This window comes from Hibiscus syriacus, unplaced genomic scaffold (genome assembly GCF_006381635.1).
Source record: "Hibiscus syriacus cultivar Baekdansim isolate YM2019G1 unplaced genomic scaffold, ASM638163v2 tig00112988_pilon, whole genome shotgun sequence".
NCBI classification, from domain to species: Eukaryota; Viridiplantae; Streptophyta; class Magnoliopsida; order Malvales; family Malvaceae; genus Hibiscus; species Hibiscus syriacus.
The window spans coordinates 1,509,380-1,569,565 of NW_024063432.1; the positions used below are offsets into that span (position 1 = coordinate 1,509,380).

The window sequence follows — 60,186 nt, forward strand, 5'->3', positions numbered from 1 at the left end:
GCACATGAAACCATGAAGTATGTTGATATCAAGTCTAGCATTCAGCCCAAAAGTTCTTACATTGTTGATTCTCATGTTGATCCTGCTACAAAGGAACCTGATCCAATGTCCGTGAATGTTCCAGATCCCGATTTTCATGATTTTGACCGGGATCGTACTGAAAAGTCATTCGGCGAGAACCAAGTTTGGGCTGCTTACGATGATGATGATGGGATGCCACGTTATTATGCGATGATTCTTGGCGTGATATCATTAAAACCTTTCAAAATGTACATGAGCAATGCCGAACTGGCTCCACTTAACTGGATCAATTCGGGCTTTTACAAAACTAGTGGAGATTTCTGGGTAGGCAAATATGAAGTTAATTGGTCTCTCAATTCATTCTCGCACAAGGTGAAGTGGTCGAAAGGTCGGAGAGGAACAATTCAAATATATCCGAGGAAGGGAGATGTTTGTGCTCTCCATAGGAACTGGCCCACTGATTGGAATGAGCTTACACCTGATGAAGTGATACACAGATGTGACATGGTTGAGGTGCTCGAAGATTACTATGAGAAGACAGGCGTTGCTGTTGCTCCACTCATTAAGGTGCCTGGGTTCAAGACTGTTTCGGAAGCATTCCGAACAGAGTTAAACACGGATGATTCCAAGAGAAGATTTGTTTCGATTTTCTCACCAGGTCCATTCTTATTTGCTCGCAGGTAAAGAAGGTTTAAATGGTCCTAAGGGTTGCTTGGAGCTTGATCCTGCAGCTACATCATTGGACCTTCTTCAGGTATTAACTGAATCTCAGGTGAAAGAAATGGAAGTGATCACCAAAACAGTTCAGGAAAGGAAACCAAATATTAGGGTAGAATCTGCCGGACAAGCTGTTATCGAAGAAGAGAATGTAAATAAGAAACCCCAGATGCTTGTTTACGGTAGACGACAACAAAGAAAACGGGAAACCTAGGAATTCTTTTTGATGAATAGAAGGAATTACAAATTTTGTTCTCTGATAGAAAAGCACCCTTGCGGTTCAATGACAACGACAACGAAGAACACAACGAAAGATGAATTCACAATGTTCATAGCTGTTATATATTGAATTCAGGAATCTGCAGATGGACAATGGAACTGACTTCAATGCTAAAATGGGTCCTCTTCAGAAACTGATTTCAAGCCAGGCATAACTGTGACCCTGAAGAATGTTTAAAGATCAAAACAATTATTCTTTCTTCATATATATTTTTTAATTTATATATTGAATTTTCTTTTTGGGGTAAAATACACCCTTTGGAAGGGCTTATTGTTTGCAGCACTAAACTAGGAGCTGCCTCCCTTTGTTAAAACCACAATTTTCCTTCAAAATGTGTTTAGCAACTTTGCTGATTCTGTCCCCTGAAATTGAATCTAATGCTGTTTTTATTACTATGATTTTGCCTTTCATTTTCCATACCCTTAGTTTCTAAATAGTTTCTAGTTATTCACTGTAAACCTTTACTAATAATTAGATCTCCCAATCTGGTTAATCAGGTTATTTGAGGGTCTAATTGCCACCAATCAGAACATAGGAGGGGCAATAGAGTAATTAAATGGTGAAACATATGAAGGTCATACAAATTCAGGGGCTTGAAAGCATATTTAACCATTCATCATAGCATTATACTACATTCCCCCCTTTCTCTTAATAAAAAAATACAATCATTATTAGTTTACCATTGGGTTTTAACAAACTTCAACAAAAGACAAATATAAATAGATCTGAGTACATTGACGAACGAATCATAACAGGAGATCAAATTATCAAACCACCACCGACAATCATAAATCAAAGTCAAGCGTAATGAGAATTATCTCTAGACATAAACCGTGTATCCAAATCAATTGAGACGACATCAAATCTAACCTGAGAAACTTAAACAACAAGAGCGGTCAAACGACTAATAAAGAAGGCCGAAAACATGCCGAAAGATATAGAAAAATATGTCATAAAGGTAGAGTTATTAGAAAATAAAGAAAACAAATATATCGTTAGTAAGGTTTGGCAATTATATTTACAATCTGGGTACCAAAGGACCGAGCATACATACAACTTTCAAGGATGGACAAAAGAATACATTTAGGGAATCTCCACAGTTGCTAAATATCCCAGGGTGAAATCGCCACGAGTCCATGACCTACTCCTCTCTTTCCTAAAAGTCTCTCAATTGTGAAAAAATACATTCACCATAGAGGGGAAAACAAAAGAATACTACTAGATTATTTGACTGCCAGTTTCACATGAGTTGTCTTTCCTTGCATGATCACTGGTCATTGTTCACCAGAATCTTTTCGCTGCCAAAAAGGGGGAAAAGGTAAATTGGGCAAATGTATAACCAACATAATGCGGAATGAAGTTATAATAAGTTAAAGCCGTCGATAGCAAGCTTAGTTAGTTACATCTGTTATCCTCTCAAGAAAAAGAAATCTTCTTCCTAGCAAATACTCAAAACTAAAGTCGATCCTCAAGATGCAGTTGAATGCTTGCATCTCTAATCAAACTAAAGACATTCTACGAATAGACCCTTTTGTTGTTAACAAGGTAACTCAAAGACTAGTTTGGCTGACTTTAGTATTGCCATTATAAGTTCTGCACTATAATACGTAGTGAAACGTTATTTTACCCATACGAAAATCTTTCAATCTGATGGCCTAAGTGAGCATGGAATAGAGAAAATGTTCTTAGTTGCAGTTATATCTATGAGACACTAACTCCTAGAAAGGCATGCATCTGATGATGTGTGCTTACCATCCGTTTACTGACATAAGGCTGTATCTTAAGTGGCATCTCAGGGTGGCTTTCAACCTTGACGAACTTCTGTTTTTCAATCTCAAATTCTTTTTCTAGATTCCTTCCTGCTACCTGACTGCCAAACCCTACCGAAATTAGGAAGCCAGTTAGCATCACAATCACTCTCCACAATCTCCCCTCGCTTCTCTTTCTCCAGCTCCATCTTTCGCTTCTCAGCCCAAGCAGCCCCAACCCTCTTTGGATTCAACTTACGGGATTTCCATGACTTGTTTGATGACATAAAGCTACTTAAAGCTGGTTTTGCTTGATTGTTTAACAAAGTTTGATCAGTTGCCTCAAACCAGGGCGGGGGTGCTCCAGAATGCACATTTCCTGCGGCATCTATTGTTGAAATGGAAGAGACTTGAGTTAAGATCTGCGAACCTGAAGAAAAAACATCATAAGACAAAGGGAAAAAAAATATTTTTCCTTGGAGCATCTCTCCACTTAGCAACCAGAAAACCATAGTATAATTTTTAGCATACGCATTATTTACATTTTAGTTTCAAAGTGACATGGAATGGAAACATATGAAACCAAAATGCAACTAAAGCATTACCCTGGGAACTCCTTTCTTCATTCACCATACCTGCCCTTTGATACACTTGGCAGACCTGTATGAGAATATATATTTGTGAAGAATATAACTAAAATATCATATACGAAGAAACTAATTGGTGAAATCCCACTAAACAAACTAGAAGGACCCCCCATAGATGAAATTTTAAATAGTCCCACAAAATTTTAAATAGTAAAGACCTGGCTTGGAGAAGGATGCATTCAAAGAAAATAATGAACAGATATTGTAAAATACTAGAATAAACATGATTTTACAAATTAAGGCAAGTGTTCTTTTGTAAATAAATATGGAGCAGACATGAAATAGCATAATCTTGAAGATAAAAAAGACACAAGCTTAATTGACTGAGTAAATGTTTTTGTTAGAAAGGACAAAGCGGTTAAGAAAACCCTTTGATTTCTTACTTTCCTATAAAACTACCATCAAATAACACAAGAAAAAAGATTTATAATAAGCATAAAGATTTTAAGGGACAGCTTCAAAAAGAAGATTTATAATCAGCATAAATGTTGTTATGTGATTATTTCAAATTTCAGCATAGATCTGTCATAAAACAATTTCGTGGAAACAAAATATGATTAGTTGCATAAGGAAAGAGCATGGGATAATAAACTTACCCCAACATTGCTCACGTAAGCATTCCCCGAGCATGTTCCACTGTTGTAAAGAAGATTTTGTTGGCTACTGTTATTAGCTGGAAAATCATCATAAAGCACAGAGAACCAACTAATAAGACAGTTTATTCTAATTTTCATACAAGGAAGTTTCACTGAAATATCAGGGAAATAACTAGAACTAGATTTAATAAGGAAAATATCAAATAACCATATATCCATACCAGTCAAATCATCCGAGATCAACAAACTCGCATTGGAATGCCCACCCGCGTTCAAAGAAAAGTTAGTCTCATTAAAACTTGACCCAAAGTTTGCAACTTCAGGGAAACTTGAATTAGATATCTGATACTCATTTGTATTGTATAGTAAAGGCAAAACAGCATTTGAATAACTTGGTTTAAGACTGTTAAGAGTATTTTGTCCACAATTATTAGTTTTTTTAAAGTTCACATTATTGTGGATATCATTTGAAGCTCCGTATACAACTCCACAAGACCCTTCAATCGGAGCAGCCGTTGCTTCATCCTTCAAAGACTCGCACTTCTTTTCCCACTACAATGACAAAAAATGAAATCCCGTCACATAAATAACCTTCCAAGCTTTTTTTAGAACAATTTAACCGTCTTACTTTAGTTAGATCAGTTTCCAGTATCCTATATTTGTCCAATTGTTCCATCTTTCCACCATACAGCCAGAGAAAATGCTTCAAATTCTTCAGGTGATGAGCGTCTGCCATGTGATTAATAGCATTTTCACTGTTCAAAGAACCAAAAACACTTAAGATTAGCTTTCAAACAAGGCCATCACAGTTAAATCACTGAAATACCAAAGGAAAGGCAAATTGATCTTTGTCGAATCCCCTAAATTTGGTGAAAATATGTTGCCAGGCCCTGAACTTAATGGAAGATAGAGATTTAGTGTTTAGTCATATACTTCAAAAAATATTACCTCGAACTTTTACAATTTAAAATCCTAAACTAATTATTGATAGTATTGCATTTAAACAACAATTGAACTCAAATTCTTAAATTTGATTTTTAACTTTTACTAGCGGTATGTTTGAAGACATATTTCACTCATCAAATCCAAACTTCTAATTTCCATTTTTCCTTATCCCCTCTAAGTAACTTGATCATAAATGGCTGTAAATTCCAAATTACTTAAACTAAGTTTGGCCGAGCTTCAAAAACACTTCTATTTTTTTAAAATCTACAAGAATGTAAAAGTTTAAAACCCTTACCAAGCGAAAGAGCTATTGTGCTCGTCAACGTCAGTATCGCAGAAGACGCACCAAAATCGATTGCGATCGGCGTGTTCGGGTCGAAGAACGGTAGGGTTTTTCAAGAAGAAACGAACGTCGTTTATCTTATTTTCGAATCGATAGAGGAAAGCGGAGAGAGCGGATTTGTGGTTAGGGAAATACTTATGACGTGCCCCTTGGTTGTGATTCAGCTTACAGACCTTGCAGAACTCGAAATCACTCTTCTTTTTCACCTTCTTCCCCTCCTCTTTCTTTGTTTCGCGGTGATTTTGGTTCGTGAATGTCGATTTAGGGTTAGGGTTCGGTTTCTCTGAACGATCCACCATTGTTGTACGGAGAAAACAATTGGTCCTAAAACCTGAAGCCCCGACTCTAAAGCGTTGCCGCGGTTTTGGGTAAGCCGAAAACAAAAGAGTACCGCATTTGTTTTGGTTAAACTATCTTATTCGTCATTGAACTGCAAACGGGTTTCTATTTTGGTCACTAAGCAAAAAAAAATCAAGGCTTAATATAAAAACAAGTACCTAAACTATATTTAAAATAAATTTTTGGCGCCTAAAGAATTTTTCATTGAAAATAGGTGTTTAATGTTTCATCCGTTGTACTTTTAGGTGCCTACCGTTAAAAAGAATCATTAAGTTACACGTGTCACCTTCATATTTTTTTAAAAAAATTGTTTTTAAAAAATTAAAAAATATAAATGTGACATGTATCACTTAACGATGTTTTTTAATGGTAGACACTTAAAAGTATAACAGAGAAAATTTATGTATGTAACAAAAGGCTAAGGAATCGAATCTATCAAGGAACTCAATCAATTAATTTTATTTATCAATTTGGTCCTCCATGCCATTTTGTTCAATGATAATATTCTTGGCCATTTTTTTTATCTTAAAGTCATAATAATTAGAAGAAGATGGGTTGGGGGACATGGGAATATTTTCTTTGTTATGATTAGTTTTAGTCTCCCATGCAATGCAAGCTCCATTATTGTGTGCTTGATGTCATTGTAGTCCCTAAAACTTTTTGCTTTTATAATTCAACCCTACTTTTCTTCTTTTCTTCCCCTCCCATAATTTTATGGCAAGGATTCACGTTTCCACATGTTCTTGACTATGATTTATTTCTTCCCACCATCTTCGACAAGTACTCGAATATCGATGTTTCACACATGTATTCGATACATATTCGAAACATATATATATCGCATGGTCTAGAAAATCGTTAGAAATATTGACTGATGTTATCACAATCAGGGAGACAACGACGATTAAAACAAACGATATCAAAACAAGAATACCAAAACTTACGTGAAAAATCGTGAAAGAAAAAAATCACAGGCATTCGACACAGAATTCGAATCACAAACTCTACCAACTCAAAAATCTGATACCATAATCCTTTGTTCATAATTCATATTAGCATGGAAGTGATGGGGATTGAGGGAAGAGATTAGCTAGCTAGGAATTCAAGCCAGCTGATCATATGATCAAAGGAACATAAAACAGTATCAGCAGCTGGTAATAAGTGGACAAATGTGAACAGACAAATGTTAAGGTTGTGTCATGATGGCAAGTTTGATTGTTTTGGCTAGGGTTGTCCCTACAGCTTTATCCTGCACTTCGGCTTTATGGAAGAAACTGATGGGTTTGCAATTCTATGATTGTAACCAAATAAGCAATACAAGACAAATGGACCTGTATTGCTAGTGGTCATATGTCAGCCCTCGGTCTCCCATCAACATGATTGTTCTTTTGGTGATAAGGCACAACAAAAATAAGAAAAACCATAAATTAATTACAACTCGACTCAAAAAAACTCAATTTTAGTCGAGCTCAGTTTTACATTTTTTGAGTTGGGTTGAGTTCAGTAATACTCGAGCTCAACTCGACTCATTTACAACCCTAGAATCATAGGTGAACATACAGGCAAGAGGTTCCTAAGAATGTGAGATTTAGAGAAGGTTACTTGATTGTATAACCTTTGAAAGATCATGTCCCTATTAGGACTGTAAATGAGATGAGACAGATCGTGAGTTACTCAAGATCGACTCTATCAAAGCTCGATAAATACTCGGATCGAATGGACTCGACTCGAGTTCTTAACGAGCCGAAATGAGCTACTCGATATTCGACTCGAAAAGCTCGTGAGTAGCTCGAAAATATAATATATTAAGATTTTATTTTAAAAAATAAATTATTAATAATATTAATATTTATGTATTGATTTTTTTTAAATACAGTAAATTTTTATTGTATTTAAGGTTCATGTTCGAGTTTGAGGCTTCAATCGAGTTAAGTTTAAGAAAAAAAATTCATTTCGAGCATTTTCAAGCTGCTCACGAGCTTCAGTTCAGGATTTCGAGTTCGAGCCGAGTTTGAAAATTTTAAGCTCGCGAGTTTTCAAGTCGAGTCGAGCTCCATTTCAGAGTTTTCGAGTCGAGTCGAGTCGAGCTCAGCAATACTCAAGCTCGACTCGGCTCATTTACACCCCTAGTCCCTATATCCATACACGAATGTGTCTCGGATTTTAATTTGAAGATACTTCGTAACAATCGAAAAGTCGAAGGTTTTTGAAATCTTTCGCTCTTTACATCTATATTACTCGAATTCGAATATAAATTGGAAATATTTCAAATATTTGGAAATTCTTGGAAGGATCATATCCCTATAACAATGTCTAGATATACCTAGGGTTTTGAAATCTTTCAAGCCTTTGAACCTATGCTTCTCAAACTTGGATATGAGTTTCAATTTTTTTTAAGATTTGATGTATATGGAAACCACACAAAAGATTTTATTTTTATATTCATGTCCGAACATTTCTCGAATTTCGAATAAGTATATATTCAAAAGAAATGACCATCCAGCTCAGTTGGTAGAGCACAAGGTTCTTATCCTTGAGGTCGTGGGATCGAGTCCCATGAAGGGTATTTCATAATTTGGAGGTCTCCTATGGAAGCTGCTCTTAACCTAATGTTGGGGGCAGTCTACTATCTTACCTCCCTCTTACCCCATTACATATGGGAACAAGGGACATCCATTTAGCCATATTTTCAAAAGAAATGAAGATTCGAAACAACATAGCTCGAATAACCGAAAAATCACTTGTTATTTGGGAACAAAAGCTAATTTGCCTTTAGATGATGAATTAGGTTAAATCTATTGGAAGATTCTTGCAACCAAAAGAAGGCTCAAAACTAATAATTAAGTTAATCATAAAGGGTACTTTCCTTTCTTCATTTATATACGATTTTCCATCGCTCTGAAGGGAAAATAAAGATGTGCTTTTCATGAGGGCCTAATTTTGAAACTCCATAATCCTTTTCCCCCACTAGGTTATGTCTGCAACACTGTTGATAGTCTTGAAACTCATCAAATCAATGCCTTAAATTATTGGATATATGTATATATCTGGGATAGAATCATGCAAAATTCTTTTAATTTTACATAGGTTTAGGAACGTTGTATGAGTGAAAATAGATGGTTGAGATTAACAATAGTAAACGAGAAGATATTCGTTGATAAAAGACAATGAGTTAAGCTCATACATCCATTTATATCCATCTAACGATCTTAAATCTATGCGTACTATATATATACTTGTCTTCATTACGTATAATCTTGTTCCATGAGAGTAATGTTTGGAGGTTGCTGACAAAAAAAAAGCTACAAGTCCATTGTCACAAACATATCTTGAATGAAAGCTTCACTGTTGAACTCCTCTTGACTTGAATGATGCTTTTCAGCGCATCAAAACAAATCAATTTGTGATTTTGGTCCTTCTATTGTTAAACAAGGATTCTTTTTTAAAGAGTAAAGGGGCCGAAATCATAATTTAACCAAATAGTGACCGGTTATTTTGCATTGGGATCCCAGACATGAGTGGTGGGTGTTTGGTTTTTTTTTTTTTTTTGGATGGGCAAAGAAAGTTAAAAGGAAGTTGAAAACAAGTGGCATACAGACTGTTCTGTCTTGTTGCTGATGAATTTACTTGAACTTTTTGTTCTCATTCATTTGCCTTTCTATCAAAATCAGGGTTCTGAAACTTGACTCTTTGATTGCAGGTTTGACTCATCAATGCCAAGTTTTCAGTACTGAGTTCCAGCAGTTATATACATATATATATATATATTATGAATGATCATGTACGTGGCATCTATAGGCGTCGAATATAAATATTTATCATCGATGATCGTATATGATACTCGAGTAGTGAGTGTTGGATATCGAATATGTAAATGATACTTGAATAGCGACTAATCTTACATTTTTGTCATAGATGATCATATATGTTGGTTGAATATGTGTCGGATACGAATTTTTTTGATATGTTATCATCATATATATATTGATTATGTTATATATTCAAAGGATTATATCTTGGTTATATCGAAATATGTGTTGAATAAGTGACAAATATGATTATTTTAAGAGAAATGAAATGTCGAGATTATCAAATCTAACCCTAAAAAGAAGTTTGACTCTGGTCTCCATATAAAATACATATATATTTTTTTATAAGTTTCAGCCTTATACTTTGATAGTGGGAATAGCATCAGTGAAACACATGATCCAATCTTGCAAATTATAGCTAATAAGATATGCCTGCTTATCTGCTCCTGATATCAGAAGTAACTTTTTGCATTTTCAAAAGTTCAAAAAAATGCATATTCATATATATATATATATATATGTATCTGACATTTGTGTGAAATTGTGCTAAAAAGCATGTTGGCAATTAGGACAATAATGTATCACCAAACGAAAATATTAGGACAATAATGCAGCAGTGTCTACAGTTGATTGATTCCTTGCCTTCTATGCATGCAATTCAGAGATTCTAAATTGTGTTTTCGGTTGTGTTTATTGCAATTGCAGATATAACGTTTGTTATTGTGATCATTATAAGTATCGCGATCATACAATAACGATTTCAGATGACACCACTACTACTATTCCGATAACGGACCACTATTTAAATCCTTAGTAGACATCATGATAGTAAAACATTAAAAGAAAGTAAGGGACTTTTGGATCTTAATATGATATAGAGAGAGAGAGAGGGGCTAGAATTAACAATAATTTAATATCAACTTTTGATTTCTCCCCACCAACGATCTTAAAAAGAATTAAAATTTTTAATTGTAGGTGTAAGTGAATCCTAACCGATATATATATATACACACAGAGATCTCACAATTGGATTGCAAGCGAAACCCATTGCTAGAATCTCAGTTTCCAAAGTTATCTGTTAAAACTTTGATTTGTTCTGCATAATCAATATTCATAAACTTCAATATATATATGATCATTGAAATGCAAGCAAAACCCTTTGCTGGCATCTCAAATTCAAAAGCTATATATAATCAACAAATCATCTGTTTACACTTTGATTTCTTCTTCACATGCAGGCATCATGACAGTAAAGCAAAAGATGCATATGATCTTTAAGATGGTATGTGTATGTATGGATGCATGTATGATCTCATGATTAGAGTAAAAGCAAAACCCATTGCTGGAATCTCAAATACATACATATATATATATAATATATATATAGGTTTTTATTAATTGTGTTGTTTTGTTTGCTTAAATCCAAGGTTTCAAACCCTTGAAAAAACAACTCAGCCATGGAGAATGGGATATATAATAAAAGAACTCAGCTATCATTGAATAAAACAAGAAGGGTTTTTTAAATTTTTTATATATAAATGAAAAACATTGAAATTTAATAGTGATTTTCATGGCGTAAACCTTTGCCTGCAAGACTGGCAAGTGATCTCCATGCACGTAGAATCAATCTGCCTCATCGCCCTCTCTTTCATTCTCTCGGCTTTCTCCACTTCTTCTCTTGCTCTCTGCCACATGTGCCTCGCCCGAGCGAACTCGGACTGAGCCATCTCCATCTCCCTCTTCGTCAGCTCCCTCACTCGCTCCGCGTAAGCTTTCTCGATGGCCGCCAGCCGGATTTGCTCCGCCGCTTGCCATTTCAACGCCTCCACGCCGCCCGTGGCGTCGCATATGGGGCCTTTTATGACGCAATTCGACGGCTGTTGGATTGGCCTCAGGCTGATGGATAGTTGCAAGTCGAGTGAAGGACCTTCGTATTGATCCACGGCGGCCGTCGCAGCCGCCACCGTGGATCGGTACCTTAGGGAAGAAGAATCGGAGGAGCGAGAGGAAATCTGGGTCAACGAGGAAATGGGGAGTGGAGTAGGGAGAAGTTGCAGTTCCTTTTGATCTTCGTCTTCCATAGCTCAGAGAGATAATAATAATGGAGGGTGAAAGCAATTTCGCTGCCATATATAAACAGGTTGCCGCCACTATTGATTTGACCTTTTTACCCTTCCTTACCATGCAAAATGGCTTCTACCCAACTTTAATGCTGGAAATGACCCATCCACCCTTGTATTTTGGATACGATCGAGAGCAACATCAGAAAATGAGAAGATAATTACTAAAAAGAGATTATATAACATATAAGTACTTAAAGTATAGTATCCTTTTACCTAAAGTTATATTTTTGGTCAAAATAAGTACTTAAAGTATTCAATTTTTTTTATCTAAGTACCTAAAATATTCTTTAATTAATATCACATGTTATCTTTTTTAGAACTTAAATGAAAAACTTTGAATAGTTTAGGTACCTATCTTGACATAAAATACTTTATGTACCTATTTTGATAAATAATAACTTTAGATACTTATTTTGACCAAAAAATATTTTAGGTACTTAAATGAAAAAGTGAGTACACTTTAGATACTTATTTGCCAAAAATAATCAGATTCTTAGTCATTTATTTCTACTCATCCAACCATCCTAAAAGTATTTAATTTTTTTTAATTTTACACTCGTTGCAATTAGATCTTAATCCATATATATATATATAGGGGCAGTATCCAATTACACAATATAAAACTCTTTTAGTTTTACACATATTTAGGATCGTTGGATGAGTGAAAATAAATGATCTAGATTAACAGTAGGATATGTGAAGATATTCACTAGGAAAAAAACGAGTCAATCTATGCCATCTATGTTCACTCATCCAACGATCCTAAATCTATATAAAACTAAAAAAAATTACATTTTGTAATCGGATCTCATGCATGCATACATACATATATATATATATTCATGAGATCCAATTACAAAATATAAAAAAATTAATTTTACACAAATATATAATTGTTGGATGAGTAAAAATAAACTATTGAGATTAACAATAAGAATAAGAAGACATTCACTAAAAAAATAAGAAGTTAATCTCAGTCGTCTATTTACACTCATCTAATGATTCTAAATCTATATAAAACTAAAAAATATACATCGTGTAAGTGGACGTTAATTCATATATATATATATATATGAATTAATTGTTTGTTTAATTCTTAAATAATAGTTTTTAATTATTTTTATTTTAAAATAATTAGTATATAAAATTAATATTATATTTTAAATTAGAAGTATTATAATTTTTTTAACTAAATTGATATTGAATTTACTTATGAAATTAAATTATAGGCCAAAAAATAGCTTTATATAAATTGAATATGAAATGGAAAGTAAAGGGCATTATTGTGAAATCATTGTTAGGCCCGTAATAGAAGGAAACAAGGCGTACGAAATAACGGCTCACGTTAATATTAGGTTATGATGAGTATACTTTTTGTGCTTTATACATGGCTTAAATACATATCCGGTCCCAGTACTTATCAGTATTTTATATTTTGATATCTAATTATATTTTTCTTCCAACTTGGTACATGAATTTTCATTCATCAACCAGTTTAATACCTACCACTAACATCGTTAAATCCACAGAGACTACAAGGACGACGTCATTGTGATATTATCATAATATAATTATCTGAAAATTAATAAAAAGATTTAAAAAAATTAACATTTTAGATTATTTAATATAATATTCACACTTATTACTGAAATTATTATTAATTATATAAATTTTTAAGTTGAATATAATAATATTTTAATTAAAATTCGTCGTAAGTTAATTTCTTTTATGTATTTTTAAAAATAGAAAAATAACCTTCAAGTTAGATTGAAAACTAACTTCAAGTAAAAAATATATAATAGATTAATGAATAATGTTCATTTTACTATATAAGTTCTGTCTTAATATTTTCTTTGATTAATTTAGACTGATTCGAGTCACATATATAATCTTAATGGATGAACCTCTTAGCAGAGATCTTTTGAATTCATAAGGACTCAAACTCGAGACATTTTTAAGCGATATTTAGGGGTGAGCATTCGATCGAGTTGAGTCGAGTCGAGTGAAAAAAATTCGAGTTATTCAAATTTGTTTAATATTAAAATTAGTTATATAAGTTTAACTTTTTATTTTTTTAAATAATGAAATTTAAGCTTTTATTTTTTAAAAATTTTAGTGCAAATTCTAAACTATTTAAAATTTAAATAAAAAAAACAATCACATTTGATGGTTTCTATAAAGTATCAATTAAGTTATCAAGATCGTTCCCATAATTATATTTTATAACATAAAAATTTTAAATTAAACAATTAAACAGAAAAATTATAATAAAAATATTAATATTAAATTATCTATGATGTCAATAAATTTTTCTCTTAATATTTAAATTAATATAAACAATATAGGCCATGGATTCGAGCAACAACATCCGTAAGATTTTTATGCATTGTTAATATGTTGAAAAGATTTTAAACAGATACTACCATCCTAAACTATTAAAAATAATATTTTTTTAAAACTCGAATTTAAATTAAATAATTTATTCGTAAATATTTAAATTCACACTATCTATTATCAATGCAATAATTATGTTGTGCGACGGGAAACTAAAGTTAATTTACGGTGAGTTTTAATTTAAAATATTATCATATTTACTGTAAAAAACTATATAATTAATAATAATTTCGATTACAACTGAAAATATTATATTACAGTAGGTTTTAACCTAAAATGATACCTCTTCAATTAAAAAAATTATATAATTAATAATAATTTTGATTATAAAAAAGAATATTTATATTGTTTATTTTAAAGAAAATTAATATTTTTTTATTATAATTATTTTAATATTATTTGAATCATATTAATGCTTTTTTGTGGTAGGGCAGGAGGATGTCGGGCCTTGCATGGTACAAAGAGAGAGGGGGAGGGAGGTGCACGTGGTATGGACACAGTGGAGAGGCGGAGCATGATTGGCGATACTGACGCCTCCACTTGGACCCTTAATCTTGTGGGCCCTTCTCTCTCCAATCTCCATCATGTGGGCTGGATGCTTTCTTCTCTTTTCTTCTTCCATGTTTGGTATTCATTGCTATTCCCTTTGGGTTTTTCTCTTTGGATTTTCTTTTCCATTTTAAATAAAAAATTATGTTGCAAAAATAACAAAAAAGTTATTATAAATTTATAATTATTGGATTAAAAAAATTTAATTTTTATTTATATATTTGAATATATTTATTATTTGTATTGAATTCAAATTAATTAAATTACTCATAAATGGTTGTCCCTTGTTCCCATATGTAATGGGGTAGGGAGAGGTAAGATAGTAGACTGCCTCTAACACTAGGTTGAGAGCAACTTCCGTAGGAGACCTCCGAATTATGAAATGCCCTCAATGGGACTCGATCCCATGACCTCAAGGTTAAGAACCTTGTACTCTACCAACTGAACTGGATGGTCATCCACGGAAGCTGCACTCAACCTGGCGTTGGGGGTAGCCTACTACCCTACCTCCTCCTTATCCCATTGCATATGGTAATAGGGTTTGTTGTTGTTGTATTCATAAAAATAAAATAGATTGTGATAATAAAAATATAATTATAAAAGTAAAATGAATTTAAATTGTACCTAAGTGTTAACAACACAATGGGTTAAATAATGTTATGAGAAAAATGATTTTCTTATATAAAATGTTGGAAAATTTAATTTTCCTCTAGTGTAAATGCTATAATTCCCAACAAAAGATGTCCGGAAGATACAATGACTTCTTGAAGGCACTTAAAAGATCCGATTGACTTCTGAAAGATCCATGGGAGACATAACGTTGAGGAACTATTTTAGTTTTATACCTTTTTATGATAATACAACGTAAAATTAAACATTTACTTTAAAATAAAATAAAACAAAATACTTCAAAGATGTTTTAAAAATATTTTAATAAAAAAATGATAAAAAGAAAAGTTAAAAGTTAAGAGGACATGCATTGTTTTCTAAATTATTATTTTTACCAAAAAGAATGTTGGGTTTAGTACTTGGTGAAGATAATTTAAAGATTCTACCCATGTGCCAAAGTTTTCTATTTAGTGAACAAGTTGCATGCATTGATATTATTCTATCTTTTTACATATATATATATATATTATCGGTGACGGATCCATAAATATATTTTTTAGAATGGACACATATGTATTAATAGCAACTAATTTACGTATGGAGTGAACACAACTAAAATTTCAAGGTAGACACCTTCAGTAAAATGAACAACCAACGTAAAGAAATTCGAATTTCAAAGTGGACCACTACTGTATATTATTGAATTTGAGAAATGGAATATTCAATATATAGTTGTAATTTATTTATTGGCCAAAGTTGGAGCAAATCCCCCTTTACAAGGTTTTGATATTTTTCTGAATTTATCATTTTAACTTTTATATATAAAAAAGAGGGGATAGATACCAACAACCAGTTGATCTAGTGGGATGAGGCACTAGGTCCCTAAGCAAGGTCAGAGGTTCGAATCCTGACGTTTGCGAATGGAGCAAACTGGGTTGGGAGGGTCGCCCTTGCCTCTGTAGTACTCCTATCTGAATTAGTTGGTTAATAGATCGAATACCAGTGATTAATTAAAAAAAAGAAAAAAATTATGTAACTTTTGAGTAAGTTACCTTTTTAACAGTGACCTTTTTGGTTTAGAATATACTCTATGTTCATTTAAACACCTTTGCAGTTCATGTTCATTGAAAAAGAAATGAATGAAGAGTTTTAGTTTGATTTAGGGATGAGTAATTCAATCTAGTAGAGTAAAATTGAATTTAAAAATTTAAGTTAGTCGAGTCGATGTGCACTATTTTATCTTAAAGTTTCATTTTAATTTTTTTTTCGAGTCGAGTTTAGTTTATAAAATTTGAATCGAGACGAATAAAATATATTAATTCGAGTATCTTTTTAAATTTAACTGTAATTATTTATAATGTTATGATACTTATTGATTTCAATTTAAACTTTCATTTTTTTGCAAACTCTCCTTGTAATTTGTTTTATGGTTGAATTCTTCTTAATAATATATAAAATATATAATTTTAAAATAAATTATAATTTTTTAAAATATTGCTTTAAAATATTTAGAAATATTTAAATAGGATTTTATTTACAATTAATAAATCAAATAAGATATCACTTATTGAATATATATGGCACACCTTCACGGTTAACGAAAGTAATGTCGTAATACTCATTTTATAATTTTTAAAAATTACATGAATCGAGCTACTTCAGTAGTGAAGGAATTATTGTTATTCATTGAGGTTCCGAGTTTGAGCACCACTTATACAAGAATATGAACATTCAATGTCAAATGATTGAGAATCATTTACGAGATATTACCTTATATACACCCTAAGCTAATAAAAACAACAACACCCTAAGCTCGTCCGATCCTCGAATATTCAATTTCTTATTTTTTAATATTAAAATTTTTATTCTTAATTATCAAATTGAATTTAAAATTTAATTTAATGTCGTTAAAATCAACAAAAGTATATCAACAATCTATTAGTTTAGGGGGATTAAATATTAGGTTTTTTTAAGTAAAGTCAAAATTTTGAATTTTGATATCGTGAATAGAAGAAAGTGAGTTAGGAGGATGATCCCTTGTAATGATATAATATTCGATTTAGATTAATCGATCAATAAATCAAATATCGATAGTTAAATCATTTTTGTAACGAACTTTTAAAAATACCATATTTGTTTCATTATTAATAATTTTTGAAAACCTACGAAAAGCTACCTGTTAGGATCTAGGGGTCCCATTAGTTACCTGTAAGCTCACGGTTGCTGACGGCGGGCCTTTGTTGGATGAAGTAAAGGCTAGATTTTAAACTTGGACAACTAGGAATCTTAAAAATACATAAATAGTCTCTCGACTATTAGGTAAAATATACAAATAGTCCATTGACTAAATGATACTATTTTATTAAGTCTCTCAAATATTAAAAATTACAAAATGATCCTTTAACTATAGAATGATGCTTTATAAAGTCCATTAGCTATTTAAAGTTATAAAATGAATAATCATGTGACCATTTTGTAACTTTTAATAGTCGGGGGACTTAATAAAACATCATTCTATAGTCCCTCGACTATTAGGTAAAATATATAAATAGTCCCTTGACCATATGATACTATTTTATTAAGTCTCTCGACTGTTAAAAATTACAAAATGATCATTTAACTATAGAATGACACTTTATAAAGTCTATTGACTATTAAAAGTTATAAAATGGTCATCCCACTATTCATTATGTTTCAGACCCGTCATTTTCTATTAAAAAAATTGGTCGTTGTCTAAGTTGGACGTTAACATAATGACTGAAATATGATAGTCGTTTAAGACTTTAGGATCAGATTTTATCATATCACATTTTGCAGGTTAACGTTTAGCTCAAAATACTGCCAATTTTTAACGGAAAATGACGAGTTTGCAACATATGAATAGTCAGGTGACCATTTTGTAACTTTTAATAGTCGATGGACTTAATAAAACATCATTATAGTCCCTCGACTATTAGGTAAAATATACAAATAGTCCCTTGACTATATGATACTACTTTATTAAGTCCCTTGACTGTTAAAAATTACAAAATGCTCCTTTAAATATAGAATGACACTTTATAAAGTCCCTTGGCTATTAAAAGTTAAAAATGATCATCCCACTATTCGTTATGTTTCAGACCCGTCTTTTTCTATTAAAAAAATCGGTCGTTGTCTAAGTTGGACGTTAACATAATGACTGAAATATGATAGTCGTTTAAGACTCTAGGATCAAATTTTATCATATCACATTTATCAGGTTAACGTTTAGCTCATAATATTGCCAATTTTTAATGGAAAATGACGAGTTTACAACATATGAATAGTCAGGTGACCATTTTATAACTTTTAATAGTCGAGAGACTTAATAAAACATCATTATATAGTCCCTCGACTATTAGGTAAAATATACAAATAGTCCATTGACTACATTATACTATTTTATTAAGTCCCTTGACTGTTAAAATTTACAAAATGATCCTTTAACTATAAAATGACGCTTTATAAAGTCCCTTGGCTATTAAAAGTTATAAAATGGTCATCCCACTATTTATTATGTTTCAGACCCGTCTTTTTCTATTTAAAAAATCGGTCATTGTCTAAGTTGGACGTTAACATAATGACTGAAATATGATAGTCGTTTAAGATTCTAGGATCATATTTTATCATATCACATTTAGCAGGTTAACGTTCAACTCATAATACTGTCAATTTTAACGGAAAAATATGAGTTTGCAACATATGAATAGTTAGGGTGTCACAAACATAATTTTTTGTTCTTGTTCGTTCGTTAAGGAATGTAACTTATTTGTATTCATTCATGTTCATTCATTAAAATGATAAACTAACACAAACTAACATAAACGAACGAACATAAAATGTAATTTTCTTTTAGATCAAGTAAGAATTCTAAAAAGAATATAAATAAGCAAACATAAATATAAATAGAATTAAACGAACTAACATAAACGAATGAGTTACTGAACATAAACGAATGAATTACTGAACGTAAATGAACATAAATAAACGAACATAAACGAGCACATAAATGAACAAATAAGTCATTTGTTCATATTCATTCATTTAATTATACAAATAAAATTTTTTATTTATGTTCGCTCGTTTAATAAATAAATGAACTTTTCGTCGAACGGTTCAGCTAGATCATTGAACATGCGTCGTTACTAAAATACCATGCATTTTCTACCAAAAAAAGATAATCATCAAGCAGTTTCCAATTCGATACTCATTCTGCTGAAGAATCCATACGACAATGCCTGCGAACTCCACCATGCCGATGTATCGATCGATCCAATCCGCATCCTCGGGTGCATCGACATCTGCCATGTTTGAGTTACCAATTTAGTTAATCTATCATGTCATCTATCACGTTAATCTATCATTATGGGCTGCCATGTTAGCACTGTGAACTGTCACATCATCACTGTAAGGGTTAACGACGAAAAAACATTGGGTAAAGGGTCACATTGGGTTTATTTTCTAAGTTGGATGATCACAGTGGGTTTATTTTATGAGTTGAAAGGCCACATTGAGAGAAAAAAATTACTGCGAGGACCAAATTGGTTTTTTCAAAAGTATAGAAACCCCTGATGCCTTTTGGCCTTTTTAAAATGTAATATAAGTATATCATACAGGGTTGAGAGACTCGACTCAAACTTGAAAACAAATCAACTAATTATTAATAATTTAGATTTATTCGAATTCTATTATATATCTCTACTCGAAAAATATTTCAAGTTGATTTGAATTGAAATTACTATTCGAATTAGGTCGAGTCAAAAAATTTAATTTTTTTTAGTTGAGTTTTGTTGGAATGATGTTTTGGGATATATCGAGTTATTGTGATATAAGAGTCTAAGATATACATGTGCCTCAACTGAATACAAGTTGATTTCACAGAGTGCTGGGTTTAAACCTCTTGCTGAAGCAATCCAAGTCTTGTGGAGAAAACCAATCTTCCTTCAGCTGCAGTTTACCACCACCAAAAGTGTGTTTAAGTTTAAATTACAAATTTACCAGGAAGAAAAAACTGAAACATCGACGGTCAATAAAAGAAAAACCCGAAACATCGACGGTCGAGAAAAGAAAATACAACTTACAAAGTAAGGATATTCACCAGTGATACTGAAGTTTTCAGGAGCACTTTCCATGAACAAGCTTATGAAAAAAAGAACAAAACTGCCACATTCTTCTCCATTTCTCTGTTGGGGAACCTGGTAGTTCAGTTTTGCTTCAGCCACAAGGCAAAATCTGATAAATAAATAACCGAGAAAACAAAGAATCATCACCTTCGGTACCAATAGCGGAATCTTTGATATGGCCTCTTTCGTGACAGGCCTCTTCTCAGCTTCAAATATGTCCAGGACAAACCTGGAATTAGAACCAAGTAGCAGTGGTAAAGATATGCAGGAATGAATATGGATTGTAAAACAAAGTTGCAGATTCATACTTCCTTATCATAGGTTCGAGCCGCCTCGGGCCACTCATTTGCAGTGAATCGAGCAATAACATGCAGGTTGTTTGATTTTTAGATTGCAAGGGTTCATCAAAGTTGCAGAGTATCAAGAGATTCCAATGGCTCCTAAAAGTATCACAAATTCATATGAACCGAAGAAAGGCAACTTGAAAATTGCAGACCATTATGATTAGTGATTTAGTGGCCAGAAAAACTATACTGACCAGTGCACTATTGGAACAAAAACATATTTCTTCGAGAAAATTTGTTTTCGACCGATCCATGCCAACACCCTTTCTTTATACAATTCATCCATGTACCATGAAAACCATAAGCAATCAAGATATGTAAAAGAATCCCTTCGATCATCCGAGAAGCTCTTCCATATGATCCTAAGAACAATCAATGAGCTTAAGATTAGGAATGAGGGAAATAGTGAGAGAGGGAGAGGGAGAGGGAGAGGAGTTTAAAAAGGCCATACTCAAAGCAGTCTGAAAACTGATTGCTATTTAACATCCCTTGTTGCCTGGTGTTCCCGTTGTTAATTCTCCTTCTCGACCTTTTATTAGGAGAGAAGCGACCTAGCAAACATCAACGGATCAACTTAAATACACAATTCTTATGTTCTCCAAGGTGCCTTCAAAGCTATATTGTCCCATCTCTTCAATTTTCTCAAGTATCTATGCCCCATATCCATTTTTCGGCACATCTTCATACATAGCTATAAGAATATAACCCTCCAAATACATTAAAAAACTTAGAAAACATGAAAGAAACTTGTGTCGAATGCGTATCCATAACTAATACTCAAATCAGAGTCCAAATAACATAGCGTCCAAGGCAAAGTGATGCACTAAAACATATCATCGAAGAACATGCAACAAAGTAGATTCAAATATCAAAGTTCCAACTACTATCTATACTATGAAACAGTAACGGATCTAGAAATTGAAAAATGGAGTCCAAAATTTTAATACTAGGTTCTAAAAAATTTGGGTGTACAAAGTTTCTTATTTTTTTTCCTATTCTCATTAGTAAACTAAACTAATTTTTTTCTCAAAATAATAGGTGTGCAATGGCTCCCCTATGGAGCCATGTACATCCGCCCCTGCTATGAAATTCATGTAGAGCTCTCAAGAATAAAACATCAGATTTCAAGTAACCGGTCCATCAATATGAGATTCAAATTATCATTTTGATATGTTTTGGAGAAAATCTTTACTATGTGTATTATATGAAAAATACATAAAAAAGTTTTAAGTATAATGTGTACCAAACCCTCGCCCGAATTTCTTCTAATCTATGAGAACTTCAAATACATGAAAAAAGTTACAAAAAAATGAAGTATACCCAGAAACATGACACTTGAACCTAGACTGTTAATAATTCTGTTAAAGATATAGCAAATCACCATAGCATCCAAATGATATAACAAATCACCATAGCATCCAAATGCAGTGCTACAAATCAGCACCCTTAAACCACCAATCTTAACCTGATAGCACATACGCTTTGCGTATGATTACACAGATTGGAAGAACGAACATTACCTATAGAATGAAAATCAACAAAGTAAAGATATTATTATTAATCCGGGGTTGAAGACATTACACAGATTGGAAGAAAGAATATGGATTGCGTATGAAGTTTCTATGTTGAAGATATATGGAGAACAGAAAAACAAAAAGTTAATGACAATATGAGCTCTATTTTTTATTATTAATCCGGGATAAGGACAAATTAGTATATGTTCAAAGAAATGAACATCCAGCTCAGTTGGTAGAGCACAAGGTTCTTAACCTTAAGGTCGTGGGATCGAGTCCTACGGAGGGTATTTCATAATTCGGAGGTCTCTTACGGAAGCTGCTCTCAACCTGGTGTTGGGGGTAGCCTACTAACTTACCTCCCCCTTACTCCATACATATGGGAAAAAGGGACAGCCATTTTTTAGTATATGTTCAAAGATAACTCTCAAACCATTTAACATTGAACGCTCATTCCCATTCATTTCTTGTACTCGAACCCGAAACTTAAGGAATAACAACAATTCATTTACCACCAACATCGTTTAGTTCGTGCAAACATTATGAACTTTACCTGAAATAGAATTGACCCAAACTCGAAACAACCAAAATCCAAAACTGACTCGAGCCAGAGATAACTCAAACACAACTTGAACAAGTAACACCAATGATCTAAACCCATAACTATCCGAAAGAAACTCGAAGCATACAAATGCAATACTACAGATCTAAGTGCTAGAAATTTCAAATTCTCGAATAATTAAGATATTTTCTCTATATTTTATCTTCACAACCGATTTTGCAACTCCTGAAATTTTATAATTTCACATCCTTTATAATTTTAATATAATTTTCTAAATTCAGGCCCTTAACCTAGATTCTTGTGTCCTTTCTATCTGCACATTCAAACAACCGATCTTAACTTAATAGAATTACACAAATGGATGATAAAAAAACATTACCCATTGAAGAAAAAAGAACGAAAAGGGAGTTGGTGCTTGAAGTTTCTAAGTGGACGACACCTGGAGGAAGAGGAGTAAATGCAAATTGTTCCATTACCTGAAGCTGAAACAGTGGAATGGATTACCGCAGTTGAATCTTCTTCTTCTTCTTCTTCACCGTCGCCTATGACTTGTATCTCAACTGGCGTTCTCTTTGGCATCTCCGGCACGGAGTGAAAACCCTGAATCAATTAAGGATGGAAATTTTGTAAATCATTTTGTCTGGGGAAGAGCTGAATGGAAATTCCGGGACCAGATTTTTCATAATACAATCAGCTTTGCATTTATAGCTTTGTTCTAATGCGTTTGTCTAAGAAAATCATAGGTTTAGCACCTATATTATCAGTTTTCATCTATTTTAATACCTAAACTTTTAATTTTTAAAATTATAATTAAAGTTTAATTTTTATTCTATTTTAGTACCCATTCAAAATTTAACGTTAAGTTTTATAATTTTTTTTGAAAGTTTATGGACCAAAACTGATAGTTTAGTACAAAATGTGTTAAGTTTTTAATGACAGGTATTAAAATGAAGTAAAAACTAAATGTTAGGTATAATTTTGAAAAAAATGAAAATTTGATATTAAAACGGACCAAAACTGATAATTTAAGTACTAAATGTATAATTTACCTAAAAATAATAAATATTATGAATAATAATAATAATAATAAGGGTAAAATATCTATTTGGTCAATTATCTGTTACTTAATTTATTTTCTGGTCACAACCTAATTTTTTTTCAAAACAATACCTAATGTTACTTTTTATTTCTGTTTTGATCACTCGTCGTTAAAATTTTAATAGTGATGCTGACGTGATATTTTTCTTATTATTTTTAAATCTTAACGTGATATTATCTTATGATATCACATCAACATTACTATTCATTTTTAATGACGGGTGGTTAAATCATAAATTAAACATAACTTTAAATGCGATGTAAAAAATAATTGAATGATTAAAATAAAAATTAAATTATAAGTAGATAACCAATAGATAGTTCACCTTAATAATAGTAATCTTAAATTACAGATTCACCTTTCTAGATTTACATGAGAAGAAGAGTAACTAAATATAAAGTAAAAGTAATACTAATTATTATAATAAAATATAATTAAATTAATTAATATATATATATTCAATATATTTCTAATATGTTTTATTAGGAAAATTAATAAGAATTATTATTTAATAAAATAATAATGAAAAAATCATAAACAATCCTTGAATGATGATATGTGATATGTTTATTTATTTTATCAATTTATAATTTATGTTCATTTTAAGATATAGATAAATTCACGTACATATTCAGATAAAATATTTTAAGTCTAGATTATTTAAATAAAATAATATTTTTTCACTAAAATTACTCATTAAATATTAATATTTAAAAGTTTTATTATAATCTTAATATTTTATATATAATATATCAAATCATAACTCAATTATTAATTAGGCCAAGGACATAATGTTTTATTGTACTATAGAAGAAGGGTTACATCCAAGTATTTTGTTCGGCCAAGGACAATAACAAATTAACAATCCACCCCTATGACCTAACATTTTAAAAAATTTTATTTGTTGATTTTTTAATAAATTTTAAATTCAATTTTAATATTTTAAAAAAATATGAAAAAAATAAAAATTAACAGATTAATCAATTAATTAATGTGATTAGGGATGGGCATGGGTCGGGTTTTTGGTCCACCCGACCCGACCCGAGAACAAGGAGTCCTTCACCCGAGACCCAACCCGACCCGACCAAAATAAGTTTTCATCCGACTCGAACCCGACCCGATATATAACTTAAAAACCTGACCCGACCCGAAATAATAAAAAAATATTTTTATTCAATAAAAATAGTGACTTAATTGAAAAAAATAATATATAGAGGGGTATTATTGTAATTATTCCTAAATATATAGAGGGGTGTTATTGTAATTATTTCTAAATATATAAAGTAAAATTATATTTTTTTCGGATCGGATCGGTTATTTTTCACCATAAACCCAAACCTGACCAAACTCGAACATCACATAAAAAAACCCGACCCGACGATTTTTTTAAAAAAAATGACCCGATCAGTTCATAACCCGTCGGGATCGGGTCCATGCCCATCCCTAAATGTGATTGCTCTCTATTAGTTAAATCAATTCAACATAAGCACTTTTCTTGCATAAAAATAAATCCAAATCCAAATGATAATATTTAATTTAATTTAATTAATAATATCAAAAGGAATTATGATACTGCGAGTAAAAAAATTAGATTAGGATAATCATTTATAAAATATATTTTCCGTGATATTTGATATGAATTAATTAATCAATAAATCAAATATCGATAATCAATATAAAAATATTTAACTTTTTGTCCCTATAGTACAATATTAAAAACATTAGGGAATTTTTTTAAATAATGTGTTGGAATTTTTTTATTAGTTCGAGTAATGGTCAGTTGAAATTATTTTCTAAAATAGGGTGTTTGTTACTGTATAAGTTTAAGAAGCATGACTTACAATGCGACTCTAATATAATTTGGATAATTTTGGGGATTTGCATGGAGTGCAATGCGTCTCCTCCATACTTTTTTATTTATGTTTTCAATTTTTATTTATGATTTAAACGTACGATTTAGGGTTTATAATTTGAGGTTTAAGTACGATTTAGGGTTTAAGGTTTATAATTTGAGGTTTAAGTCTGATTTAGGGTTTAAGGGTTAGTGTTTAGATATTAAGATTCAGGGTTTGGGGTTTATTTAATTTTAATCATTATTGTAAATAGAAAATTGGAGCACCATGTGTCTCCCAAATTGGAATAGCACTGTGCTGCTTGCGATTTAAAAGTTATTGTATAATATACATTATTCAAGCAAATAATTTTGGTTCATTATCATTCGAGCAAATTTTTCCCTGAACGTTATAACAAAAAATTAGCCACAAGATTGAAAAGTTTCATGAATTATTAACTATCAACCGGTCTAGTTGTACAAGAAGTTAAATTTTAAAATATTAATTTTTATTTTTTTTAAAATTATGCCTAAAGTTTAGCTTCTGTTTCATTTTAGTACATGCGTCAAAAAATAATGTTAAGTTTTGGAAAAAATATGAAAGTTTAGATGTTAAAATTGATCAAATTGATAGTTTAGATATTAAATGAGTAGTTTACCCTTAAAAAAAATCTTGATAACTCAAACCTAGGGCTGTAAATGAGACGAGACAGATCGCGAGCTACTCGAGATCGACTCGATCAAGGCTCGATAAATACTCGGATCGAATGGACTCGACTCGAGCTCGAGTTCTTAACGAGACGAAACGAGCTACTCGATATTTGACTCAAAAAGCTCGTGAGCAGCTCAAAAATATAATATATTAAGATTTTATTTTTTAAAATATAAATTATTAATAATATTAATATTTATGTATTGTTTTTTTTTTAAAAAATACAGTAAGATTTCATGTATTTAAGGTTCATGTTTGAGTTTGAGGCTTCAATCGAGTTAAGTTAAGATTTTTTTTTCATTTGAGCCTTTTCGAGCTGCTCACGAGCTTCAGTTCAGGATTTCAAGTTCGAGTCGAACTTGAAAATTTTAAGCTCGTAAGTTTTCAGTCGAGCTCTATTTCAAGTTTTCGAGTCGAGCTCAGTATACTTGAGCTCGACTCGGCTCGTTTACACCCTACTCAAACCGATGGACATGTTTAATATATTAGTGACTAGGGATGGGTGTCAGGTTCCGACCTGACTTGACTCAATCGAGTTGCTTTAAAAAAATTGGATTCGGGTCGAGTCTAGTTTGGTTTAGGGTGAAAAAATCTAACCCGACCTGACCAAAAAATAATAAAAATATATTACATATTTAGGAATAATTACAAAATACTCATATTTATATTATTTTTCAATTAAGTGACTATTTATTAAATAAATTAATGATTTTATATTATTTCGGGTAAATTAGAGTGAATTTTATCTCAAAAATCGAATTGAGCTTCAATTTGGATGAAATTACTCTAAACTCGGACTCAGGTGTTAGGTGGATGTATAAAATTTTCGGATCGAGTTTGTTGGAAACTAAACCCAACCCGACCTATGATCATCCCTATTAATGACACGATCATATGCTTGTACGGCAGCGTTTAGTCTATGCAAAAGCCTTCAAGGCGTTAAAACTTCCGTTCCGTCCCCAAAAAGCCTTTTTATTTTATAAAAATAAAGAAAGGAAGAAATAGAGACCGAAAACAAACAATTTTATAATTCAAATCTTTTCCAATCTCTTAATTGAGTTGTGAAGAGGAAAAAACAAAAAACAAAAGAGAAAACGAGAGAGTCATGGTTTCAACGAGACGAAGTGCATCTCTCTCCGGTAACAACAGCAAGAGATCTTCTTCTTCTTCTGAAGATAAGCCTCACGAGTCTCCGAAACGACAAAAGGTGACAGCACAAAACGCATCCGGATGATCTTTCTTGATTTTTCTTGGATTCTTTTTTGGGGGGTGATTTGAGTGTGGCGGATTTGAGTGAAGGTATTTGACTTTTTCAGCGGCTTTTTTTAGGTGGAAAATGCGGAGAAACCGATGCCGGCGGCGGAGAGTTCCAAAGAAATGTGCACGCCGCCCGCCGTGGATCCCGGAGATTGTGGGAACTGCGAGGCTCCAATCGCCGGAGATGACGCGAACAACGCGGGGAAGGCGGAGACGTCATCCGCTGCTGCTGCAGCTGTGGTACCACCGATCGCCGATGGTTAGTTTTTGGTTTCGAGGTTTACGCGATTGGCTAATTTCGTTGCTATTTGAGTTTAATTTCAGTGAATTTGGATTTGGATTTGAGTTTTGTGGATGCGTCCGTATCTGAAAACTGTTTTAGTGTCTCTTTTAGTGTGTTATTGGATTTGCTTTTTAGTTTATTTTCATTTGTCGCTTCTTGAATTTATGTCTCATTTGAGTTAGTTTGGATTTGCATTTTCTTTTCTGAATCTTTTTCTTTTTGAAATTTGAGCGTGTCATTTTTACTGAATGTGGATTTTCTTGTTTTAAAGGTTCTGCACCGACTCTGTTGGATAAGGGGAGGAGCTCGTTCTCTACTTGGAGTATTTCCCAGAAACAAAATCCAAATTTTGATACTTCTATACCTTGGTGCAGACTTTTGTCACAGTCTGCGCAGGTAAAAATTCAAACCTCTTAAAGTAAACATTTCTCTGGTAATTAGTCTTTGTTTGCTCGGTAGTTGACATAAAGCACTGTACTTTCAGATTATCTTCTGATCAAGAATCTTCTCTCTGTATATTTATTTAATCATTTTGTGCTTTTAAGATATCTGAACTACTGGTGTTTCTGTAGATTGACTTAAATATAATTATGTTATTATTTGTAATGAGTTTGGGGCGTTTCTCAACTACAGAATCATAATGTTTCCATTTGCACACCAAATTTCACGATTGGCTCGAGTAAACACTGCAATTTCCAATTAAAGGACCAGACAATTAGCGCAGTGCTTTGCAAGTTAAAGCATGCCCAGGTATCACTATCACCGAGATTTTCCATTGAATATGTTGCTTTCTGTTGGATTCATACAAAATTAAGAACTCTTCTGAATTCAAGAGGAAATTGTCACTTGTGTTTGATCCTGAATATTTTATGGGCGTGCTGTACTGACCTCTTTTAGATGCATTAGCTTTTTGATTTAGGGTGCTTTTTTCTTCCTCCTTTTTTCCCTTCCATTTTTTTTGGATGCCACTGCTTATATTTGTGTTGTGGAGATAAAATCCTTAATATGTATATGCAGTATGAGTACTCATTATTTGTCAACATGATCAGCACGAAGGCAGCGCGGCAGCAATGTTAGAAAGCACTGGGAGCAAGGGATCAGTTCAAGTAAATGGGACAGTGCTGAAGAAAAATAACACTTGTGTGCTTAAGTCGGGTGATGAGGTGGTCTTTGGTTTGCTGGGGAATCATGCATATGTATCCTTTTCCTGGGTTTGAGAGAAAGTGGTTAAAATCCTTCGCTTGCTTGTTGAGTGTTATTTGTTTCTATGTCTATGCTTATTTTATTATCTCCTTAATTTCAATTGATTTAGATATTTCAGCAACTCATGACTGAGGTTGCAGTTAAGGGTTCAGATGTCCAGAATACCATTGGAAAGTTTCTGCAACTCGAGAGGAGATCGGGAGATCCATCGGCTGTTACTGGGGCTACCATATTGGCATCACTTTCAAGTTTGAGGCCAGATTTATCCCGCTGGAAATCTCCTTCTCAAGCCAGCAGTAAGATCCAGCAGGTGACTGATGTGACTACTGCTGCAGATGTTGATCTTGATGGCATTGAAGGAAATTCAACAGCAAACATAGGGAATGATAAAGCTGCAGATGTTGGATCAATCAACAAGAATCTTCATTTTGATTGCAACCACAACTCCAACACAGAGGCAGGCAATGTAAAACTCTCTGGGGTGAATGATTTGTTAAGGCCTTTGTTGAGGATGTTTTCACCATCACTAGTTGTAATCTGAAATTGAGCAAAGTATCTGTAAACAGGTATTGGACAGAAGAAACGAGTGGATGAAGAATTCAAAGCCGCGATGCTATCAAGTATATCACTCCGCTGTGCAGTATTCAAAGAGGACATTCATGCAGGAATTCTTGATGGTAGAAACTTAGAAGTGTCATTTGATAACTTCCCATATTATTTAAGGTATGGTACAAATTTCATGCATAACCGTTTCTTTTTTATTAAACAAATATTTCAAATGTAAACGAGATTTCTCTTAATCTTTTGTTCATTGTGCTGTCCCCCCATGCAGGTACAATTAAGAGCATACCTAAACTCATGGCATGTGTGCAATTACAACATTGAATGATCAATTTGGGATTATTTCTTAAAAGTTTATGATGAGGAAATTTTACTAGAAAATGTTTTTGTAGCCATTTTTCAGTTTTGTGTAAATTCTTTCATTTTTCTAAATCCAAGTGAAGGTTGGGAAAATAATTTAAAATGTTGTTTGTCTTGCAACTCACCTTTTCCAATACATATATGGCCATAAAAAAACCTACAAGTTGGACTCACAACCTCTCTATTTCTATTTGTGATTTTCCGGTTGCCTATGTTTTCTGTTCTAGTAGTTATTTGCTGACTTTTAAAGCTAGCCTAGACAAGCTAAATTAGTTACCGAAACGCGCATTGGTTTGCATCTAGAAAAGGAACTCTATTAGTGAGCATTAGAGGTTGTTAGGGAAGGAAATAATGAGAAACAAGTAGGATCCTCTTCAGTTACCTTACTTCAATAAATCTCTGGCCAGGTTGGTATGTGACAATACAATAGCTTGTAATTCAAGGTTGTCATGTGAAATTTATGTAAACCTTACACTGTTGATCTGATAGTTTAGCTATTTAAGTTTATTTTATCTATTATTCCATGCATTCTCAATATTGTTTTTGCCAGAAATAGATGCAATAGATCGGTCTAGGTTATTTATTGAATGATATGCCATTAAGGAGTGAATTTCTGTCTTTCCAGTGAAAATACCAAAAATGTACTCATAGCAGCTTCAATCATACACCTCAAGCACAAAGAACATGCGAAGTATACTTCAGAGCTAACCACCGTGAACCCACGGATTTTACTCTCTGGCCCTGCAGGTGTGTATGTTTCGTTATTTTTCTGTCTAGACAACAATGTGATGCTTGTATTAGAAGCATCACACTTGATCTTTTCCTTAAAATGGAAATGCAGGGTCTGAGATATATCAGGAGATGCTGACGAAGGCACTTGCTAATTATTTTGGGGCCAAATTGCTCATTTTTGATAGCCATTCCTTTTTAGGTGTAAGAAATCCTTTTTTCTGGGTTATGATCGTTGACATTATTGCATTGTTGTTGCTTTCATTATCCAATTTCATTGTTAGCATATTATTGCTTCAGAAATTGAACATACTAAAGGCGCATATAACTCAGTAAAATTGGTGATTTAATATGTTATAGGGTTTGTCTTCAAAGGAAGCTGAGCTTCTGAAGAATGGAACCAACACAGAAAAATCCTGCACCTGTGCCAAACAGAATTCTGGGCCCATTGATTTGGCCAATAGTTTGACTCCAGCTGTTGAAGTAGACACTTCAAGTGCGGTGCCTGATGCTACTTGTGAGCCTGAATCTCAGCCAAAGATGCAAGCTGATTCCATTCCTTCTTCTTCTGGGGCATCTAAGAATAAAATGTTTAAGATAGGTATTTGCATTTCCTTGAAAAACCTTTCAGATCGAGTCTTTGTGTGATTGACATTTCAGAAGAATTGTTATGATTTGGATTTAGTTTTGTGACAATTGACCTAACATGGAACATGCAGGTGACAGAGTGAAATTTATAAATACAACTTCAGGCAGTCTATATCCAACGGCATCTCCATCTAGGTACTGCAACCTCTCTCTACTATTTTTGGAGAGATTCAGAAGGTGGTTTTAATTAAGCATGTTGTCTCTCCTTATTTAAGCACCCAATGGTTCAAGTGTATTAATTGTTGAACTTTTTTTTTTTGATAGGATAGAAGGCCTCAATAAAACCCCCTTCGTGATTAACGGAACTTAAAAATAGCTCCTTAATCCGCACAAGGAGGAAAAGAGTGCCCTAGGATTTCATTAAACTCAAATATAACAAAGTAATACAAACTAATCTCCCTCAAGAGATACAAAACCAGAAAGAAACAGCCCTTAACAGAACATAATTCGACCAATACCACCTTAGCTAGGACATCCGCCTCTATATGGCTGTCCTACTAACCCAACTAATAAAACCTTCATAAACACTAAGCTTTTGAATAATGTCTTTAACAATTTGAACATAAACAACAGGACAAGAGACCACATCCTTAACCCAGCCAACTGCCACCTTACTATCACTCTCAATAATCAATCTATCTTTAAACCTATGATAAATAGATTCATAAAAATCTAAACCCTTTAGGATAGCCTTCAATTCCATTAAAGTTGGGGGCCCCGGACCAGCAGGCTCTTTGAAGGAGCCAAGAATCGAACCAAACATGTCTTTCAAAATACCACCTAAACCACTCCTCTTCCAATCACTCGAAGTAGCCGTCCACATTAAGTTTAATAAAACCTTTTGGAGGAGGGGACCAAGGAAACACGGTTGAAATCCGATTAGAATGGGAGGAGTAGGAATCCACTAAGGAAGGGTCAGCAATAAGATCATCCTTGGAAATAGTAATATGAGTTTCCTTAGCTAGAAACCATGAAGCAAGCCTGCACCTTGCTAGAAAGAAAATCTCTGCTCGATCAAGCTTCCCTCCTTCAAACACTATAAAATTCCTGGTCTTCCAAATTGTTCATAAAACAGCTCCAGGGATAAATGACCAGATAAGAGAGTTGGTCTTCAAGTCATTCCAAGCCAATAGGAATCTTTTAGCATCTGCATGAAAAACAGACTGAAAATTCCAATAGCCCAAGAATTTCATCCAAATTGGCCAAACAACCGAACAAGAAAAAAATAAATGCGATGAAGACTCTTCTTCTAGATTACAAAAAGAACACAAAGTATCATTTATGCCCTGAACACTTCTCTTAACCAGAGCTGTCTTCACTGCTAACTTCTTTAAGATAACTTGCCAAAGAAAAGTCTCTACTCTTGGAGGCAACAGACCCCTCCAAACACTAGACTTCCAAAATTTAGCTTCCTCCGAATCGGGAGAACCCGAATAAGATAGATTGACACATGATTTCACAGTGAAAACCCCTTCTCCATTCCCCTTCCAAAACAGTCCATCAGCAGCATCAACAGAAATAGAAAAATCAGAGATAACAACCATCAAATTCGCCCATTGCTCAAATTCCCAGTCATTCAACTCTCTCCTCAACTGAACGTTCCAAATCCAACCCCCTGAACTGAACTCCCCAAACTAAAATAATCTTCCTGCTTTATTCACTGCAATAGAAAAAAGTCTAGGGAACAATACCATCAAAGGATGATCCATTGCCCAATTGTCTTGCCAAAACCGAATGTTCCTCCCATTGCCAATTTTATAGCTATATTTACCTCTGATACTACAGCCCAACGAATCAGCTTTATAATGAAAAACTCACCTTCCTTGATGTTTTACTTTCAAATTTCAGCATGGTTCTCGATAACCTAGTCTGGATGAAACTACTTGATGAGAACTAAAGAATATCTGTAACTCTACATATTTTTAATGTAATTGGAACCTATCTAACATGTTTAGTGATATTTTGCAACTTGAAAAACCTTGTTTTCTGCTGGTAGCTTTCCCTCTGACTACCTAGGACTTCCTTTGGGGGCTTCTAGGAATTCTGCTGCTATTTGGAATCCAGTGATCAGTAAATTTTCCAAAAAGTTAACTGGTTGGAAGGCAGCGTCTCTTCTTTAGCGGGGAGATTGGTTCTTATTAAATCGGTTTTATGTTCGCTCCCTATTTATTATTTATCTCTTTTTAAGATACCATTTCGGTTCTAAAAATCCTCAATTCAATGATGTCAAATTTTTATGGGGAGGTGGAGTTGATAAAAGTAAGATCCACTGGGTTAGTTGGTCAAATGTTTGCAAATCTAAGATGGAGGGGGGTTTGGGTGTGATGAATCTGAACTTGATGAATAGAGCGCTTCTAGAAAAATGGTCTTGGAGGTATGCAAACGAGAGGGGATTTGTTTGGAGGGATTTCATTTGTTCTAAATATAATCTGGATCCCTCTTTGTTAATGTTTGAAAATAAATCTCCAAACAAAGTTTCTTGGTTGTGGAGATCAATGGTTTCTAATCACTTTAAAGAGGACCCTGTTGGCTTTAAGCTGAGAAGTTTGTGTTCTAGTATAGTTGGAGATGGCAAATGTATTCGGTTTTGGCAGGACCTTTGGGCTCTAGATTACCCTCTTTTGATTATCTTTCCTAGGTTGTTTTCCATTTCCATCAACAAGATAGGAAAATTGGTTGAATTTGGGGAGTATAGCTCTACTGGATGGAGTTGGGAAGTGCAATTTCGCAGAAATTTAAATGATTGGGAGATTGAGCAGTGGGCTAATCTGATGACTGTTATCTCGTCTTTTGCTTTATCTATGGATAGCTCGGATGGAATGATTTGGAAAGGGACCGGTGATGGACTGTTCACTGTTAAGTCGGCTGTCAAGCTTTGTTCATCCGGTTCTCTGGGTTCGGAGGAGGCTTACTTTTGGAATAAGATTGTTTGGAAGGGCCAGTTGCCACCAAAAGTTGAATCCTTTATGTGGCAGGTTGTTCTAGGGAGATTGGCTGTTAAAACTGAACTGGTGAAAAGAGGGGTTTCAGGAATTCAAAACCTGTTGTGTCCTCTTTGTATGGTGGAGGAAGAGTCTCCAACGCATTTGTTTTTCTCTTGTGCGGTGGTGTGGTCTGTTTGGAACAAATTTCTTAACTTTTGGAGAATTAAGACTGTCTTCCATTCTAATGCAAAATCTTTTCTCTTGGCTTGGGATGCTTTGAGGACTAATTCAAAGATTTGGTATCTCATTCCAGGGGTGGTTATGTGGACTACATGGAAATTGAGGAACTTAATTGTTTTTGAAGGAGGGAAGTTGGATGAGGTTGAGTTCTTCTTCTTAGCAAGATTTAGGCTTGCTTCATGGTTTTTAGCAAAAAATAAAGGGGTGTGTATTCCAAAAGACTCTTATTTCAGACCCCTCCTTAGGGGACTGTTGTTACTTTCAACCTAATAGGATTAAGTCTATTATTCCTTGGCATCCCCCTCCTAAGGGTTTTGTGAAAATTAATGTTGACGCAGCTACGACTAAGGATTGGAAGAAGAGCGGGTTAGGAGGAATTTTAAAAGATTCTTCTGGATATACCTTAGGGTCTTTCAAGGAGCTTGCTGGTCCGGGGCCTCCGACTTATATGGAGTTAAAAGCTATTCATAAAGGGCTAATATTCTTTGCGAATTTTCGAGATAGACTTCAGGACCGGTTGATTGTTGAAAGTGACAGCAAAATCGCAGTGGACTGGATTAAGGGGGTTGTTTTTTGTCCTGATGTTTATGCAATATTGGTTAGAGACATTGTTCACAGGCTTATAGAGTTCGGAGGGCTGGTTAGATGGGGTTAGCAGGACAGCCAACATAGAAGCCGATGCCTTAGCTAAAGAAGGAATTGGTTGATTCTATATTTATAGTTACGTTGTTTTATGGTTGTTTCGAGTTTTTGGTTGGTGGGGTGTATAATGGTTGTATCTTATGTAAATTTATGGTTCAATAAAATCCTAAGGCACTCTTTTCCTCCTTCCGCTGATTAAGGAGTTCTATAAGCTCCATTAATCAAGAAGGGGTTTTTAACGAGGCCTGAAATTCTTATAAAAAAAAACCTTGTTTTCTCTCTCATTTAAGGCTAAAAGTGAACATGCGCTTCCACTTGATATCAACTCACCGAATATGGCCAGCCATCTAGTTTTCTAGTTTTATCCTTTTTCATACATGTTCATTCTGGTGGTTGGGTTTTCCCCTCTCCTGGTGACAAGGCATTTGTCTTTTAGCATGCTTTAATTTATTTTTCTATCAAATCAATTTACAGAGGCCCACCATATGGGGTTCGTGGGAAGGTTGTGTTACTCTTTGCGGACAACCCTTTCTCAAAAATTGGTGTAAGATTTGATAAACCCATACCTGATGGTGTTGACCTTGGAAATATTTGTGAGGGAGGCCATGGATTTTTCTGCAATGGTAATGCCTTGTACATTTCTCCATGATTTGCATCTATCTATGAGCTTTTCTTTCGATTACTAAGCTCTGTCTCTATTTCTCTCTTTCTTACAAATGTAGCTTCTGATCTTCGTTTGGAGAATTCAAACACCGAGGATTTAGATAGATTACTCATTAACACATTGTTTGAGGTGACATTTTCTTTATATTTGAATAATTTCATGAATCTTGTCTGGCTAGACAGTTTGCATCCATTTTTGGTTCCTTATTAACTTGAATCTAATGTTTTTATCAGGCTATATACAGTGAGAGCAGAACTTCTCCTTTTATTTTGTTTATGAAAGATGCTGAGAAGTCTCTTGCAGGAAATACTGACTCTTACTCCACATTTAAGAGCAAACTTGAAAAGCTTCCTGATAATGTCATTGTGATTGGTTCACACACTCATACTGACAATCGTAAGGAGAAGGTACATTTGTTTTTGTTTTAACTCTTCTGGGTTGTTATAATCCATTTGTTTTGGATTGTGAAAAGATAAATTAAAGTAAGACACCAATATCAGAGAGAATTGGAATCCAGAATTGCAAAAACCAATGAATTTAAGTGGTAGGGTGATGCCAAGAGGAAGTTAGAGGTGTTAATGAGAAGAAATGCTGTACAGCAGCTAACTGCTTATTGACTTTTAATTGCTATTTAAGAAATCTCTATAACCTGTGTAACACTACCCTGACTTTTATATGATCTGTGATCCATGTTTCAAATAGTGTTTGCTTCTAAACAACTTCTAGGGTTCGAATCCTGGTGTTGCAAGTGGAGCAAAATGGGTTGGGAGTACTCGATATGGATTAGTCGGCCAATGGGTTGATACCAGTGGTTATACCAATAACAAAATAGCATTAACTTTTAAGCTGCATTTTTTTAGTTTGGGTGTAATCTTCTATCATAAATATACAGAAAGATTTGTGATTAGGAGTATGTTCACCCCCCCCCCCAAATTATCAGGAGTAATTCTGCTTGTCTTATTATTTTAAATGTTATATTTAGGAGTACCTTACCCTGTGCTCTATATTATCCTTGCAGTCGCATCCTGGTGGTTTGCTTTTCACAAAATTTGGTGGAAGTCAAACTGCTCTCCTTGACTTGGCATTTCCGGTAATGATTATTTTTTGGAAAGACTCTCTCTCTCTCTGGTGGGGGCTGCTTAAATTGTGGCCACTACGGATGCTTTTATTTTATTTACCAAATTTGTAACTAATGGTTGAATGTGGGTGGCTTCCAAAATGATGGGGGTGAAAAGTTGTGGTTCTTTTTAAAGTTTTTGATTAGTTTGTAAAAGAAAATGCTTGCACAATAAGTTTCTCATACTTTTTAACACATTAAAATGCCATGTAATTTTGATGCTTACGTATTTATCTTTACATTCTCTGGTGGCTGGTTGCAAAGCTTTACCCTTCCCTTAAACTTCATGCCCAAAGGATTTACTCTTAGTTCTTGGCATAATCTCCAATGGCGTTACTAGATAAACTGACATTTTTTCACTTATATACTGTTCAATATTTGATTTCTTGTTCAACTGTGCATTTTTTGGGAAAAAGGGGATCCTCATTATGGGTTTTTACAATGATGCAAATTATGCATTGGCTATTGACTGTATGTATCATTCCCTATATAAATTGAGTTCTACAGTTTGGGAGTTGCATATTATTCAAAACGTGAATATTTTTTCTTTGATATTGCATCAAAATGCTTGAGTAGAATTTGTCTGAGCCTTTTCATGTTGATGGAATTCTTGATTGAATGTTTGTCATTGCACGACATATAACTGGGAATTGTAAGTTTAGTGTTATCTGTAATTCTCTTATGAGATCTGAGTTTAAGTATATGGGTAATATGTTGTCTTTCGTATTGGGCATCTTTTTGAATTGAATTTGGGATAACCGAGGATGTTTAGTTTTATTTTAAGTTGAGCTGTTTCATCCCTATGCTACATTCAGTTGTTGTTATGTTGTAAAGATGCTGGACCAGCTATTCTTATGCTAAGAAAATTTTCCTTACTGTTTTCACTATGTTGTAGTTTAGTTTGTCTCTGTCACATTACATGTATGTTTTTCCTCCTACATACACTTGCACATTTTTGTGCACAGTTCACCACGTTAGAGGTTATATTATTAATTTAGGGGTTGTGGTGTTTTTATATTTTCAGGATAGTTTTGGTAGGTTGCATGACAGGGGGAAGGAAGTTCCAAAGGCTACTAAAATTTTGACAAAGCTTTTTCCAAACAAAGTTACCATTCACTTGCCACAGGTCTGTATGGTGTATCCCAAATAATTTGTGTTTGTTGCACTGTGTGTGTTTTTCAGAACAGAACTAATAATGAACCTATGTACAACAGGATGAAGCCCTGCTGGCATCTTGGAAGCACCAACTGGATCGTGATGTTGAAACTCTTAAGATGAAGGGAAATCTGAATCTTCTACGATCTGTTAGTTTTCTTTTTTTGTTTGTCTTCTAAATGCTAGAGATCAGTTTATGTTACCTTTATCTTCTATTCAAGGCTTTAAGATCAGTGAAACTTTTAGTCCTCTTCAGATAAATCATTGTGGAGTTCTGGAACTCTTATATTTCCATCAAGGATGGCACCTAGATATTATGTCATAGAAACAGTTCTATGGTTAGAAAATCTTTTTTCTTTGCAAGCTTTTGTTCATACTTTATGCCCATTACATTATTTTCTTGGGGTATGATGTGGCGTGGTTTGTTCTTTGGAATGTACACTAGAATAAATTTACTACTTATTTTAGGTTTAGGATTTAGAACTTGAGAAGTACTTTTAATTTGATGTCTGGGTTGGGGAAATATAGTAACATCATATCATTTATGAAGTTTTCTGACATGTTAATGGAGCCTTCTTCAAGAGGGCTGGCTTGTCAAAAGGTGGTTTCTGTGCAAGGCCTTTTTCCTTACAAGGTTTCCTTGTTAATGTCCAAAGGCTAAGATTTGGAGAATCCATTTGTGAATGAAAGATGAGATTTTTTATGTTTTTACCCTTCAGGTGTTTTATTTTACCTTTAGGTAATTGGATTCCATAATTTATTGTCCTGTCTCCTTTCTTCCTCCGGCCCTTGACATTGAGCCCCCAAACAATAGTCTTTGACAATTGATACTATGCTTAAGCTTTTTCAATTTTTGATAACTCTCTTGACATGCTATGGTTATAGATATGGTGGCATATTGAAAATGATTACTATTGTTGTATTTTTCGTTTTTCTATGTAGGTTTTGGGTTGGAGTGGGATGGAATGTGAAGGGCTTGAAACTTTATGCATCAATGATCAAACCCTTACAAACGAAAGTTAGTTTTCTTTTGACATATTGTTGTATTAATAATTCCCAAGCAAAATATTCCCTTTTGAATTATATTTTGCTATCCATTTCAGGTGCAGAAAAAGTTGTTGGATGGGCTCTAAGTCATCATCTAATGCAGCATCCTGAAGCAGATTCTGATTCGAGGCTTGTTTTGTCATGTGAAAGGTACTGGGTTCATAATCTTTTCATTTTTCAGAAGAGTTTAATTGCAGAGTCAATTGTCGGAGATACTATCATAAAACAATTGCTATTTTGCAGTATTCAGTATGGCATTGGGATCTTACAGGCTATCCAGAATGAGTCAAAAAGCCTGAAGAAGTCCCTTAAGGTCCTTGTCAAACCTTTTTTGCGAAACAAAGTGCTCTTTCAAGGCTCGTTTGTGTTTTCTGATTCCTAGATTATAGTGTATCTCTGACAAATAAGAGTCGATTAATCTTCATTATGGTGGTTTTGCTGATCTCAGGATGTTGTAACTGAAAATGAATTTGAGAAAAGGCTTTTAGCTGATGTCATTCCACCCACTGATATTGGAGTTACCTTTGACGATATCGGAGCTCTTGAAAACGTGAAGGATACATTAAAGGAGTTGGTTATGCTTCCTTTACAGAGGCCTGAACTCTTTTGCAAGGGGCAACTTACCAAGGTTATCTGATAAATAGAAATCCCCCCACCTCATATTTCATTTACCTTTATTTGATTTAAGATCTTTTTGGTACTCTTTTATGGATTTGTTTTATTCTCTTTGCTTGCTATAATACTCTCTCTGAACTGTTATGTCAACAGCCTTGCAAGGGCATACTTTTATTTGGACCTCCTGGAACTGGGAAAACTATGCTGGCAAAAGCTGTGGCTACTGAAGCTGGAGCAAATTTCATTAATATATCAATGTCAAGCATCACATCGAAGGTCACTTCTGTTGTTCCTTTTAACTGATTTGATTTTGCAGTGTTGATAATGTCTTGCTAGAAATTTATGTATTTTTTGCTGCAGTGGTTCGGTGAGGGTGAAAAATACGTGAAGGCTGTTTTTTCGTTGGCGAGTAAAATTGCTCCAAGTGTCGTCTTTGTTGATGAGGTTAGTTATTCATTATCCTCAATTTGTATTTTTAGTTTGGGTCTATGCCAATTCATTTGCTTTTCCTTTCCTCTATGCTTTGTCTTATAGGTTGATAGCATGTTGGGCCGGAGGGAAAATCCCGGAGAACATGAAGCTATGCGTAAGATGAAAAATGAATTTATGGTGAACTGGGATGGTCTACGTACAAAAGACACAGAACGGGTTCTTGTACTTGCAGCCACAAATCGGCCTTTTGACCTTGATGAGGCTGTCATTAGAAGGCTTCCACGAAGGTAAGAGTATCACTTTGGCTCCTTTTGGAGAAAAAAGAATGAAAAACGAAAATAATGGAACAGGGAAATCAAAAAAAGGTTCAGACTCGGTCCGAATTACAAGGGCAACATACAGTTTCAGTAAGGGATGAAGTTCCAGTTAAAAATAGAGCTGTTCTAAAGAAGGTGAAAATGGCTAAGGATGTTAATCAAGTGGGCCTTAATGCGTGTAGCACTTCATTTTCTTGTGAGAGGGGAAGAAATTCAGTAATTCACAATGGGTGTGCAGAAATTAAGAAGAGTCAGAATCGTTGGAAACTGGGTTTTCCAGTTTCAGCTGGTTTATCAATTAAAAATATTGGTGGGAAGAGGAGCAGCAGTCGCTTTTCAAGAGTCTACAGAAGATCAATAGGTAGAAGAATTTGGCTAAGCTCGAGGAAAGAGGATTCTAAAAGTGGCTGTCAGGTTTTTATGAATAAAGATCAAAATGCTCCTGAAGGTTTTATTCAACCGGTTTCCTCCGAAAACAGGGGATCTGAACAGGATGTTGATATCTCTTGTTTGTTGTTAAGCAGAATACAACGTTGGTTCCATTATTTTGTAATAATCATTTTGAGGATCGGTCATCAACCCAACTTTCTGCTTCACAGATTTGCAGGAATTTCAGGAGGGAAAAAAGAATTTTAACAAGGGAAGCTGTGGAACTGGTTAATATGTTAACTGTCTTTTCCCCTCAGTTTTCGAAATTGGTGGAGGAAGCCATGGCAACTTGGGAAGTCTGTCAGTTGCTAGGTATTTCCTTCAAGGAAGGGAAGAAGACGTTCATTGAAAAAATTATTAGTCTTGATAATGGCTCGGAGACTGTTAGGAATGATTGACTTCTCAGGGCTGGTTGATTTCTCGGGGAAGATCAAGGGAGGTTTTTTCTTTTTATATGATGATGTTAAAGTTATCTATTGTGACTTGGAATGTTAGAGGGTTGGGTAGAAAAGAGAAGCAAAGGGCTGTGCAGAGATTACTGTATCATCACTGCCCTCATTTTTTGTGGTTACAGGAAACTAAATTGGAGAAAATTCAAAAAATCTATTTCTAGAAGGTGGTTTAAACAACTTGCAAGGGTGTATTGAGTCTTCTTCGGTTGGTGCTTCAGGGGGTTTACTAAGTTGTTGGAATGACAATATTTTTGAGTTGGATAATCAATTTGTTTCCAGTAGATTTATAGCTATTTCTGGGAGTTTTCGTGCAAATAATTTCAGATGTAGGTTCATCAATGTATATGGTCCGTCTGTTGAGGAGGAGAAAGGAGGCTTCTTTGAAGAATTAGGCATGTTCATTGGAGGTTACAGTGATCCTATTTGTGTTGGAGGGGACCTAAATGTTTATCTTCATGAGGACGAGAAGATGGGTAGGGCCCAAAATAGGAATTCAGTAGAGATTTTCAGTCATTTTCTGCTGAACACAGGTTTAATTGATCTACCATTGAGTGGGGGTCGATATACTTGGTGTAATAACCAAGATTCACCAACCTATGTTAGATTGGACAGATTTTTGGTTGATAGCCAGTTCTTAGCCGAATTTCCAGATTTAACTCAATCTCTTTTGCCCAGGTCTGTGTCTGACCATAATGCAGTAATTATTGAAAATGGTGGGGATAATTGGGGAAAGAAACCTTTTAAACTTTTTAATTATCTGATGGATGAAGTCGGATTCGAGGATGTGGTCAGCTTATCAATTCGAGATTGTAAGAAAAACTAGAGGAATACTGGAATTTTCAGCATACTGAAGAATACCAAAATGGCAATCAAAAATTGGGCAGGGAGGAGAGACAAGTTTCCAGGGGATTTGATTTCTGATCTTGAATCGAAAATTCAAAAGCTAGAGGTGGATATTCATCAGGGTCTAATTGATTACAGTTCTGAGATAGCACTTGAGTTGAAGAAATCAAGAGCAGAACTATGGAGACTGTATAAGATAGAGGAGCAGATTTGGTTCCAGAACTCAAGATCGAAGTGGGTAGAAGATGGCGACAGAAACACAAGATATTTTCATACATGTGCTTCAGTTAGGAGGAAAAGAAATGCATTGAATGCTATTCTTGTCAATGGCAATTTTGTTCATGACCCGAATGTTATTAAAGCAGCAGTTAGAGATCATTTTTTCAAGGCTTTCAATGATCAGTTTACTCTTCAAGTGGAAGACATTGGGCTGGATTTTTCTAGTATTACACTCGAACAGAGTTTGAGATTAGAGAAAGAATTTATCGAGGAGGAAATTTGGGAGTCTATTGAGTCTTGTAATGGGAATAAAGCTCCTGGGCCAGACGGTCTAAATATGGGATTTTTTAAAAGATTTTGGAATATGCTTAAGGGAGATGTTATGAAATTTTTCAATAATTTCTATTTGGGAAAAGAGTGGGAACACGGTATTAATCATACATTTATTACTCTTATCCCTAAGGTTTCTAATAGTGGCGATCTTGATGACTTTAGACCTATTAGCTTAGTTGGTGGATTATATAAGATCCTCTCCAAGTGTCTTTCGAGGAGATTGAGGAGCTGTATTTCAGATTTAATCAGTCCCACACAATTCGCTTTTATTCCAGGCCGTCAAATATTAGATTGCTCGTTAATTGCCAATGAAGGAATTTATTTTTTGAGGAAAAGTGGACTCAAAGGCTGTGTTTTCAAAGCTGATTTCAAGAAAGCTTATGATTAGGTGGATTGGAGTATTCTGTTTTTAGTTATGGAGAAAATGGGTTTTGGTTCAAAGTGGAGAGGCTGGATCAAAAAATGTGTTTCAACAGCTTCAGTATCTGTACTGGTTAATGGAGTCCCTACTGAGGAAATTCCTATGGCAAAGGGTTTTAGGCAGGGATGTCCTTTATCTCCTCTGTTATTTAATTTGATTGGTGAACTCCTTAATTTACTAAATGTAAAAAGGGTGCTTCGTGTATTCCAAGTTATTTCGGGTTTACAGCTCAATTTGAGGAAATGCAAGCTTTTTGGTGTGAATTTGAATGATGAGGAGGTGAATGAGTGGGCTAATACTATTGGTTGTTCTGTTGGAAGCTTTCCTTCTAAATATCTAGGGCTTCCTTTGGGGCTTCTAGGAATTCTGTTGTTATCTGGAATCCTGTAATCAGTAATTTTTCCAAAAAATTAACAGGATGGAAGGCTGCCTCTCTTTCTTTAGCAGGGAGACTGGTCTTGCTTAAGTCGGTACTATGTTCGCTTCCTATTTATTATTTATCTCTTTTTAAGATACCAGTTTCGATTCTTAAAACCCTGAATTCACTGATGTCAAATTTCCTATGGGGAGGGGGTGTTGAAAAAAGTAAGATCCATTGGGTTAGCTGGCCGAATGTATGCAGACCAAGGATGGAGGGGGGTTTGGGTGTGCTGAATCTAAATTTGATGAATAGAGCACTTCTAGAAAAATGGACTTGGAGGTTTGCAAATGAAAGGGGGTCTGTCTGGAGGGATCTTATTTGTTCTAAATATAATTTGGACCCTTCTTTGTTATTGTTTGATAGTAAGACTCCAAACAGAGTATCTTGGATTTGGAGATCAGTGGTTAATAACCACTTTAAAGATGACCCTATCAACTCAAAGTTAAGAAGTTTGTATTCTTTTTTAGTTGGAGATGGTAAATTTATTCGATTCTGGCTGGACATTTGGGCTTTGGATTATCCACTTCTATTAATTTTCCCTAGATTGTTTTCCATTTCGATTAACAAAACAGGCAAATTATTTGAGTTTGGGGAGTATAGCTCTTTCGGCTGGATTTGGTATGTGCAGTTTCGCAGGAATTTAAATGACTGGGAGATAGAGCAGTGGGCTAATTTGATGATTATCATCTCGGCTTTTGCTCTAAATTTGGATAATTCGGATGGGATGATTTGGAAAGGGTCTGGGGATGGGGTGTTCACTGTGAAATCTGTTGTCAATCTATGCTCATCAGGTTCTTTATGTTCGAATGAGGCCTACTTCTGGAGTAAGATTGTTTGGAGGGGTCAGCTGCCACCAAAAGTGGAGTCCTTTTTGTGGCAGGCTGTTCTAGGGAGGTTGGCTGTTAAAACAGAACTGGTGAAAAGAGGAATAGAAGGAATTCAGAATCTGTTATGCCCTCTTTGCATGATGCAGGAAGAGTCTCCTTCACATTTGTTTTTCTCGTGTTCGGTGGTGTGGGCTGTTTGGAATAAATTTCTCAACTTCTGGAAGATTCAAACTGTTTTTCATTATAATGCTAAAAGTTTTCTCTTGAATTGGGATGCGTTGAAGACTAATTCTCCGATTTGGTCTCTCATTCCAGGGGTAGTTATTTGGACTACTTGAAAATTGAGGAACTCAATTGTTTTTGAAGGAGGGAAGTTGGATGAGGTTGAATTCTTCTTCTTAGCAAGGTTTAGGCTTGCTTCATGGTTCCTAGCGAAGAATAAAGGGGTGCATATTCTTAAAGACTCTCATTTCAGACCCCTCCTTAGGGGACGTTTGTTCCACCCATTCTAATATGATTGTGTCTACTATTCCGTGGCATCCTCCTATGGGTTTTGTGAAAATTAATGTTGATGCAGCTACGACTAAGGATTGGAAGAAGAGTGGTTTAGGAGGAGTTTTAAAAGATTCCTCTGGAACTACATTAGGGTCTTTCAAGGAGCCTGCAGGTCCGGGGCCTCCAACATTTATGGAGTTAAAAGCTATTCAAAAGGGGCTAATGTTCTATGCTGATTTTCGAGCGAGAATCAAAGACAGGTTGATTATTGAAAGTGACAGCAAAATGGCAGTGGACTGGGTTAAGGGAGCTGAATTATGTCCTCATGTTTATGCTTATTTTGTTACAGACATTGTTTACTGGCTTAATATGTTCGATGGTGTGGTTAGATGGGTAAGCAGGACAGCTAACTTAGAGGCTGATGCCTTAGCTAAAGAAGGAATTGGTTGATTAAATGTTGATGTTTATGGGTCACAAGGTTGCCTTGTGTTGACCTGTCTGTTTACTTTACTTTTAGGGTTGTATCTTGTATATTATTGTTTTGTTCAATAATATCCTAAGGCACTCTTTTCCTCCTTCGCTGATTAAGGAGCTTATCAACAAGCACCTTCAATCAAGAAGGAGGTTTTTAATGAGGCCTGAAATTCTTATAAAAAAAAACAGAAATTGTGGACACTGCATAGTTTCCCGCCTAAGATCATTTCCTCACGATGCAATCTTATGTTATAGTGGAGAATGAAAAGACATTTACTTCATGGAATATAAAATTTTGTAGCACACGGAATATCAGTCAGAAATTTTGTGAAAAAAATATTATCTTCTTTCCCCCTCTTTTTGCTTCAGTTTCTTTTGATGCTGTCCGTCTTTTGAATATATGCTGTACGAATTGCATGTCACCACCTTACTCCAGTTTAAGTTACTGGTAGTTTGAGGCCAAGATCTAATGGCTTGGTGGTAATTTGGCAGATTAATGGTAAACTTGCCAGATGCTGCAAATAGAGCGAAAATACTAAAGGTTATTCTTGCAAAGGAGGACTTATCTCCTGATGTCGATTTTGATGCTATTGCGAGTTTGGCAGATGGATATTCTGGGAGTGATCTTAAGGTTACATTAACTGCTCTTTTCCTAATTTCTGATTGATTTCTTTCGTGCACCTTTTTGACTGTCTGATTGACTGGTTGCTCTGTTATATTGCAGAATCTTTGTGTGACTGCTGCACACCGTCCGATTAAAGAAATTCTAGAAAAGGAGAAAAAGGTAGGTGTTGTAGTGTTAACTGTTTTGTTATATGGAAGGATTTTGTATAATTTTTTGATGCAATGTTGATGACTTCATGAAAGTTGGAATTAGTGGCGATAGTTTGCGATTTTACTTTTAACGTTGAATCGTCCTGTGTTATGTTTGGTAGATTATTGGTTATTCATGCATTCCCCTATTGAAGAACCAATGCTCGGTCGATGCAACCATTATGCTATTGTTGACTTCTAATAAATATTTTTTGCTTAATTGTATTTTTCGTATCGGCGCCATGTTTCTAATAGTTTCAACATTGATGGCAGGAACGAGCCGCTGCTCTAGCAGAGGGAAAACCACCTCCGCCTTTGAGTGGAAGTGCCGATATCCGCTCTCTAAACATGGAGGACTTCAAATACGCTCATGAGCGGGTAATCGATAAATATAAGTTATATTAGTTAATTTTTCCTCCAAAAAAAGGGAGGGAAGAATGTCATAACTGATTAAGCTACTTCATTTCAAATCTCAACAGGTATGTGCCAGTGTATCATCCGAATCCGTAAACATGACTGAGCTGCTTCAGTGGAATGAGCTATACGGTGAGGGTGGTTCACGAAGAAAGATGGCTCTCAGCTACTTCATGTGAAGCTGTCTGTGTCTTTTGTACAAATGGTTCGTACGCAACTCTTCCAAAATCTCTCTTCTCGTCTTCTAAAAGGCCTGTATGCAAGTAAGTTTTACCGTGTCACGGCACGTCCGGTGTCGCTCACTCGTATTTTGCCTGTATAATGAAAGCATAGGTTTTTAAGTTATGATTCTCAGTTGTTACCAGGCTTCTCTGGAGGTGGCATGTTAAGGCAGCGAAACCAAACTGACGTTTCAGGCAATGGTTTCGCGGATTTTGTTTCGATTCCTTTCGCCATCTCCTCTCGTTGCCTGCACATGAAAGAGCATGTTTCTAATTTTGTTGTATTTAAGTTATTTGACGATCTCATTTCATAAAAAAAAGGACGCTGTGAATATATATATATATAGTGATTCTTTTTTCATGTTTGCCAGGAATTCTTCATCAACGAGTAATGCTCAAAACCATATTTGTTTGATTTCCTAGGTTCTTGGTAAATGTGCCGATACGAGCACCGGACTTGTCGTATCCGATGGTCCGGCAGCTCGTCTGGCCTTGTTTGTTCATATTCTGATATATCCGAAACTCTTCCCCACGGTTTTCTACCTCTTACTCTCCACAACAAAATAACATTCAAATTGAACTCCAAAAGAAGTGATGAAAGAATTGTTAGAGTATGGGTAAACTACACGTTTTGTAGCTCGATAGTCATTTTTGTTCTTTTTGGGTTATCTAATTATTTTTTAAAATTTTGTTTTGATTTCCTTTTCGGTCACTTGCCGTTTAAAAATTAATGGTGTTATTATGTCATCATTGAAAAAATAAAAAAATGTTACGTTGGTGGTTTCGTTAATTTTTTTAATGGTGGGTGACTAAAATGTAATATTATGTATGATTTTGGAAAATGAATAATTGGAGGATCAAAATGGAATAAAAGTATAGTTTACATAGGTTGTTCTTTTTGTATGGTATATTTTTAACAGCCCTATAAAAAGTTATTTTGGACCTATAAAAGTATAGTTTACAAAATAGTATATGTTTTAAATATTTTCAATCATTTGATAGTGAACGTTTAATTACTTTATTACAACCGTTGGTGTTTAAACTCACAACTTATAAAATACTCTCAATCATTTGACAGTGAACCATTATTTATCTCACTACAATTGTTGGCGTGAGTAGGGTTATTTATTGCATTATGCCTTTTAAAAAAGCGCCTTTTAGAAAACGCTTGTTCTAAAAAAAACACCATCTAAAAAAGTGCTCTCTATGCGACATGTCTTTATCTTACTCGACACAAAAGGATGTCAGTTTGAGAAATAATCTCAAACATGTGTTAGTTTAGATATTATTTTTGAGGTGATATTTGAATAAAAGAATTTAAATCGGAGGTTTTTCAAACGCATCCTAAATCATTATATTATATCAATTTTTAAGAGGGTTTATTGTTCGATTTTAATTGAAGTAACTGAATCAAAATTTAGTTAGGTTATTCAGCCATGTAATTAGATGTTAAATTGATTAATAATTAATTTTTTAAAACCCAATTATCAATTAATTTAGTTCAAAATCATTTAATTAATTGAACTAATCGAAAAATATTATATATATTTATTAAGTTCAAACTCATTAACAATCAAGAGCTAACCATCTCTTGACCATACAAGACCCATTAAACTTTTAAGATCCGACAATGAACCATTGAGATCGGATGATGAAAAATCGAAGAGTCCATTATTGATTTGAGAAGAATAAGGTGTTTCCCGGTGAAGCAAAGCCCGAAATCGTGTTCAAGGGGTCTAAAAAGTGTGTGTGGGAAAGCTTGGGCTTCATCGACCGACAAATGTGACCGCCGATGATTGTAGACACAATGGTCGACGAGCCCGTCCATTAAATTTTTAACGATAGAGTATTAAAATGAAACAAAAACTAAAAATTAAATATTATTTTAATTTATTTTATATAAAAAAATAGATACTAAACCGGATCAAAACTAATATAGTTTAGTACTAAACGCACAATTTACCGTAGAATATTTTAGGTCGGATGAATTCATGTGCTCGCGTTGGGCCTACAGGCGCTGTCGGGTGGGACAGGGCTGCTTCTTCGAATCCATGACATTGACACATCAATATCCTACGACAAAACGCAACGTCCGTTGCCACTGGCATCCATAAAACCAAAAACCTAGCCATCACTGCCGTTGTTTCTCCGCCTAAAGATGGCTCAACTCAAGGCTATTTCACCAACTTCGTCCATTAATCTCGCTTCTTGCGGCCCCAAAAGAAGTAATTCTCCTTAGCATTCCAAGCTTTTATATGCTCTTCGCTTCATTTTCGTTTAAATTTTAGTACTTTTTTTGAATGATTTTATAAGCTGATGTGCTGTTTTGATTCTTTCATTTTGCAGACACATTGTCCAACCCTGATAACTTCATCTGCTCCAGGAAGTTTTCGTCTCTCCAAGAGGTAATATCAAAATCTTGCCCCCTTTCTGGGTTCTTCTAATTGTTTGTAGTTTGCTCTTACAATCTCCTTTTCGGAATGTGCTTTGAGAAATTTCATTGACAGTTAAGTGGGAAATCTAGTTCACTTCATGGTCATGCTATTGTAAGTAACAATGGGCCTATCTCTTTAACACACAAGAATCGAGGTGAGCGTTAGCATTGCTCGATTATTTGACATTTTCGTAACCATAGAGATGACTCCCTTCTCTTCTTTTGAATTTTGCATGTTGTTTTTGCTTGTTCTGTTTGTTCTACCTGCGGGAAACTTTAGAAGAATTTATTAGATATTGCGTTTTGTATTCGGCTTCTGTTGTTGATATTTCGTCTAGCATATCTTCTGATATATTTTCCACTATGCCATTTTAGTTCAAAGTTGTTTCGGTTCCATATGCATTGCATGTTGTTTTCACTTGTTCCGTTTGTCCTACGGTCCTACCTGCTGGAAACTTTACTAGAATTTCTTCTATTTTGTGTTCTGTATTCGGCCTCTGTTGTTGGATATTTCGTCTTGCATATCTTCTGATATATTTTCCACTATTGCATTTTTGTTCAAAGTTGTTTTGGTTCCATATCCATTGCATGCTGTTTTCGCTTGTTCCGTTTGCCCTACATGCGGGAAACTTTAGTAGAATTTCTTCTATTTTGCGTTCTGGATTCGGCCTCTGCTGTTGGATATTTCGTCTTGCATATCTTCTGATATATTTTTCACTATTGCGTTTTACTTCCAAGTTGTTTCGGTTCCATATGCATTTTATGTTGTTTTCGCTTGTTCCGTTTGTCCTACCTTCGGGATACTTTTGTAGAATTTCTTCTGTTTTTCTTTCTGTATTCGGCCTCTATTGTTGGATATTTCATCTTGCATATCTTCTGAGATATTTTTCACTATTGCATTTTAGTTCCAAGTTGTTTCAGTTCCACACGCAGTTTTCCTTGTAAACTCACAGGGATTCGAGCTGTTTTATCGAGCGACACAGGGGCAGAAGCTTCCAAAGCTACAAAGGGTGGAGGGCTGCGAGGCAAATTAAACAAAGTTGTTTTAGCCTACAGTGGTGGCTTAGACACTTCTGTTATTGTTCCATGGCTGAGGTAGTTGTACTGTTTTATCTTATATATTCTAATACTATCCATTTCTTTGGTCGAACGAGTTACCGCTGTTCTGTCGTTATTCTCGAAGCACAAGCTTTACGATTAGTTTTTTTTTCTTGATCATTAAGATACACTTATGAAACCTCTGATTTCATTATTTTGCTTTTGCAGGGAGAACTATGGTTGTGAGGTTGTTTGCTTCACAGCCGACGTTGGCCAAGTAAGTGGGAGAAACAAGTTTGCTAAGCAGTTTAATTTACTCTAGTTCTTTTATTATGCGGTTTATGTTTATAATGCCATCTTATTATGTTCATAATTTATATGCCATTTCAAACTTTTGCAGGGAATAAAGGAGTTGGATGGTCTGGAAGAAAAGGCCAAGGCAAGCGGTGCTTGCCAGTTAGTAGTTAAGGACTTGAAGGAGGAATTTGTGAGAGACTATATATTTCCTTGCTTGCGAGCTGGTGCCGTTTACGAAAGGAAATACTTGTTGGGGACCTCAATGGCCCGGCCGGTTATTGCGAAGGTTACTATCTGTTTCGGTATTTATACATTCTGTCAAGCATGACACTTGAAGCTCTTCTTAGAATCTTCATAACATGCTACCTGTGAACTGCGACTTGTACTTCATTTGCCGGGATCCTATTTTACTTTTACTTCGAATGTGATTAAGGTTTGTTAATTGAGGAAATCAAATAGGTGTTATAAAATTCAACCTCTTCCGTGACAAGATTATTATGACATAATAATGATAGATAATGTATGATCCCCGGTTAATAAAAGTGTCTTTTGTTCTTCTGCAGTATCTTTAACTTCAACTGCATTTTCTTTTTATGACAGGCCATGGTGGATGTTGCAAGAGAGGTCGGCGCTGATGCTGTTTCTCATGGATGCACAGGGAAAGGAAATGATCAGGCATGCCTTTCAACCCAACCTTTGTTCGGATTAATTGTTTGTTTCTTCAGAAAAAAAAAATATTTACCAATATATTATCCATCCAGGTTCGGTTTGAGCTTACATTCTTTGCTCTAAATCCCGAATTAAATGTTGTGGCTCCTTGGAGGGAATGGGATATTACAGGGAGAGAAGATGCTATTGAGTATGCTAAGAAGCATAATGTGCCTGTTCCGGTGACAAAGAAATCGATATATAGCAGAGACAGGAACTTATGGCACTTAAGCCACGAGGTTCGGTAACTAAGCCTTATTTGTCTGTTTCTTGTTGGCGCTTCGGTCTTTCTATAAGCTCCTTTGCTATACTTAACACGATTCCGTTCGATATTAATCAAACCTGGCATTGAAGGGAGATATCTTGGAGGACCCAGCAAATGAACCTAAGAAAGATATGTACATGATGAGTGTTGACCCGGAAGATGCTCCTAATCAACCAGAGTATGTTATACCTGCTGCCTCTATTGATTTTTCGTGTGTTTTGTGTGTCAATTTAACAGCGCTTCACACGCACATCGTCTACAGATACGTGGAAATCGGAATTGATTCAGGTATCCCTGTTTCACTTGATGGAAATACTCTTTCGCCGGCTTCTCTTCTCGCTGAACTCAATGAAATCGGCGGGAGACATGGGATCGGTCGTATCGATCTGGTTGAAAACCGCCTTGTTGGTATGAAGAGTCGTGGAGTCTACGAAACTCCCGGTGGTACCATCCTATTCAACGCCGTGCGTGAACTGGAGACTCTAACCCTCGATCGCGAAACCATTCAAGTTAAAGACTCACTTGCCCTCAAGTACGCCGAGCTAGTTTATGCAGGAAGGTGGTTCGACCCACTTCGTGAGTCCATGGACGCATTTATGGAGAAGATTACAGAAACCACTACCGGTTCCGTTACTCTGAAACTATACAAAGGATCGGTTTCCGTAACTGGTCGGACCAGTCCCTATAGCTTGTACCGAGAGGATATCTCCTCCTTCGAGAGCGGCGACATATACGATCAAGCCGACGCAGCCGGGTTTATTCGCCTCTACGGTCTTCCGATGAGGGTCAGGGCAATGCTCAAGAAGGGTATCTAGGTGCATTCTTTTTTTGTATCAGTGGAATTTCAGGGCTTGGCTTAATAATAATGGTGTATTGTGAATGGATCAAGTATGACATATCATTTTACGTTTAGTACCTAAACTATTAATATTGGTATATTTTAGTACTTTAACTTTTAATTTTTTTTTAAAATCATATCTAATGTTTAGTTTTTGTTTTATTTTAGTACATTGCCGATAAAAACTTAATGATCCTATATTTTTTATGAGTAAATTATATCATTCATCACTCAACTATTTTCTCACTTCTATTTTGGTGCTAAAGTTTAAAATTTTCAATTGAACTATTGAACTTTCAAATTATTCCTAATTTAATCACTCTAATTTAGGGGTGTTCATTCGGTTAAAACAGTGGCCGACCGAACTGAAATACATTTAACCGAATTAATCAAACTTTTTTTCTTTAACCGTTAATCGAACCGAACTTTTTTTTAAAGTATTAACCGAACCGAATAAATTTTGGTTAATTTTCAAATTAACTAAATGTTTTCTAGAATTTTAGAATTTAACATTTTTTAATTAAAAATAATAATTTATAATTAATTTAAATAATATCTAATTATAAATAATATCTAATTAATTTGATTCAAACATTTTGCATTTAGTTTTGATATTATTTTAATTAATTAATATTGATTTGGGTTTTAAATGAGTTTTAAATGGATTGGGTCTCTTAATATAATTATATTTAAAGGTTAATTCGGTTAATTAACCGATTTCGAACCGAATTAACCGTTAACCGAATTCCAAAAAAATCTTTAATCGTTCCCCGATCGAATTAATTCGGTGGTCGACCGAATTAACCGAACTAATTCGAGTTAATTTGGTTAAAACCGAATTTTGAACACCCCTACTCTAATTTACTTTATTAATAATTTTTGTGACGTGACATTTTTATTATTTTATTAATATATAGTTTAAAAAATGAAAGTTAGAGTGATTAAATTAGGAGTAATTTGAAAGTTAAGTAACTGAATTTTAAAAAAATTAACTTTGGTGACCAAAATAAAAGTGAGAAAATAGTTGAGTATAATTTTTGTGACGTGACATTTTTATTACTTTATCCTTATTTGTTATATCAAAATATAAGTTTCGCATAACCTTCCCTTTTGAAATTATATTACTTTACTAGTTAAACAGTAGATGTGATGTCCTTGATCTGTTTTGTTGTTTGTGTAAACGATGACATACTTCACATAACTACAATTCTGACAAGAATTTAGTTCTCATGGGTATGTCCTTAAAGCCATGGACATTGTGTGGTTCTGCAAGAGTTTGAGAAAACTATGCCCCAATAGTCTCTTTAAAGCGCCCTCACTTCACTCTTACATAGGTGATTTATGTTGTTCGACTCACCGTAGCACTCAATAGTCATTAAAAACCTAGCTTAGCCTATACCACTTTGACATAGGAACGAATTTGGGATAAAAAACCCCATAGTGACCGTACACGGATTATACAATTAGGTTGTCCCTTTTAACCTAGATATTGGGATCTCCAGTCAACAAGGTAGGGTTTTCCTTCACATAACGCCTTTAAATTTCATGGGTTTTAGTCTATTCCTTTTAGATATCTTCTCAACTTGATCTTGATTTAATCATTGGGTTAGCGGATCCACAATGTTATCATTTGATTTTACAAAATCAATAAAGATAACTCTATTTGAGAACAATTGTCTAATGAAATTGCGACAACATTGCATATATCTCGACTTATCATCATACTTAAAATTTTATGCTAGTCACATTATATACATACTGTGGGCACACGTTTTAGCCATTCAAGAATATATTCCAAGAAATTTCAAAGCTATTTAATTCGTACCGGGTAGAATATCCGCAAGCCCCCGGAAGGCCAAACGGTTCGGACATTGATGTCGCCCACGTCGTGCAGGTGCGCCCCAACCTGAATGGGTTCGATGGGCTTCAATTTACACCCCTCATGTGTCTGCACGCGAGGCACAATTCAAATCATTCAGCTTATTCTCTAGACTCATCTAGAACTATAAACTTAAATTTCATTATGAATTTGGTTATAATCGTTTTCTTAAAGATTTTCACATCACGACTTCTCTTTCAATGTGAAACATATTCACTTGTGTTGTTGATATTTTAAATATCAAATTCCAACTAGCTTCAGTCTATCATTCTAACGGAAAACCAAGAGCTTGTCGGCCGTGAAAAATCAGTTGATCAATAAAAACATTTGATATTTCTTAAAAGACCTAATGTCTCATCTCACTAAGACGAGCTGAATTTTAACACGGATAAATTGTGTTATTAATTTAGACTTACTAATGGTATGGACCACAGAACTAGAGGACTAAATTATGCTAAATAAAAAATTGAGGGACTAAAGCTATTGTTAAGCCATTCTTATTTTTAAAAATTTACATGGAAAACAATTCGATGACACATGAATACTGCATGTGGAGTCATTCAGTTCAAATGTCACATTTGCTCAACATAAATAGAGCTCGAGCAATGAATCGGAAGGCCAGCTGAATCGCCAAATCTGACCGGAAAATGTGGCAAGATGACTCTCGCCGTTGTGTGATAAACAAACGACTGATATCGGAAATATAACTCCGCAACGGGACTTTGGCCGGTCAATAAGACACCATCCATGGAAGATGGGAGTTCTCCTGGTCTATCAATTACCTTTTAACCTTACAGCATTATACAGAGCCTCTTCCGCAATAGGCCTCCACTGTTCCGCACACGAGTAGTTGATTCCGAGACCAACACTAAGTCCTCTCAGAAGATGTACCGTACGAAGAATCGAAAACAGTTCTTCCGGAAAAGACTTCCATGGCCAAGAAAAAGAATTCTTTATAAACACGAGAAACGAAGGAACGTTGAATGCTAAATGAAGGGATAAATCTTATAAGAACCGAGTGTTCCGACAATGTGAATATCAACAAACGGTGAGCAAGAATAATGATCGGCTTCCCTTACTTGTACACCGATTTTTTTTATCGAAGCATCATCAGAGAATGGTTGCAGCATTACGACTCCTAGGTAGTTTTGTATCAAACATCGTCTGCGCCAAGCGAAGCAGTTCCTGTTGTTCATTCTTACAATTGCTTACAGTAACAATGCCAAGTTCCCTAAAAGCAAGGATAACAAAACATAATCTACACGGATAAGATATCCGAAAAAGCTAGGATAACAGCGTCAAACCAATGCATTATCAAAAGTATCACTCAATATATGTGAATCAACCGGCATTTTCCGGTCATATCCGAGCAACCAAATTTCATATGGAAAGGCTGCTATAAAAAACATAAACCGAAACTAAGAAGTTTACCTATAGCTTTCGATTGCTTTTACGGGATCGTTATCAGCCATGGCAAGAACCAAATTAGCATATCCAAGCCTCAACTGGTCTGGTAAATCCTTCACTTGCCCGTAGTCCAGCAAGGCAACCTGAGTTAAAGCGAAAAAGAAAATAATCGCACAATCAGCAGTATGCAATATGGCATGTCAGTATGCTATATAACAGACTTAAAAGTTAAAAACCATGACAGCCAACTCGCCTCGGAACCTTTACAGATCAGTATATTTCCGGGATGGGGATCTGCATGGAAGAAACCGGTCTTTAGTATCATCTGTCCATATGCTAGTGTCAAACTCTTCAGTATATTCCTGCATTTACAAGTGTTATTTTAAGGCCGTTATCATACATTCTCTAAAAAGCTACGGTAAAGGAGGAGAACGGTAGTCATTTATCGATAGGTATACAGATCTTCTTATTTTCTCTTTTGAGCAGGATTAAGAAGTAAATAACATAGTAAACCCAAAGTGATAGACTCGTAGGACTTCAGAAAGAACCTAAGAAACGTTAACAGGAAGAAAAACGCTAAGCAATAAGATGATCGGGTAATCAAAGAAGGCGGGATAACGCAATACCAAAAACTGGAATTTATTGCTTCATTTCAAGTTCACATGAAAAGGACAAATGCAGTAAGTATAGCTGGTAAGGTAAGAAGGAATGAGATAAGAAACCACATGGTCTCTTTAGTATTCAAGATGCTTACTGCTTTGCCACCATAGCCATCTTACTACCGGGATTTACTCCTCTTCTAGCCATTTCATCACCAAGATTCAAGATTGGGATTCCGTCGATATAGTCCATCACTAAGACCCTCCTATTTAAACAAGTAAACACCACATCAACTGCACTGGCAAAGCATTTCAGCTTGTCAATCGAACTGATAAAAACAAAACAAAATCCTAAACTAAAATATATAATGCATTTCCAGGCATCCTCGCCTCATATCCTTGGCTAGTCCTAGGACTAACCTGTACAATAAATAAGTAGAAAAAAAAATTAACTTGCCTTGTAACCAAGCCTTGACGCACTCTCGGAACCAAGACTGGAGTCTTTTTGTTATTCTCGTATAAGAAACGGCGAATTCTCTCCATAGCATTGGCTTCTCTTGGAAAGTCAAACTCATATCCGATCTTGATAGCACAAAGGGTAAGTAAGTAACTACTTGCACAAGAACAAAGAAATTCAAACGATACTCTCAATTTACATAATCTGAAAAGTATTTAAAGCATAAGTGCTATCAAAAACTAGATTAAAACATTAACACGAGAAAGTTCACTGTTGAGACTTTACATCCAACTATAATTACAGTTACCAAAACTTCAGGAATTGAGATCAACCATCTAAAATGGACATTACTATACAAATTTCATCACTAGAGCTTGACCAACATCATGAGTTGCAAAATTTTATCAGAGTGTAGTTTCTCATCTATCGTACTGAACAGGTTAAAGAAATACCGAGTATAATTACTAACAGAACAAATTGAACAATCTGATATAATATTACACCTCATGGTAGTTTGATTCAAGTAAGAACAACGGTTAAATTCAATAAAATCGGGGAAAACAAGAAAGATAATTCTAGCTTGACCAATTTCTGAAATGGTTAATTCTTCTCGTACCAATATTAATTATTTTAAAGATAGAAGAAAAAGTTAAGAAATGAAACACAATAAATTGGAAAACAAGGATAGATAATGTGCTTTGCAAGGAGCATCAGTGTGAATATGGATACCTGTTTTTCCATTTCCTTGGTAACGGAATATAGATCAAACTTTACATCGGTCTTTTGCATGTACAGTGCAAATGCTTGCAAGTTACGTATATCTGTCATCATCAGATCTTGGACTCCTGGATGTTGAACCTGCCACACACTTAAGTAGCAGGAATCACATGAACATACATGGCTTTAAAATCATCATCAAGGGGACTTACCTTTACAACAACATCATTCTTATCACCTCGCAGTCTTGCTCGATGAACCTAATTCAGATATGAACATACTTTAAGGTATATCCATAGGATTCTTATGAGCATTATTCTATTTCCATTTAAAACAGCAAATGTGCCATAACCTGCAGTATGTTGGTAAGCATGAACCTTATTTATGAAAATATTGTATGTTTAAATACTGAAACCTATATCGTTCTCAGCTGCTCATGTAAGAATTTTAAGCATGGTAAAGAAACGGAAAACAAACCTGTGCGATCGATGCTGAACCAAGAGGATTTACTTCAAAGTTTTCAAAAATTTCGCTGATACTTCGACCAAAATCCTCCTCTAAAACAAGCCGAACGGCATCAAACGGTGTTGCTGGGGCTTGATCACACAAAGTAACAAGCCTTTTCACCCATGCCGCCGGGGCTAGGTCTGGTTTCCCAACAATTTGAGCAATCTAATTCAATTCAATTGACAGTACCCAACAAGCAATTAAAACAGAATCCTCAACATATTACAGTATCTCGAAACGAAAACATAAGAAAAATCGAACATAAAGGTAAAATTCGGTCTTTAATTGAACAGCAAAGAGCTAAGAACAGCAAAGTCAACAAAAGGAGCAATCAATTAGAATTCAAACAGTGAACAAAGTAAAAAAAAAAGGGACATAACCCATTTAAATCAGCACCATTTTCAAAGCAAAACTTATGGTAAGAATCAAAGAAAAAAGGGAGAAAAATAGAGAAAGAAGCCAATTAATGTATACCTTAAGGAAGAACCCACCAAGATCAGAACACATAGCGTAGATTTTATCAGCAGCAAGCTCATGTTGTTTTTCCCACATTGCTTCTTGCTTTTCCGCATCCTTCACAAAACTCACTCGAAGCTGAAACACCTATGGTATCAACAATTACCCAACAACCAAAAACCTATCAAAATTACTAGGAAACTAAAGCGGGAGATATCATAATAGATAAACAAATGAAGAAGAAACCTTGTAGCCAGTATAAATATCAGCTGCTCGAACCCAGAACTGAAATGAGCGATGCCAAGGTCTCAAACTATGAGAAACCTTCTCTTGAATACCTTTGAAATCGAAACCAGAAGCTAAAGCATTCATCCCCCCTTCAGTTTGGGTATTTATTGGAATTTATGTTAATGAAGAATCAAGGACTCTGCTTTTGATTAGCACAAGGAAGAATATTTAAGCTCCAAGTTTGGGTTCTTATTTATTGACGGTGAAAACGATGGAAACGGAGAAAACCCTTTTTACAAAGAGATCAAAGAGAGGAGTTGAAGGTAGAACGTGGAGAAAGCTACGAAAGTGAAATATTTGAGTGACCAAAATGGCAGTTGCTTGGTTTACAAGGCTTGCTTTTGGGTTTACTTTTGTTAATTTTTCCTTATAAAACAAAGTACAATCAAATGAGAAACAATAATATTCGGTAAAAATGCATCTGTGGTCCTCCACTATTAAAAATATATATGTAAAGTCCTTTTCTAAAACCTCTCCTACTTTTCTCACATTCGTTTTTATTGATGCCATCATCAATTTAAATGTTATTTATCGACTTTCGGTATTTTTTATTATTTATTATTTTCTTATATTATTATTATTTTTTTTTTTTTTTTTCAATAAATTTGTTTGTATGACATATTTTCATCTGTCTTTATGATACGATTTCGTCTATATTTTGACATAATTTTCGGTTGTTTGACATTTGTTTTCACTTATATTTTTCTAAGGGTTGATTTGGCATTGCAATGACTGATCAAGATGTCGCTTACTTGTTATATTGTTGATCTCACATCAGAGTCGTCTCAAATATTTTCAGGGCCCTGAGCGAAAATAAAAAATAGGGCATGAATCCCTGATTGAAGGAAAATATATTTTATTACTTTAATCAATTAATTTAATATAAAAAATTATTAAACTTTCTCGAACATTAGTTTCATTGTTTTATTAAGAAGACACCTTAAATACGACTAAGAGAATAATAAATTGAATGTGGGTATAAATTATGATATGGAGCTTGATTCTAAGTAATAAATTAAAAAATAAAGAATAACATAGTATGTTATTGTGAGATTGAGATTGGAGAAGACTAAGAGTTAAAGAACATTTGAAAATTTGAAAAATAAGATTTGTAATAAAAGATACAAATATGATCGGGTTTAATTCAAAATCAAAAGAATTAACGAGAGAGATGGAGAAATGGATGATAAATTGAGAATTTTATGAAATTGAAAAAAATTAGAAGCCTTAATTATAAACGTAGAAATCGATATTAAAAAAAATAGGGACCTCAATTATAAAGGTATAATTGAGTTTGAAAAAACTTAGGGGTCTCAATTAGAAAGTTAGAAAGTAAGATTAAAAAAAACTTAAGGGCCTCAATTTTAAAGTTAGAAAAGTGGAATTAAAAATTAAGGCCTCAATTATAAAGGCATAA

The 60,186-nt window shown here is 34.5% G+C and overlaps 6 protein-coding genes and 1 pseudogene across 8 annotated transcripts in view; 3 read left to right on the forward strand and 4 right to left on the reverse strand.

Moving 5' to 3' along the window:
• Positions 1 to 952, forward strand: part of LOC120185112 — a 2,335-nt gene extending 1,383 nt beyond the window's left edge. The window contains 2 exon segments of the mRNA XM_039189412.1: positions 1 to 605; positions 607 to 952. The exon segment at positions 1 to 605 is cut by the window's left edge and continues 1,383 nt beyond it. Of these exon segments, the coding sequence (XP_039045343.1) occupies positions 1 to 605; positions 607 to 952 (951 nt within the window).
• Positions 953 to 2,770: 1,818 nt separating this feature from the next.
• LOC120185020 (TITAN-like protein) lies at positions 2,771 to 5,665 on the reverse strand. The gene is made up of 6 exons (XM_039189357.1): positions 5,250 to 5,665; positions 4,638 to 4,764; positions 4,231 to 4,561; positions 4,010 to 4,086; positions 3,372 to 3,426; positions 2,771 to 3,196 (listed from the first exon to the last, which is right to left on the reverse strand). Exons 1-6 carry the CDS (start codon positions 5,594 to 5,596, stop codon positions 2,853 to 2,855), a joined length of 1,281 nt encoding a protein of 426 aa, XP_039045288.1. The 5' UTR covers positions 5,597 to 5,665; the 3' UTR covers positions 2,771 to 2,852.
• A 5,123-nt stretch (positions 5,666 to 10,788) lies between these two features.
• On the reverse strand, positions 10,789 to 11,533 carry LOC120184992. Its single transcript, XM_039189329.1, has one exon. It carries the CDS (start codon positions 11,524 to 11,526, stop codon positions 11,014 to 11,016), a length of 513 nt encoding a protein of 170 aa, XP_039045260.1. The 5' UTR covers positions 11,527 to 11,533; the 3' UTR covers positions 10,789 to 11,013.
• An 8,399-nt stretch (positions 11,534 to 19,932) lies between these two features.
• On the reverse strand, positions 19,933 to 23,342 carry LOC120185024 (probable ubiquitin-like-specific protease 2A). Its single transcript, XM_039189359.1, has 7 exons — positions 23,158 to 23,342; positions 21,057 to 21,156; positions 20,800 to 20,967; positions 20,570 to 20,701; positions 20,409 to 20,490; positions 20,220 to 20,333; positions 19,933 to 20,085 (listed from the first exon to the last, which is right to left on the reverse strand). Exons 1-7 carry the CDS (start codon positions 23,258 to 23,260, stop codon positions 20,014 to 20,016), a joined length of 771 nt encoding a protein of 256 aa, XP_039045290.1. The 5' UTR covers positions 23,261 to 23,342; the 3' UTR covers positions 19,933 to 20,013.
• Positions 23,343 to 27,369: 4,027 nt separating this feature from the next.
• Positions 27,370 to 47,003, forward strand: LOC120185126 (annotated as a pseudogene).
• Positions 47,004 to 48,998: 1,995 nt separating this feature from the next.
• Positions 48,999 to 52,497, forward strand: LOC120185127 (argininosuccinate synthase, chloroplastic-like). Of its 2 annotated transcripts, none has more exons than XM_039189423.1 (10): positions 48,999 to 49,104; positions 49,226 to 49,284; positions 49,387 to 49,468; positions 50,219 to 50,408; positions 50,580 to 50,628; positions 50,752 to 50,934; positions 51,249 to 51,323; positions 51,410 to 51,595; positions 51,711 to 51,799; positions 51,884 to 52,497. In XM_039189423.1, exons 1-10 carry the CDS (start codon positions 49,038 to 49,040, stop codon positions 52,434 to 52,436), a joined length of 1,533 nt encoding a protein of 510 aa, XP_039045354.1. In that variant the 5' UTR covers positions 48,999 to 49,037; the 3' UTR covers positions 52,437 to 52,497. The 2 variants fall into 2 exon arrangements, with proteins under 2 accessions (XP_039045354.1, XP_039045355.1); XM_039189424.1 differs by having other exon boundaries at positions 49,000 to 49,104; positions 50,267 to 50,408; positions 51,884 to 52,496.
• Positions 52,498 to 55,140: 2,643 nt separating this feature from the next.
• Positions 55,141 to 59,051, reverse strand: LOC120185129 (aarF domain-containing protein kinase 1-like). 2 transcript variants are annotated; one of them, XM_039189425.1, is made up of 11 exons: positions 58,728 to 59,050; positions 58,500 to 58,628; positions 57,996 to 58,190; positions 57,731 to 57,778; positions 57,531 to 57,659; positions 56,802 to 56,926; positions 56,500 to 56,610; positions 55,999 to 56,107; positions 55,770 to 55,888; positions 55,418 to 55,569; positions 55,141 to 55,265 (listed from the first exon to the last, which is right to left on the reverse strand). In XM_039189425.1, exons 1-10 carry the CDS (start codon positions 58,851 to 58,853, stop codon positions 55,449 to 55,451), a joined length of 1,212 nt encoding a protein of 403 aa, XP_039045356.1. In that variant the 5' UTR covers positions 58,854 to 59,050; the 3' UTR covers positions 55,141 to 55,265; positions 55,418 to 55,448. The 2 variants fall into 2 exon arrangements, 1 of the variants encoding a protein (XP_039045356.1); XR_005522091.1 differs by lacking the exon at positions 55,141 to 55,265 and having other exon boundaries at positions 55,441 to 55,569; positions 55,770 to 55,892; positions 58,728 to 59,051.
• Between the last annotated feature and the right edge of the window lie 1,135 nt (positions 59,052 to 60,186).

Coding starts and splice junctions, on each gene's coding strand:
- LOC120185020 (XM_039189357.1), bottom strand. CDS start 5,596: ATGGTGGATCGTTCAGAGAAACCGAACCCTAACCCTAAATCGACATTC. Junction 4,087..4,230: donor GATCTCGGATGATTTGACTG/GTATGGATATAT, acceptor ATGATTTTCCAG/CTAATAACAGTAGCCAACAA. Junction 3,427..4,009: donor CTTACGTGAGCAATGTTGGG/GTAAGTTTATTA, acceptor ATTCTCATACAG/GTCTGCCAAGTGTATCAAAG.
- LOC120184992 (XM_039189329.1), bottom strand. CDS start 11,526: ATGGAAGACGAAGATCAAAAGGAACTGCAACTTCTCCCTACTCCACTC.
- LOC120185024 (XM_039189359.1), bottom strand. CDS start 23,260: ATGCCAAAGAGAACGCCAGTTGAGATACAAGTCATAGGCGACGGTGAA. Junction 20,702..20,799: donor TTTGTTCCAATAGTGCACTG/GTCAGTATAGTT, acceptor TGATACTTTTAG/GAGCCATTGGAATCTCTTGA. Junction 20,491..20,569: donor CTCGAACCTATGATAAGGAA/GTATGAATCTGC, acceptor TTCTAATTCCAG/GTTTGTCCTGGACATATTTG.
- LOC120185127 (XM_039189423.1), top strand. CDS start 49,038: ATGGCTCAACTCAAGGCTATTTCACCAACTTCGTCCATTAATCTCGCT. Junction 49,285..49,386: donor AGTTTTCGTCTCTCCAAGAG/GTAATATCAAAA, acceptor TTTCATTGACAG/TTAAGTGGGAAATCTAGTTC. Junction 50,409..50,579: donor GTTATTGTTCCATGGCTGAG/GTAGTTGTACTG, acceptor TTGCTTTTGCAG/GGAGAACTATGGTTGTGAGG.
- LOC120185129 (XM_039189425.1), bottom strand. CDS start 58,853: ATGAATGCTTTAGCTTCTGGTTTCGATTTCAAAGGTATTCAAGAGAAG. Junction 58,191..58,499: donor TTGGTGGGTTCTTCCTTAAG/GTATACATTAAT, acceptor GAATTGAATTAG/ATTGCTCAAATTGTTGGGAA. Junction 56,108..56,499: donor ATGGCTATGGTGGCAAAGCA/GTAAGCATCTTG, acceptor TTGTAAATGCAG/GAATATACTGAAGAGTTTGA.